Source organism: Apteryx mantelli, chromosome Z, assembly GCF_036417845.1.
Source record: "Apteryx mantelli isolate bAptMan1 chromosome Z, bAptMan1.hap1, whole genome shotgun sequence".
NCBI classification, from domain to species: Eukaryota; Metazoa; Chordata; class Aves; order Apterygiformes; family Apterygidae; genus Apteryx; species Apteryx mantelli.
In genome coordinates this window covers 87924283-87994579 of record NC_090020.1, presented here as the reverse complement: position 1 = coordinate 87994579, position 70297 = coordinate 87924283, and the positions used below count along the sequence as shown (strand labels likewise).

Here is a 70297-nt window from a genome sequence, read left to right as displayed (position 1 = left end):
CATCCCTCTGCTGGCAGAAGAAACTGATGCATACCCATTTTCTAAGGGTTCTTGGCATCTGCACTACCTTCAACAACAGGGTCCCTCCTCTGTGAAGAAATAGTGACAAATGAGCCAGCCAGGAAGACCAAAGGCAAAGATAACGCCAAGTCTGTTTAAATCCAGAGGTACAGGAGTTATTATCTGGGGGGGTGGACGCAGCAGCTTCAGGAGCATCTGTTCATTTCCCCGAGTTTAAAGGAAACTTTAGCGTCTGGGAAAATTTATTTTTCAGTTTCACGTGTTACTGCTTCCAGAAGTACTGAAAAGGAAAGCTGTGCACATCAAAACTTCTTGTGTGCACAGCAGAGACCGCCTATCTCTGCTTTCCAGGGCTTTTTGGATATTAGGAATCAGTCATTTTCTGTGACATTATATGTAAAAATAATTCCATGTCACAGATTTTTTTTTTTGGTACCTCCCCACAGAAGGGAATTCCTAAGCAAACTTGAGGGAATTTGCATTTCAAGGCATATTTCCTGGTTTAGCGAGTACTCGTGTAATACAGGCAAAATCCCTTGCTTTGTATTAGTTCAGTTTGAGGCTTGGTCTTGTTTCCTTGAATGAAAAAGGAGAAAAGCATTGACATTTAAAGGAGCCGTTCCAAGTAATTCAGCTGATGCTTTTAGGGATCGTTCCTGTCACTGTCCTGCCCACTGAGGCAGTTGTGTTGCATCAGAAAAGCAAGCAGGTACCTGAAAGCGTGTCCAGCTCCTGGGGGAAGGCTTGTTGTCAGGAGGCGGATAAATATAACGGAGAAAGAGAACAGGAACAAGGAGGGAGATGACACCTGACAAGCGAGAAGAACTTCTCAAGGAGATAGAAGGTATCTCCTTCTCAAGAAGAAGAAGGTAATAGTGAGAAAATCGGGCAGTTCAGGTTGGGCAGTGCTCAGGATCACACGAGCAGCTTCCCCAGAGGCTGCGCTCAAGGAGCCAAAGCTCGAAGCCTGGGATGCTTCCATGTTTTTCATGGTTCACTTCCAGGTCATTTGCTTTAAAAGATTCTAAATTCTGCAGTTTCTAATGTTCAAAGAGGTTCAGATGTTTTAAAATCATTTTAGCTCATCCCTGCTTGAGACAAACATGAAGGGGTCAGTTGTTCATTCTAATAAATTCAGCTCAAGCGCAGCCATCCAGAGCTGCAGAGGAGGGTGCTAAGGAGTGACAGAGGAAAGTAAGGCTGTTCGACACTTAAAATGCTCTGCAAGATCTGTGAAGAACTGACTGAATGTCGACACTCTGCAGCCCTAGACTCGAGTAAAGCACGAAACGGGGCGCTAAGGCTGAGGCAGAGCCTGAGCTGCCGTGCAACTCTGATTGCCCCGTGGGGATCACACAGAATTCTTGCATGGTGGTATTTTCTCACCAGTTTCCAGTGCGTGTTTCTGAAGGCTAAAATTACCAAAATACAAATCACTACCATTGGGCTTCAGCTGCTTTAGTCCAAATTTAGGTTGTAGTTTGATTTTTCAAACATGCTAAGCTCTCAGCAGCTCATTTGTTCAGGTGCCTGTGGATTTGGCCATCTAATTCATGCCTCTTTTTGAAATCTAGCATCCTATACTAAGTAGGTTATAGAAGGACTGACGCCTTTTATTAATTAATGAGTAGGCATTATGTCTTAGCTTTAGTCCTGCTCTGGAAATAATAATTAGCAAATTGTGTCTCCTTTAAAAAAAAAAAAATTAGCTGTGATGGCTTCCCTGAACTACTGGGCGAGAAGGATGCGCCTTGCCTTATCTCCTACTCAGGTCACTCAGTTAACTAATCAGCGATTTCTCGTGGGAATCAAAACAAATATGAACATAAAGCTTTCCGCACAGTGAAAAGCACTTGTTTCCATTTCTATGGAATACCAGCACTAACAGTGTTTCCTTAACAAAATTGCTGCAAAGAAAAAGGCTGGAATCGTTTGGGAAGTCAAGAGTTTGCTGAATACTGATGTCTGCATGGAAGCTCCAAAGTCTGACCACAATCCTGCTTGCGCGTTTTCTACTACTTAATTTGTGGAGTGCCTTGATTAATTCCGGGGTTAATTTGTTACCCTTGGTAAAGTTTTGGCAGGCATATCTGCCAAATCAAACGCTGAACTGAGACTTGTCAGGAATCAGGTTAAGTTAATGCCTTCTTTATATCTAACTCTTTAAGTGGTGTTGGGGTTTTGAGACTGCATAAATACGCTAATAAGATTTAGAGAAGATAGATACCAAAATTACTTTGCAGCCTGAACTCTGTTAAGTCAGGGGATTATTTCTATTTGTTCCATATCTAGATAAATTCGTACCGGAGGACCTCCAAGCGATTTCTGGGAGAGCTGGAAGCTTTGGTGGGGCTTGCTCAGCAGCCGTCTGTGACAGGGTCGCGCACCGCAGTGGCGTGCGAGCGATGGCACGCGGCCAAGGGGGACGCCGCCAAATAGTCTCTGCAACAACGTGGCTTCGTTGCGCTGCTCGAACCGGGACGCTTTATTTTAGAAGCCTTGATGCTGGTCCGGACTGGGGAGCCGCGGATATAGCACGATTCTTGGCTCTTCCAAGCACCAGATGAACCCTTCGTTGATGTACGTAAGTCTTTTACAGTCACTTTTGATTCTTTACAATCAGAATAACTGGAAAAGGATGTTCTCTGACCCCGTCTAAATCTGCACAGCATTTTCACACGCAGACAAGTTGTCGCTTCCAACACTGCTCAGTCCTGTGGCTGTACCGTTAAAACCACTTGAGGTTTCGTCTTGAGGATGGTGCTGAATTAGATACCGTTGTGACTTTTTAGCCTGGACAGAGGAATGTGCAGAAGAAAGCAGAGCAAGGGCTATCGCAGGTAGCAGGGGGGAAGGAGGAGCCCCCAGAGGGGGGTCAAGGCCGCTTGACTTCAGCACCGCCATCTTCCTTCTGCGAGTGCCACAGCACATGCTGCAGAGGGAGGGTGCCGAAACCGCCCCCAGCGCAGGCAGCGATGGCCTAAGGCAGGACCAGCTGGTCTTGTGCAAAGGGCAAGCGTAAAAAAATACGGAGATGATGGCACCAAAAATTGCCCTAATCTGTATCTCCACAACGGATACGTGTTTCTGAAAGGCACGTCACAAAGTGTGACAAACCCGTATTCCAGATTCAAGTATGGCCCAGCTGTTAAATTATACTTTAAGACACTAATGCCATCTGACTGCAGCAAAAGATAGGGAATGCTGGTTTTAAAGAAAGCTTTCCAAAACATCTGTGCAGTTCTTTCCCTCCCAGGGCATAGTCATGGCACTAGTGAACCGAGAAAGCATTTCACATCTAGCAGGTCACTTCTGTTCTCTGTAGCCTGTAATATTTCTGTTGTGCTGCTTTATAGCACGATAATCTGATTCCCAAACATTTCATACATTATGCAATGTCAGCATATTAACAGAAAATTTTAACTTATTTGCTTATTAAAAAGACTCTTGGAAAGTTTATATATTTTTATAGGAATAAAAGCCATGAGAAAAATGGAATTTCTAAAATGGGGGGGTTCATTTAAAATTAGCTCAAAATCCAAAAATTTTTCTGGAATGAAAAAGAAAATGTTTTGTTTTCAAGGTTAAAAATACTGAATTTCTATAATGTCCCTTTGGTTAATACATGATATTAAAACTCTATACATATAGATAATATTGATATTAAAGTGCAACATATAAATTTAAAATGTCCCATTCTGAAATATTACAGTGTTAATAAGATTTTTTGCCTTCTAATGAAATAAGTAAAAATATTCTTCCCATCATCCAAAGTATAACTGAAATAAATTACTTTCAAAAGATATTCATTTTTACAAAGCAACATTTTTCCACAGAAATCTTGGTTTGAAATGCTTTGATTACTTCTAATTGAAAACATTTTGCTTCTCCTAGGTCTATTGTCGTGTTTGTGCGTGGCATCGTATTTCCCTGTCTTAGCTATCTTCAGAGACACGTCGGTCTCGAGTATTGAAAACAAAATCTTACGTCCAGCTGTGCAAGCTGCGCAGGTTCGTGGGTCGCTCAGCTGTCCTAGGGAGAAACTCGGGACACTGAAAAATCGGGTATGGTTTCTGGGCAAGTCAGTGGGAGCTGCACCTGCTTTCATTAATTCCGGAGTTTGCTGGTGCAGTCGCCCCACCGGCGAGACCTGCCGGGCCGGCGTCGCCCCGGCGGCACTGCGCGGGCGGTAACCTCCGTCGCCGCGAGCCTCGGGAGAGACGGACGTCCAGCGCGGAGCATGTGCGGAAACGGCGGCGGCAGCTTACGCAGACACCGACAGCTTCACGCTGGGAACGCAGTGAAATCCATGAATGACGGCCGAAGCGATTTTAGCTTAGGGAGATGGGAAGTTTGTCGAGCGTCGTCGTTTTGGGCTTCTCTTGGCCTTGTTTGGCAGAACGCTCCCGCCACAACCTTTCTCTCCAGTATTTTCAGCGATAACTAGCTTCGTGCATGTGTTTTCTGCTATCAGATCATTAAATGGCAATACAATAGTTATTTTCCTTCCCCTAGCTCTAATGTCTTGCAGCCAGTAACCGTTCCCAGTTCATTAGCTGACCGACCCCCGCATTAACACCCCCTCTGCCAGCGTTGCCGTGGAAACAAAGCTTCCTGCCGTAATCCAAGCTTATCGAGCTCTTTATCCTGCATGTGACCCGTAATTACTTGCTAAATTAGAATGGTTTTCTGAAAATCACAAGAGGAGGTTAATATGTTCTTCCAGAGCTGGTCAAGCTAAGATGACACTGAATTCACGGGGAATTCAAATTACATGATCCCCGAAGGCGTCTCTTTCAGAAGGAAGATGAACTTTCCCGGCGGGAGGCAGTGTGCCGCGATAATGCTTCTGCCACTCACTTTCCTTGCCCTGCTTCGCTAGTTGCAGCTTAATCCGGCGTGCACAATGCACTGAGTAAATATCAGCTTGATTAATTGTGGCGCGAGACTCAGTAACCATTTGTCTTCTATAATTAACGCTGTAATTAAAATTAAGTAATATACTTCATACACTGATTTCTGTGCTAGGAGGAGGGACAAGGGAGAATCCTCAAGGCTGAGGTCAGGAAACTAAGAAATAAAAACAGGGGGTCAAAATATTAATTGCCTCTTTAAATTTTTGGTACATTTTAAGATACTCTTCGGTCAAAAAGTAAAACAACTTTACAACTTCCAGATGTCTTAGAGTGGAGGTGAAATTGAATTAGTTTGTAAAAAATACTGCTTAAAGTTTCTGAAAATCCACCTTTTTTCAGAAAAAAAAACAGAAAGCCCCCCAAAACCCCAGAACACCCCTCTCTCCTCCCGGCTGGAGAAGCCAGGCTGTGTGACAGAGCAGGAGGGGACCAGCGCGCCCCGTGTCTCCTCGTGGCCGGCCCGGCCCTCGCCATGCTGCCGCAGCCCGCGCTGGGCTTCCGCGTGCCCATCTTCCCAGAGCTGCTCCAAGGGCGGCTTTCCAGGAGGCACCCACGCAGCTGGCACGCCATACATCTGTCTCGACAGACAGACAGCAAGCAGTTCACAAGCTGCACTTACTTGTCCTTCCTCCAGCTGTTGTCGTCACGGTGCGGTAAAAATGACATTGGTTTTATATCTTTGTTTAAATCTATAATCACTCTTTATTACCTTCTATGTGGGGCACTGCAGTATTTGTGGAAATAAATAGTCTATGGACGTGTCAGTAACGCGTCTCTCGGAGTGCTCCGAGGATGCTCTGGACCTCGGGCTGCTCTGGAGACACGTTAGCACGTGTCTTTGCTGCTCTAGTCTGTGTTCTGCTTGCAGCCTGCCCAGAAATCCCGTCCTGCAGGCAGCATCCGGAATCGCCATCTGACGACACCGGGAGCGAGCCCCTGGGACCAACGCAGTCTGCCGTGTCTCTGCGGTCCCTCTTTGTGCTGTGGATTTGGGTGAATGCACCATGCTCCTTTTTTACCTCAAGTGCCTTGTAGAAATACCCTTTCTTTGCAGATCTCCAAGGAACAACACTTGGACACCATGTCAGAAGGAGTTAGTGGAACACCTCAGTTTCACCAAGGTCACAGGAACAATGTGATTTAATGGTGCTTTCCCATCTGACACTCATATTGCTGAGCAGTAGCATGCTTGGGGCCTTGCAGACCTGTTTTCCAATACAGAAGTCAATGAAGAGGGGCTGTGATGCAGCTTAAGGAAAAAACAAACATAAGTCCTGGAACAAGCAGTTGTCTTCTTCAGGCCCTCCAAAAATTCATGCTTCTCAGTATTATCATTAGTGACAAGAATTCCTGGATTGTGTCCTGGAGGTGTCAACATCTATATCATCACTGATTGAGCGGTTTCACCAGGAGTCTAATGTCTGCTTTAGCAATTATAGGTTTCTCCTAGCTAGTCACAGATTCTTTCCACACAGCATTTCATTCGCTATGCCTATATTTAAGCATAGACGATGCAAAAATACAGTCTGTCTCAGCATGCCCCTTTTTATTGTGAAAGGCTAGATAATTTGGGTCTATGTACATATGCTTGCATGGATACATAAAAAATGGAGGGACTAACCCTTAAGATGGGGAGAGAGCATAGACAGGTAGGAAGTGCCATCTACCGGATTTCTCTTTGTGTAAGACATGTTTGTATTCTACAGGATTGGGCTGGAGTCCAAGACGCTTCAGTTACAGCCACAGCCACCTGCATTTCTGCTCAGAATTCCCAAATTCAGCGCAAGATACCTCAGAAGTTAGGAGCGGTTATTAGCATACTAATAACACATCATGGCCTCTTTAGCGCCTCTAACAGCTCACAGCATGCAGGATGGAGGCGAGATTCACGGGTACACTGCATATCCACAGGGTCCTTGATTTCACTGCTGAGACTTCCAGAAAACACGATGGCATTTTTCTGAGAACATTGTCAAAGAAACCTATTCCTTCTATTGCTTGGCAGGATCTGAAACAGTTGAAGTATTTCAATTCATTATGATTATATAGAATTTATCATCCTGCCAGTGGATCCCTGCTCAAAGAAGTGTCGTAGGAAGGTGCATTTCTAGATGTGTGAGATAGATTAGTGGGCACTGTATACTCACATAGTCTTTGGCTTCTCTGCTGAAACTTCCAGCAAATATGATCATGTTTTCCTGAGTGAGCAGCTATCCTCTGGTAACTGGACTGATGACAACAAATCTTTTCTCAAACGGAAAAAGCTGTCAGTCACTGCTAATCCAAGCAGGTTTCAGGCCAGTGAGCCATTTCTGCTCTTCCTTTGCTGAACCATCACTTCCCTGTTAATGTATTTGATTTCAAATGTAATATTCTGGACAGAATTCAAGAAAGTTCTTACAAATGAGAACAATTTTTGTTTCCTATAGCAAGCTCATATAGGCAAAACAGCTTGAAGAGAGAGTTCCATTTCTCAGCTGCTAATTTGTATAATTTGAGAGTCTCTGGATACGTGTGTCATGACGGCTTGCAGGGCAGCGTTCTATGCTTGGAAAGACAGGTTTTTAAAGGAGTGAATTCCCATTTTCAAATGAGTCTTTAAAAATCCTCTACGCACTATTGTTAATACAGCTGGGAGCCATGATAAAGTCTTTGGATGCCATCCGGGTTCTTGAAAGCCACCTAGGTACCCAGGTGAGGGCACACATGGAAACATACATGGACCCTTTCTCCTCCCTTAGGGTACTACACTTAATTTTATCATCACTGAAAAAAATCATCATTGCCAGGGATTGGTGAGCCCTATGAGATTTGAGGCAGGGGGGCTTTTCAAGCATTTTTCTAAAAGTTTTGATTTTCACAGGAGCGTAGGAAGTTTTTTGAGACATCTACCCCAGAAATCCACCCTTCCCTTCTTTCAGTCTCTGCATTCAAAGTAAGGAGAATTACAGGGCTGGAAAGTTGGATTACTGATGTTCAGCCACCTGCCTGCTCCCCTCCAGCCTCCCACAGCACGAGGGACAAGGAAGGGACATGAAGGAAAGGGACAGTTACCTCTACCTCTTAGTCTGGTGGAAACATGCAGAGGCACCGGAGAAGGGATGTGTCCTCTGTTCTCCCTTTGTTCAGGAAAGGGGGGAGGAAGAGTAGAGAGAACATGCTACATCCAAAAATATCTTGGCAAGTGCTGAGCTACCAGGTCGTAGCAAGCTGCAGTCGTCTTCTCTGCCAGCATGACCCTAGCAGAACTGGGGGGTAATTAAGGTATCTGAATGAGAGATCACCTCTAAAAATACAAACTTGGTTATATAGTTAAATTGACATCATTACATGGAATTAAAACAATCAAGTTTAAAACAAACCCTAGAGATCCCAAAGACTTGATATTTGTGTCTGGCTGCTCTTGAGCTACTTCATCTCTGCCCCGGTTTATTTCACTGCTTAACTCCTTTCTTTTGATCTCTCTCTTGGACCAAGACAAAAACATAGTTGTACAATAATGCCTTATAATCTGCAGTATTTTCCATTTCAGGATCCTAACAAAAGGTAAATAATGTCTCTGTAGGAACAGTTTCACTCTAGGTTGCAGCAGAAAAGCTTTTTATTTCCCTGTCGCAAAACTGAACAAAGCAGTTCGGCACAAGAGCGACTCGCACAGCAAATGCCGGCTGCTTGAGGGGTTTTGGTAGGCAGTCAGCAAGATCCTCTCTTTACCTTGTCCTGGCGCGTAGCTCAGAGCTAACATCATCTCACCCACTGACAGCGTTTTGGGGGTTTTACAGTGACAAACAGGCTCCCTTCCAACGCGGCACCCCAGGCACGGGTCGCGGCAGACCAGCTCTGGGGAATCCTGCAGCAGCGTCTCCCCCGCGGGCCCTTCTTGGCGCTTCCCTGGTCGCCGTGGCCCCAGCAGGGAGCGGAAAGGGGCTGCATGCCGGCGCCTCAGCCGCTCCAGCTCTTAGCCCAATGCGTAATTTCAGACCTGACTTTGGCAGCAGTTTTCTCAAGAAATGTCTTTGCGGCTGGAGCGCGCCTTCCTTTTGGTCAGCTCTGCCAGAGGCATCGCATCTCCGAGCGCCAGAGGAAGCCTGCCCGCGGGGCTGGGGCGTTTGCTCAGCACCGACTTTGTTTCACGGCTAACATAGATCATGTAAGCTGTGATGCTGAAATATTTCTGTTTTGTAACACGTGCAACAACAGTTCACGGCTGGCTTCAGTTCAAGCCAATAGCAAAAATTCCACTGTTTTTAGTGGGAGCATGGTCTCATCAACTGTAATTTCTTATGCTGTTGCTAAGTATTGTTGTTGGAAAGTTGTAGGAGCTTTCCATCCAAAGTAAGTAGGTTAATCCTGTAATTAATGTTAAGAAGTAAGTCTTGCCAGCTGTTAATCGTAAGAACTATTTTCCCCTGAACTTTAAGGAGCCTGCTAGTGATCTAACTGAAGCATTAGGGAGGATATGCCAGCCACAGATTGAAAGAGCCACATCCCGTTTAACGCAGGAAGAGAAAATGTAAATTGTTACTATTTAAATGGATAAATTACTTGCAGTCCTGATCAGGCATTAATTTACTGAGGACAGGAGGGACTAATTGCTTTGTTACCCCTTTTCCCAGCAGCATTTCCCAGTGTGGAGTGCATGCTCCCCAGCTGTGTAATGTGGTAGCTGTCGTGAAGTTGCAGAATTTCTCCACATTTATACTGCTCTTTGCATTATAAAGAAGCACTGAGAAACATGCAAAAGAATTATAGGTATGTAGAGTTTTGATTATTTGATTATTGACATGAAAGCATATTGCATGTGCAGCTCCTCTGGTGTAAATTCATTATAATGTCTCCGGTGTAATTCACTGGTATAGCTGAGATCTGCCTCTTTTCTCAGTATGTGCTTCCTTCCACCATAGATGAATTGTATGTGGGATTGCACAGTGGGGGAGCAGAAGAAGCATGTTTACACAGGTTTAGGTTGATTTGACATAATACTCGCATGGGCTGGACCAATATTCAGGAATATTGCTTATGAACTAAAAAAAAATCAGGACCTTAACTCAGAGGTGTCCAAGCAAAAGCTGGACACTGGAGTGACACTGGAGATCTGTCATATCTCCGGATCATTCAGTAGCTGTGCTGCAGACTTTACTCAGGAAGGCAGTCCGCCTGCCAGGTCCTGAGATAACACCTAGGACGGGACGAAGCAAGAGGCAACCAGGAACCCTGCATATATTTGTAACGACTTGGGAGCACAGACCTTCTGACTTAAAAAGACTCTTTCTCGCAGAAGGCCTAATCTCAGTCAGAGGAATTTTTCTCTGCTGGCTTCCATGGGCTCTGTATCAGACTTCTAGCGGTGACAGCCGAGGCTCCTCACCACCTCGTGGTTCAAGAGCTCGCTCAGCCCCTTGTAAGGCCAGACGTGCTATGAAGAGTGCAGTATTTTATGGGAGGTTACCCCTCCACGGATGGCCGGGTGAGCACGTCTGTCAGCAGAGTACCTAGGCTGTAAATCCGTTACAAAAGATTCTCACCTAACCAATAAATCCCTGTAACTTTCTATAAAGCTGCAAGCTCTGAAATATTGCTGCTAGATCTCTTAACATAATAACTACGGAGGGCTTGACATACTAGCATCAATCTTTTGGTCTGTCAGCAGACAGCTTTTGATTAAATTCTACTTGATAAGGAATAATCAGTTCTTGAAAGAAGTTTAGGATTTATTTGTTGATTTGTCACTCTGCAGACACAGCTGTCTTCTGGGTAAAAAGCAAAGTTTCCAGTCCTTGGGCTGCACTCCATTTGCGGAAGGGGCTTAAAATGAGTATTGTATTTAGGACTATTGAGCTCTGACTCTTTATCTTCAGCTCACTTAGAGAAAAGCCTGGGAAACAGATCCACTTTCTCCTTCTAGGTGCAGTAGGGCTAAGAACGGAAGTGAGAGTGTGTACAGGGCAAGTACTGAAAATTGGATTGTTTGTGATACTCCGTATTTTGAACATTTAAAGCCTAAGCTGTGCTGTTCTGGGTGGTGCCTTATTGATTGTGTAAACCATAGGGTTGTTTTTCTGTTCTTGGATTGGACGGACAAAAATTTTAAATCAGGAGAAAAGCTAAGAAGCCATGAGAATAATGCTCATAGGAAAGGTGGTCTGTGATATGTGTCAGATAAGCAGGATTAGCAATTACTCTTCCCTTCTAGATAACAGGGGGTCTGTGTGGGGCATAATTGCTGGGGGAGGGGTATTTTTTTATAAGGAAGAAAAATTTTTAAATACCCCCAAATCTTATTCCTAAAGCACCTCAGTCACTTTGGCTTCTAACCAACAGAACCTCAGAAGTATTTATATGTCTTAACAGTAGGATTTAGACACCTACACTCTTTAAGCAATTAGAGCCTCGGAGCTGAAAGTCTCTGTGAGTTTTAAAGGATGTGGATTCCCAAGTAGCTTAAGTACTTTGGGAAATATTAACTTTTATAATAATAATAACTTTTATTAGATCCAAAGTTTAAAGTTACTCTTTTGCTGTGAAATTCCTATCAAGAAATGTTGTACATGTGTGTGCCTGGGAAGATTCAGTCAAGCCTTGAGAAAAGCCTTCCAGTCAAAGCCTTCCAAAAACCTGCAAATATTTTGAGGAATTCTGTGTTGCCTTTGCAGAGCCATGAATATAAAGCTTGTCAAGAACACTGGTCTATCATTTGCAGTCACTACCATAGGCACCAGCAGTGCCTGAAACGCATGCACGTTTTCTTTGCAGTCCTCAAATGTTTACACCTCCAGATTGAAAATTCCCTTTCCAAAAGCTGGCAAATGATTAAAGCCTGGCTACTGCAGTGTCCTTGTCTGCTTGGAGGTGAACTGAGGGCCAGTCTAACAGCTAAAACAAACTCTTGTTTTGTTTGAGAAAATACGGATAATGTTGACAAGTATTTTCCTGACCATGGGTCAGAACTGTAACAAGCAGAAGACTTTGCAAAGAGTGATATTGCTGAGGAATGGTGAGAAAAGGAGAGGTGGAATTACCTGTCAAGCCATTCAATGTGAGATTCTGCTTAAATGAAGGCATTTGTGATGGAGGTGTCCACTTCGGACCTAGGTCGCTCTGTGACTGATACAAAGACCAGGGGGTGCGGGCGGTTTGACGTCTTTTGGGCATCTGCTTAAGATGAGCTGAATCTTGACTTGGAAGTGGTCATTCCTCTATGCTGATTTTTTCAAGGAGCCCAGGATGGGCATATCAAATTTACAAGCCTGTCTTGTAGATGTAATGTCTGAAGCAAGGTGAAATTTATCTACTCTAGGTAACCATAGACAAGCCACTTATTACCTACCTGAGGCTAGGAGTACACTCTAAAATTGTGCCTATATTAATGACAAATGCGATGAGGTCATGTCCTCAACCAACGCTTATGCTGGCCCACCTTTCTGTATACGTGCAATTTCAACCTGCAAAAAAATTCTTTTGCTGAGTTTGTGCTGTTGAAGAAGATGGCTGACACGTGTTGGTAAAAGAATCCTTTCTGCCGGTATAAATTGTGTACAGATTTGTGTATTCTGTAGAAATAGGGGTGGGGGGACACCTTTGCAGGGTCAGTATGACAATAAGTTGTGTAATGTTCTGTGAACATGAACCAAAGTGCAGCGTATACTTGCAAAACCAGCCTGCTGAGAGACATCTCTGGCAGAGATTGTATTTTCTGTTTATGAATAAAAGTTATCTCAGTGAGACTACAGCGATCTCAACTAGTTATTTTAACCATCGTGGACTTTAATGAAGACTGTTTATGCACTCTGCATTGTTGGGGCTTCCCAGAACAGCTACACTGTTACTTACATTAAGGTTCAAAACTGCCTGGCACCAGCAGGGCTGAGAATTTAACTATAAATGCAAACATGGGGCAGCTATTCTGAAGGCCACAAAGGGAAGAGATGAAGAAAATTGTTCATTCGCTACCTTTTTAAAAGAAATATATCAAAGTCTGATTTCCACAGAGTTTCTGCAACTTGGCCCATGTATGTGTACATAAATGTTTATGCATGTGCGTGTTTGTATGTGTGTGCATATATATATATATATGTATATATAGTTTGATTACTTCATTTTCTTCTTCAGCTGAGGAAAATGAGTAGCTGAACTGAGATATTTATTCCAGGAGCCAGTTATACAGTGATTATACGAGCTAAGTGGAGTTTCCTTATTGACAATACGCCAATTAAGAAATAACCATATGCTGATCTGGGAAATCCTGCTCCCTGAGCAACGGCTGCTCTCGGGCAGCCTGGAGATTTGCATGCTCTGCAACAATTATGAAATAACCACGAGGCATTATATAAAATGAGGAGGCACTATTGTCACAGAATCACAGAATCACAGAATCACTGAGGTTGGAAGGGACCTCTGGAGATCATCTAGTCCAACCCCCCTGCTCAAGCAGGGTCACCTAGAGCACATTGCACAGGATTGCATCCAGGCGCGTTTTGAATATCTCCAGAGAAGGAGACTCCACCACCTCTCGGGGCAACCTGTTCCAGTGCTCTGTCACCCTCACAGTGAAAAAGTTTTTCCTCATGTTAAGATGGAAGTGTCTGTGTTTCAGTTTGTGCCCATTGCCTCGCGTCCTGTCGCTCGGCACCACTGAAAAGAGTCTGGCCCCATCCTCTCGACACCCTCCCTTCACATACTTGTACACATTGATAAGATCTCCTCTCAGCCTTCTCTTCTCCAAGCTAAACAGGCCAAGCTCTCTCAGCCTTTCCTCATAAGAGAGATGCTCCAGTCCCCTAATCATCTTTGTGGCCCTTCGCTGGACTTGCTCCAGTAGTGCCACATCCCTCTTGTACTGGGGAGCCCAGAACTGGACGCAGTACTCCAGATGTGGCCTCACCAGGGCTGAGTAGAGGGGGAGAATCACTTCCCTCGACCTGCTGGCAACACTCTTTCTGATGCAGCCCAGGATACCATTGGCCTTCTTGGCCACAAGGGCACATTGCTGCCTCATACTTAACTTGGTGTCCACCAGCACTCCCAGGTCCTTCTCCGCAGAGCTGCTTTCCAGCAGGTCAACCCCCAGCCTGTACTGGTGCATGGGGTTATTCCTCCCCAGGTGCAGGACCCTGCACTTCCCTTTGTTGAATTTCATGAGGTTCCTCTCTGCCCACCTCTCCAGCCTGTCCAAGTCTCTTTGAATGGCAGCACAGCCCTCTGGCGTATCGGCCACTCCTCCCAGTTTCGTATCATCAGCAAACTTGCTGAGTGTGCACTCTGTGCCTTCATCCAGGTCATTGATGAAGAAGTTGAACAATTGACAGGTGAATTGACAGCGAGAATGACACATGTAAGAGTAACTGCACAACAGTTCTGTTTTACTTATTTATAGGTTGAGGCAATTTTATATAACATCATAAAATTATGCAGTACAGTGTCTGTTCTCTTAATTTGGAAATTGCTTCTATGCTAGTGCCTCTATGTGGTAGGATTTCAGATCTGTTTATGCATATGGGTAGGTAAGAAAGAGACTTGTTTCAAGGCTAGTGCTTTTGTTTTATTATTCTCCAAAATTACTGCCAAATGTATGATGCAGGCGGGACAGGGCTTCATGCTGTTCTAGTCAGATCTCTGATGCACACTCCATTTTATCCTCTTGAAGTGACTGCAGCCTACTGTATAGCCCCAGTGCTCCAGAATTTTACCTGAAAAATTACATTTGGATCTTTAGAGAATGGAAAAAGGGCTGAGTTTTCTGTGTCTGGTTAGCTGCCAAGAAAAGATTAATAATTCCCTGAATATCTCCCACAGATGTACTCTAAAAAACAAAACTTACTGTTAACTTATTTACAGATATTTTAGAATATAGTTGTATGGAAAACACTATGCAAAACAAAATATTACTTAGAATACTTGGTTATATAAGTTCTTTTAAAATTTATCTTGGAAGTATTTTGCCTGCATATATCGCCTGATCAATATATTTGCTTAATCCTTTGTGTAATTGAGAAAGATGATGCGTCTTTCCCAGTCAATGTGTGAGGTTTATACTCTCATTCCTGCTGAAGTAGATGCGCGTTATTTTAAAAAAAGAGCTTAATTGCTCGGAGACCATCCTCTTCTTTATCAGGCTATGAACCTGCTTACTGACCCCTAAATTACTGACGCTCGCAGACGAGGTGAGTGGGACAGTAGGGATGTCGGAACGAAAGGGATGTTCCGCCAACCTGGCCGGGTCTCCTCCCCGGCCGCTCCCACCGCCGGCGGCGTCGAGGGCGGCGTCGCGGCCTAGCACGGGGCGGCCTTGGCGAGAGACAGCGAGCGTCGCCGGTGCCGGTCAGACTGCTCCGGAAGGCACAGGCAAAGCCCACGGTGCCGGCTCCCGCTCAGGAAGGAACAGCGCCGTGACAGGACAGGTTACCGACACCCCCAACGCGCTTTGCAGAACCCCCGAAGCCCGCCGGGCCGGGCTGGACCAAACCGGGCCGCGCCGGGCCGCGCCGAGCCGAGCCGCCCGGCAGCGCGGAACCCCGCCGGCGCGGAACGAACTCCTCTTCCACCAGCGGGGGCTGCCGGGCCCGCGCACAGCCCGGCTCCCCGGGCGGCGCGTACCGGCGGCGGGCAGGGGCGTGGCCAGAGGCAGGCCCCGCCCCTCCCCTCCCCGCGCTCCCGGCACTGCGGTCCCGCGGGAGGCCCGCGCGCCCCGCCCCTTGCCCGGCCCCGCGCGCGGCCAATCCGGCGGCGCCCTGTTGGCTGTGCCCGGCTCCCGCAGCACGACCCAAGATGGCGGCGCGCGCGCAGCGGGGCGGCCGCGCGGCGGCGGTGGCGGCGGCCCTCCTCGCCGGCGCGCTGCTCGCCCTCGGCCAGGCGGCGGTGGCGGCGGCGGAGGGCGCGGCGGCGGCCTCGCCGCACCGGCGCTTTGAGTACAAGTACAGCTTCAAGGGGCCGCACCTGGTGCAGGCGGATGGGACGGTGCCATTCTGGGCGCACACGGGCAGTAAGTGCCGGCGGGGCCGCGGTACCGGCCCCGGTCCTGATCCCGATCCCGGCCCCGGTCCCGGCCGCGCGGAGGGCGCCGGCGGGGCCGGGCCGCTGCGGGACGGGCCGGCGCCGGCTGCCGGGGGGAGGGAGCCCTTCGCCCGGCCCGTTCCGCCGGCGGCGCTCGGCGGGGCTGGGCAGCGGCAGAGCCCCTGTGCGGCGGCGGCGGGCGGGGGGCGCTCGGCGTGGCGCCCCGGGCCGCCCCCGCCCTCTCCGGTAAGCGGCGGCGCCGTCGCCGGAGCCGGTTGCTCGGCGCGGTGCGAAACCCGCTTTCTGGGGAGTGATGATGTGTCACTGCTGCTGCGGTGACGGGCGGCCCGCGGCGCCCGGAGCGGCGGCCGCTCTCTGCGCAGCCGGGAGTCCCGTTATGTTTCCTGGCGCGAGAGCTTTAACCTGAAATCCGGCCTCGGCGGGTACGGCTTTACTGAACGTGGTTTAGGCACCTTGGTGTTGTTTGCGGTGCGGCTTAAGGACCTGGTTGTGCTCCCAGAGGCGACGTCGCCTAAACGCCAGGGAGCTCTTCTCCACCTCTTCCTTGCAAAATATATTGATTCTGGACACAAAGCTTTGTTATAGCTTCTCTGCAGTAATTTCTGCTCTGCTTTAATTTTTTGACAGAATTTAATTTAGTTTGGTTAGCTCATGGGCATAGATAGGAAGTTTGGGCTCTGAAAATTTTTTGACATTAAGCTACAAGTGACAGGCAAGAACTGTCCATAGATTAGCTGTCCTTCCCCCCCCCCACCCCATCAGATGATCCCCCAAATAAATGTTATTTAATACAAGTGAATGAATGTATCAAAACTTATGCCCCGTTATTCTTTTGACCTGCTAAACTGGGAACTAGAGCATTGCATCTGTTTTAAAAAGCAAGAGGAAAAATCGGTGATTTCTGCAAAAATCATGTGGGACACTTATGGCAGGAAACTGAACTTTTTTTTTTGTTTGTTTGTTTTTTGTTTTTCACTAAGTATGGTACTTTAACAGCAAGACCAATGTTCTATTTAAGTTGTACGTTTTAGTCCCATATGGCAGGTGAATAAGTCCTCTGTAAAACAGTAGTAATTAAGTTGTTAAAAATAAGATATGCTTTTTTTTTAATTCTCAACTCTTTGAATTCTCTATTATAAAGTTATTTTGAAAACAGTTCTCTAGCTGAGGACACCAGGAGATTTTGTGAATTTAGAGGGTTAATTAGTTGACTAGTTGAGCAATCACCATACATGTTATCTTGAATATTCAGTGTTGGTTTCTCTCCTTTCTAGATGCCATACCAAGTGCAGATCAGATTCGTATAACAACATCTTTGAAAAGCCAAAGAGGATCAGTATGGACAAAGAACAAATCAATATTTGAATACTGGGAAATTGAAGTGACGTTTCGAGTTACGGGAAGAGGCCGCATTGGAGCTGATGGACTGGTATTAAGAATTTGATATAGCTTAAAAAATAAGCACACTATAAAAAAGTGAATCTTAACTTATGACTCTTACTTGTTTTCTATAAATAGGCAATCTGGTTTACAGAAGAACAAGGCTTGGAAGGTCCTGTTTTTGGGGCAGCTGATAAATGGAATGGTGTTGGAATTTTCTTTGATTCTTTTGACAATGATGGAAAGGTTAGTTGGAAGCAAACTCTTCTTGCAAAGATTGTAAATGAATTTCTTGCCTGTTTTTTGTACTTGCAGCTTTGTGGAAAAATACGATGTCTTTTTTTTTTTTTTTAAACCTTTTTTCCCCTCTTTCACTTAGAGATAAGTTAAAATATGTCATCTTGCAGAATGTGAACTAGACTTCTTTTTCATGCAGACTTTTTTTTTTTTTTTAATTGGTTCAAGTTTGAAAGTTAAAGCCTAGCACATAAATGAATCTCCACTGTATATTGGTTCATCTGTTAGGTTTGAAGGGGAAATAGCTTTGACATGTGTACAAGCTGAAATTTGGAATGTCCATGCACAGTCTGAAATGTTGTTAGATCTGAAGGCTTATGCTTTGGAAGAGGCATATTGCATCAATATATGTCACTGTGGAAATACACATTTCTGTGTCTTCAGGGATACTCTTTTTCTTGGAACAAATCTGTCTTCAGCAGTTCTGCAACAAAAATTTTGTAGCAGATGGGATGAAAGTTGCTGTTTTTTTTTTTTTTTTCCTCCTGAATCTTAAATTCAGTAACTTGGTGGTAGTTACCCACTTTGGATTTTTAATTTTCCAACCATCCAAAATGATCCTGGGTAACTTTAATGATATGTAGTTGGTCTGTTTTGCTTTTTCTGTACTTCTTTGACTTGCTTTTGGATGTTTCAGCTGTATTTTTGTAGGTGTACAAGTTTTCTTTTTACAGTTTGTTTTCAATATACAGCAAACTTCCTATGTAAAAGTTTAAAAACTGAAGGGGACTTTTGTTTCTGCCCTTAAAGGCAAGGCATAGAATTGGAACACTGCTCAACTTACAAAAACTTATCTCCCCCGCGTGCCCGCCCCCCCCCCCCCGACTTGTGGCATGAATATGGACCCTGGCTGAAGATGGTCTATTAAAAGTTGCATGTGGACAGTGCTGTTTGCCAAAGCTTTGATAGCACTGGGACTCCTCTCATGGCAAGTTTAGTCAGTGTGGTGTGAAACGCTTTTTTTTGAAAGTGATGATGTGTCACTTCTAGGCAAAACAAAAGTCTGTCTCATGCCTGTATTAGTTCTGACATGTATTAAAAAGTCTTACAAGCTCCAATATTTAAATGACCGCTTGTTACTTTCTTCAGTCCTAGTATGGAGAAATTCTTCTTGCTACTGTTTTCAGTATATTCAGTGGAAGATGTCTGAGGCTCTAACTGGTCCTCAGCCTAATACACAGCATCCAGAAGTGGACTTCATGCAGTACCACCAACTTAAAGCACCCTGTTATGATGTTGGTTTAAAAACTACAAAGCTTTTTTTTCCCCTCCTTCCAAAGCTGTATATTGTACTAGAGTTGAATTCATTATTTCTCTGTATTTATTTCTCTGGTGACAGTTTTTATTTAAAAAAAAAAAAGTCTTAATATTTTTCATAGTTCTGAACAGCTGAAGTTGCAAGAACCACACTAAATCTCTCAAGGATTTATAGCACATATCCTTTCTGTGATCTTCTGGAGGCAAAAAATTTGAGAACTCGTTCTCTGCTTTGAATTCTGTAGTTGCTTTCAAGATCTTGTATATGTTTTCACTGTTCAAATCTTCCTTCCAGACATGATCCACAACTGAAACTGGGCTTCCCATTGACAATCAGTATTGAATACTTCTTGTTAGTAGCTGTGTACTATGCTCTGAGAGAGATTAATGATTTGAAATTGAACTGTTTGTATACACCTGGTGCAAAATATGCAGATATGCTCTAATTTAATTCAATATTGCTATTGTTAAACTGAAAGAAACAGTAAGAAGGTGACATTTAAAGTATTACCGTGGCACTGAGCAGGTAGTACTGATATTGAAGCTAACTCTGAAGTCCGTGTCTGAGAAGTAGTAACGCTGGTGTATATCTGTATATCAGAGTACTGTTCTCTCATGTTGTCAAAATCTATATGATGAAGGTACATGGTTTGGTTGTCGTGTTTCTCAGAGCATTAAAGAAAAAAAGTTTACCCCGCACCCCAAACACTGTGAATTCAGAATGACGTTGTTTCTTGAATTCTTGAAGTGAGTCTTGTTTCTTTTCTTAAGAGTTTGCCATCTCTCCAGTGGAACAATATATTTCTCTGGGAGACGATGACTTTAAGTTTTGAAGGGGGAGGGAACATTACTTCTGAAACCTGTGTTCCTGTAGAATCTGGGGTTTGTTGCCTAAATGCTTGGAGGCAACCAGATGTGAATCTATTCTCTCATTATCATGTTAGCTTGTTCTCACCTTCTAGCAACTTAAACAACCTGGGATATATTCAGCAGAGCTTGTTTAGTTCCTCAGGGTTTTGTAATGACTGTGGCGAGGACAGCAGAGTGCCAACACACTGTCTGTTCATCTGTTTCTCCCAGTGACGTGTAATCAAAGTCAGATGTACTAACTCCTCCATTAATTTTAAGATCTAGGTCTTCACTGGATATGAATTTCTTCTAATTATGGTTTTAATATTTATGTATTTGTCAAGTGATGGTAATTAGTAGTATATCTGTGAACTTAATTTGTTTTTCGCCCTTAACTGTACAAAGAATGTAGCCATCTCTTGCAAAACACACAGCCTGACACAGAGCTATTTCAGTCCTTTTACTTTCTGTGCATCAAGACTATATAGGAATAAAACACCTGTAGTGTTTCTGTAGCCCAATGTCTTTATATGCTGTAATGACAGAAAGGCTATCAGTGATTTTGCATATCATTTCACTTCTTTTTTTTCTTTTTTAATAGAAAAACAATCCTGGCGTGATTGTTGTAGGCAACAATGGAAAACTTCTGTATGACCATCAGAAGTAAGTTTCTTTTCAATGTTAGCTTGATGGTGGATATTTGATTTGGATGGTGAAATGTTATGGGAAACTCTAGGTGTTCTTCACACAAATAATAATAAAATTAGGTGATATGCTCCATGCATAGGAATATCAGTATTTAGTATGTACTGATGAGAAACTGCATTCTGAAAGCATAGATTTTCTTCTTCAAGGAAAAATTGTAAAGGTTTCTTTTATATAAAATGTTGTTGTTGTTCATCTGCATTCTTTAAATTTGAGGTTTTATTTTAATTAAAGCGCTGTCTTGGTAGCAGCAGCACAGAAATGAGCAACTGATGGATATTTAAATGGTATGTGTTAACTTGGATAAATGGAGGTACAGATTTTTGGCCTTCTCGTTGCTTATTGGTATCCACACGCTGCTAATGACTACTGAGAATGACTGGCTGAAATCTGATTCCTTGTTAGTGAAATACATTTGTTTAATTTTGGCTCCTGATGATTTATTGAGAACAGCACAATTAACATCTCTTTGGACTCTCTGCGAAGAGTTGTTTCTAGCTTACTACTTTTGATCCCAGACCTGTAGAAAAGCTCAGTGCACTTGTGGGATAGCTTTTGCATTTTGAAGTTAGCATTGTGCTTCTTACTGATACCTTGATGCTTTTTGTCTTAGCTGATAAGTCATAAGATGTAGATTTATGCAAGTTGTCGTCTCTCATAGTGATGGTTCCACACAAGCACTGGCATCCTGTCAGAGGGACTTTCGTAACAAGCCCTATCCTGTCCGAGCAAAGATTACATATTACCAAAAAACATTGACTGTAAGTACTCTTGAAATAACATAATAACTCATGTCTCTCAACTTTTTAAGTGTGCGATTGTTGTAACTCTTTCAAAACCCCAAATAACCCCATATGTTAATTGCAGTATTTTTGAAAATGTTGAGCTTAGCAGCAGAAGTTGGAGCAAAATGCGGTATATTCAAATACTGGACAAATTCTTTTAGCTATACTAGTGCATCTGTAGTTTCCTGAGCTGTTTTGGCAGGTATTGCTGATCTTTTGATTTTTTTGATCTTTTGATGTTACTTACAGGTCAGTCCTGCTAGTGTACCCATATATCCTTAGACCCTTCTGTTGCTGTTGACTGCCTTAGAGAGGTGTCCTAAAGCCAGCATCTGTTCCTAAGCTTCCAAGTGGTTGAGCAGCCCCTGAACTAGAACAGTATTTTTCATGCTGGTCTGAGAGTTGCTGAGGCTTTGTCAGCTGATTGTAAGAGGCTTCTGAAATGTGACTAAGAAAGCAAAACTTATTGGCAGTAGATTTAAATTTGCTGTTTGAGGCTTCCCACCTCCAAGAAATACCAGGGCTTTGAACACTGGAAAACATGGAAAACCACTGGTGTAGGGGAGTGCCCAAGACTTCTTAAAAACTGTTCAGATTGTTGTGAATGCTGTCCAGAAAAGGACAGAAAAATACGTGGTGCTGGATTGAGACAGCTAGAAAATGAAATGTTTCTTTTCTGGCTTCTGATATCTGCTGAAAACATGCTATTCATAGGTATTAGCCAATTAAAACACACATCTGACATTTTGTAGTAAAAGTTTCTCTAAAAGTAAACATGAGGGCTTCTAAGAGAAGATGGACCTTGTACTATGTTGTAATGGTCTAGGCTGTTTGTTACTTGTGAATGAAAATAAAATTTGAGACTCAGGTTCTTTTTTTTTTTTTTTTTTTTTTTTTTTTTTTTTTTTTTGCATATATGCCTTGTCCTTGATGCTTTATCTAGGAACTTGTGACCCAAACGGTGCTGGTAACCTTAGCAGTTCTGTGATGCATCTGTGGAGGAAGAGAGAATCTGTCTAAGCTTAGAGTCAAAGTAAGAAGTGACTCTACTAGATTAGACCAAATATCTGTTGGCCAGTATCCTATACAAATGCATCCCTGACAGGCTGGCCTTCAGTGATCTGCGAGTCAGGGATTTCTTGAACCAGAGTTGATAGTATTAGATTAGTTTTCCACACATGAATTTGTTTTGCTGCTGCTTATAACTGAAAAGAATTCCTTTGTATACATCTCTGAATTTTATACAGTATGTGCTCTTAAGTGAAGAATAGAAAATGTTGAGTTTTGTTCATGTTAAACTTTGAAATAGGCCTTTTTTCTTTTCTTCTTTTTAAGGCAAGCTTATGTATTTTATTTTTAAAAAGTGCATTTCTGAAAATAAATAATTCTTGGTTTCTAGCATTGACTGCTAGGCTGCCCAATAAGTTGTATTTTTGGCCATTGCTGTAAGTGGACAAAGCAATTAACACAAATGGATTTATGCAGTAAAAATTATATGCATTTTTCTTTCCAGGTGTTAATTAACAATGGCTTTACTCCAGATAAAGATGACTATGAATTTTGTGCAAAAGTGGAAGATATGGTGTTACCATCACAAGGATATTTTGGAATATCTGCAGCCACAGGGGGACTTGCAGGTAACATAGCTCCTCACTGAATTTGTTTGGGTGCTGCATTAGGTTAGCTACAAAACAAATGAGGAGATGCATACATCTAAAGTTTTTAGTAAAATACTGTTTAGCAACTGATGTTTAAAATTTCAGTGAACCTTGTTGTCAGTGGTAAGACGTTTGATGTGGAATAATGTTACTGGCTTAAGAGCAAAAACCTGGGCCACCCTGACAGTAAATGTTTGGCATAGATAAAATGAATTACTGACTTCTTTCTACTACCTGACAAACTACTGTCCAAACTGCAGAGCCATCATTGTGATGCTGTTACATGTGTTATGTTTTGCATGTGAGCCTTAAACTAATTTAAATCACTTAAGAGCTTTGGGGCAGAACTAACTGTGGAGATCAATTTTCTAGGTGGGGGAAAATGTTCAGAATTGGGCCAAACTGTGTTGAGATTTGCGAAGCTTGCAAAAGAGCTTTTTTACTGCTAGTGTTGATCCATTATACTGATTTTGGTCCACAATGGAGTAACTAACCTTACCCATTCCCAGAATACTGATATGCTCAGGCCTTTTCCTGGCCAGGGCAAAAATACTTTGTTTGTCTGGACAGAGACGTTGTGCGGTCTCGTTCCCTACTGCCTAAACTTTTGAGAGGACTTTGGGAAGATGCTATTGGCTGAAGATCCTTTGCAAGTACAGGCTTGACTTGGGAATTTGAAGGGAATGAATAAAAGTAATATTTTTAACTTGCAGCAGTATGAATTAACAAGTTATTCAATGTGTTGTGTGTGTTAATACAGATGACCATGATGTCCTGTCTTTCCTGACCTTCCAGCTGACTGAACCTGGCAAGGAAGTAGTAAGTATCTTTACGTGTAATCAGTAAAATATGTTACTGTGTATTTTTTTATATGTAGCACCATATTATGGCATTTCTTCTGAAATCATACTTAGCCTCACTGTTTTTTGTTTTTTTTTTTTCTTTGCATGTAGTTGTGCTGTCATCTATTCTGGAAAAAATAGACTAATACTGTAGTGTTTCAGTAGTATTTTAGTTTTATATTTTCAAGATTAGAATTCTTGAAACAACACTGAACCAAGAAAACAAATCCTGTTTAAATTAAAACAAAATATGCAAAGAAAACAAACTAAAAGTATACTTTTATAAAGTATATTTTGGAAAATTAATCTGTTTTGCTTTCAGCTTCCTATTCCTCTAGAACAATTATGTACTGCTAAACAGCAACTATCCTTGTAAAACTTCATTTCTTTATGATCACAGAAAGTGATGCATCAGGAAAAAGCTATGGGTCTCCATGGAAACTTCTGATTCCTCAATTCAGCTTAATATCAGTGTGCTCCACTAATGTGATATTTCTCTTTGAATCTGAAATCTAGACAGTCTTGCTGGAGAATGAGTCATATAGGAGTCTTTGAGAGCTTTAATGACTGATAGTAATAAAAATCTCTTTTTCCTTTTGATAACTTCTTAAAGCCTACACCAGATGCAGAAATTCCTCAAAAAGATAAAGAGAAGTATCAAGAAGAGTTTGAACATTTTCAGCAAGAATTGGATAAAAAGAAAGAGGAATTTCAAAAGGAACATCCTGATGTGCAAGGACAGCCAGGCAAGTTGTTTGAGCAGTTTTTCAGTTGTCAAGGAAAACCTGTGTTTTCCAGGGTACTCCAAACTAGGGCCTGATACTGTGAAATGCTGATCTTGCTAAGATCCTGTTGATGTCATTTACCTTATTTAAAAATCTTTGGTCTTTTGCAAAGTGCTTTCTGAAATACAATGCTCCTTTGTCATGAAACAAATTGAAAACAAATGAAAAAAACTTAATGAGAATGATGAGGGATCTGTACGGGACAGTGGGAGGGAGAGGTTATGTAGCCCTTTGTAAAGTGGTGATTAAGGGAGCGTGGCTTTTTTGGTTATTTGAAGATGTATTTGAAAGCTAATCTTATTGGTCTGCTGTTTCTTATTTTTGTGGATTGAATTAGCCATATTTAAATGCACACTTATAAGGAGCATACTTTAGGCATCTAGACCTGAAATTTCAGGTTGTCAGAATTAGTTTTTGTAGTTAAAGTGGTAAGTTATGACTGTTCTTTCCTGCATTGTTTCTTGTCTCGCTTTAGAGGTTCTACACCATTCTAACTTCATCTGTGTTGGAAATACTGTCCTGCTGAGATATTGTCCAGCCTTGCTTTGTTAATAAGTAATTGTCTTTTTGCCACAAAGTCTTTTGGGCTTTTCTTTCTCATGTTGTTGAAGCTGGGAAAGAACTCACTCAAAATGTACAAAGTCAGCTCTTTGTCTCAGGCTACTTTTTAAAAAGTTTCTGTCACTTAATACCTACAGATCTATTCTGAGAGACACTTGATGTTAATAGGATATTAGCTTATGCAAAGATAGCTGTCTCCTAATAATAACAGCATCTCACCTCATTTTATGTTGCATGTTATCTGAATATTAGAATAGGAACTCTGTAACGTGGAGTCTGGGTTTGAATGTGTGTGGTTTTGTCCGTTAAGTTGCTCTAATCCCATTTTGGTATCCTTAGCCTTGACAGTGGTGATAAACAGCCACTGCAGAAGTAGTACATTAACTTCCTGGAAAAAGTATATCTGTGTGGAAACCTTAAGATACAAGAAAAATCACAAAATGCAACATATGAGGAATGCATTTATAATATGTGTGTGTGTATATATATATATAATATGTGTGTGTGTATATATATATATAATATGTGTGTGTGTATATATATATAATATGTGTGTGTGTATGTATGTGTGTGTGTATATATATATATATAAAAAAAATAAAATAAAGAATTACCTGTTCTTTTTTTTTTCTTATCAGCGGATGGTTTTTTTGAAACTGTGAGTGATCGTGAACTGAGGCAAATCTTTGAAGGACAGAATCGGATTCATCTTGAAATCAAACAGCTTAATAGACAATTGGATATGATTCTGGATGAGCAGAGGAGATATGTCTCTGCAGTGACAGATGAGATCGCCAAAAGAGGAGCTGGTGTTCCAGATCATCAAGGACAGGTGAATTCCAAAAATATACCATGGTTGAGAGCTCAACGTAATTTCAAAAGCATTATCAATTGCCTTTCCCAAGATATGTTGATCTTTACTACTTCCCCCCCACCCAGATTTCTCAGCAAGAGATTGATACAGTTGTGAAGACTCAAGAAGAGGTCCTTAGACAAGTGAATGAAATGAGGTAAACACTTTCTGAATATTAAGGCCTTATTTTGCATCTTGCATTATTTTCTACCTTTTTAATCCCATTTAGTATTTCACTAGGAGAGTTTTGACAAACTTGAAATGTCTGTGTGTCAGTTCCTTAGTGGCGACTGTCTGCATACATTCAAGTTTGGTATTTAAAAAAAAAAAAAAAGTGTGTGTGTGCGTGTATATGTGTGTGCATGTATACAATTTGCATCATTTATCATGCGATCCACCCTCAACAAGTAGGTACAGAGTCTCTAGGGACAGTCAGTTTCTGTAGAACTGCTGGTGTAATAACATGCTACCTCATGGAAAATTTCTCCTCTGATTTTGGAGCATTGTTAACAATGTGAACATAAATGCTGTCAACTTGTAGCCAGTAAACTTTAAATAAATAAATAAAAATACTGTATTGGAGTATCTTGTCCATATACCCTATCTATTCTTTTGATATAATGATAACACAAAAACACTCCTATGAAGTTATTTATTGTAAATAAGGCCACACAAACTTCTTAAGGCCTGTAGGTAATTCTGAGAAGTAGTTCTGCCCAAATAAAAATGTCTGCACAGGTAATAGAGTTGTTTGAGATTTACTGATGCACTTATATATATGTGTGTGTACTTAAGTATCCTTTTTTAAGGAGAAAGTTCTCTTCTTTCCTCCATCTAGACACATAAATAAACTGGTTTTTGGCTTTGTTTTTTTTCCTATTTTTGCTACAGCTGCCTAAAGCACACACATTTATTATGTTCCATGGTGGTCTGTCACTGTTATTGATTTGTATACCACAGAAACTATTTGTGGTTGTTCTGTGTTAATAGCCAAGTCTCTTAAAATTCCCAGATCTGCACAAGCGTTGCAGAGGTCTTATTTCCATTGTCCATCAAACTGTGTGTGTAATTAAAATAACAACAAAAAACCTGCCCCACAGTTCACCAGCAGGAGTAGGGATAGGCCTTAAGAGAACGTTGTCTGTTAAAGGCATTTGGAAACAAGGGCCAGATCTGGAAAAAAAAAAAAAAAAGAAAGGTTGAAATCATTAGAAAAACCTGACTGAACTGCCAGGCTCAAAGGGTTGTAATCATCAGCAGAAAATCCAGTTGGAGGCCAGTCACTAGTGATGTCCCCCAGGAGCCAATACGGTTTAGCATCTTCCTTAGTGACCTAGATGGTGGGATCAAGTGTACCCTCAGCAAGTTAACAGACTATACAAAACTGGGCAGAGAGGTTGGTGCACCAGACGACTGTGTTGCCATTCATAGGGGTGACCTTGACAGGCTGGAGAAATGGGCGCAGAGGAACCTCATGAAGTTCAGCAAGTGCAGAGTTCTGCACCTAGGGAGGAATAACCCCTTGAACCAGTACAGGTTGGGAGCCGACTAGCTGGAGAGCAGCTTTGCAGGAAAGGACGTGGGGGTCCTGGTGGGCAGCAGGTTGGACGTGGGTCAGCAATGTTCTCTTGCGGTAAAGAAGGCCAACAGCATTTTGTGCCCAGTACTGGGCTCCCAATACAAGAAAGCCATGGACATGCTGGAGTGAGTCCAGCGAAGGGCCACAAAGATGCTTAAGGGATGGGAGCATTTGTCATGGGCTGAGGGAGCTGGGTTTGTTCAGCCCGGAGAGGAGGAGGTGCAGGGGGGATCTCAGCAATGGGTATAACTATGTGAAGGCGGGGAGAGGGTGAAGGAGACTGAGCCGGACTCTTGTCAGTGATGTCCAGTGACAGAATGATAGGCAATGGGCACAAATCGAAATATAGAAACTTCCGCTTAGCCATAAGAAAACTTTTTTATTGTGGGAGCGGTTGAACCCTGGAGTAGGTTGCCCAGAGGCTGTGGAGTCTCCATCCTTGGATGTACTGAAAAACCTGACTATGACTAAAAATTCCTTGGTTTGTTAGATCATAAGAGAAATTGTCTTATGGCACTTGCACAATAAAAATATTATACAGAAAAGAGCACTCTAATATTAAATTACTTTCATTTACATTGTCTAGTGAAGGCAAGCTGCCTTTTTTTTTTCTTTCTTTCTTTCCATGTGCCATTGTATTGTGTAGGCTCTTTTACTAATATTGTCCTGATTTCTTGTAGGGTAGATTAAAAACAGTAAAATGTTTTAAAATTGTACTGTGATGGGAGTACCTGTCCTTTACATAAGTGCTGCATGCTCTCATTTTACTATTTAGGAATAATTTTTGTTGTTCTAAGAGTGAATATTTTATGGTCTAAATTTATTTGCGAAGACTGTGTCTATCAACTGATACATCAATATTTTTTGCTGCAGGTAATCACATTAAAGGAGATTGACAGTTACAGACCTGGTTCCTTGCCTAGATGGATTCAGTTGTGTGACAGTCTTATGTAACTTGTTGGAATCTAATTGTACTAGATTAAGACCGTCATATTCCTTTGTCAGAGGACTTTTTTTTGCCAGTTAACTCACAGGAAACTTCTCTATCCGTAGGGACACTTGTAAGTGTCTAAGCGCTTAATAGTTTTGATTTTTAAGATGCAGTTATTTCAAAATGATTGTTTCAGAGATATGTTGCACGTTTTCAAACTAAGTTACCACTTGATGCACAGATCTTAACCTTGTAGGCTGTGTACTGGTAAAATGTATGAACCTCAGAAAATTCCTGTGTTTGAAAGGAAGGTTTGTATACTGCATCGGGAATGTTTTACAGTTGTTCTTTTTAGCTGAAATTTCTTTAAATTGCTTTAACCCTTTATTTACAGTAGTTCAAACATTCATTATCTTTGGTTTAAGAAAAAGGAGAAAAAAATTCCTGTAACTTCATGTTGTAGTGTATAAGCAATTATGTTTTGTTTTTTTCCCCAGTATTAGTTCAAAGGCAGCTTCTTGTGATTCCTTTAAGTAGGTCAGGTTTTTGTAGAATGAAGATTAGAGTGCTTCCGTTTTTTGCACTTGTTCTTCCAGGAAAGCTCTTATGTTAATATTCTTGACAAATCTTTATACCTAGCAAGCAAATTAGATTTTCTTGTTAACATTGGCAGTCTGCCCTTTTAGCGAGTACTTATTAGGTATGAGTTTGCGTAACATCATCTTAATATTTTTCTTAGATTAAAGAAACATTTTATTTATAGATAGAAACGAACAGCCCGCTGTTGCCCTGTTGGGCATCCCGGAGGAAAAGGACTTACTAAGTAATTTTCCTGTCAAGATTTGTGGATTTCTTAATCATCTGATTACAGAGGAATCTCGCACGTTTATACAGTAGAAACTAACTGCATGATATTGTTTATGTAAAAGTAACATAAATTAAAATTGATATAGACCATGTCTATTTAGGGAAGTTATTTTGCTCTTAACAACAAAAGTGGATCAGTCTGGGGGAAGGTGGGTGTGCAGATTTTGCTTTGTTGCATAGGAGGTGGTATTAGAAGGAGGGGGAAGTACAAAATCAGAGTCCTATGATTGTGCTCTAGTGCTGAAGATTGTGGGGAAAATAAACAACGTCATGGATGTGGATGGACATAATTGCTATCAGTGTTTTATTAGACAGTGGTCCTGATGGTGGCTGGATACAGATTGCATGGGTTATTTAACCCCCCCCCCCCAAAAAAACAAACAAACAAACAACCCCCAAACCTCTTAGAGTGAAAACTTTCTTCTAAAACAGGTTATTACAACCCTAACTCAAAGTACAGGTAAATATTAAGTAATTGACTTCAAATAATCTATACAATGAAAATAAAAATAAAATTCCTGGATGAAGTATATGCTAATTTAATTCAGCATAGTTATTTGGGTTTTTTTGCATTCATTTTGCATGTATAAATGCTACTGATCCAAAACCAGAACTGTCGAATGAGAGAAGGTAGGAGAGCTGCTTTGACAAGTTTGGTTTGCAGTGGCCTGCAGAAGCAGACAAGTGTTTTTTTGGTAATTCTGCAACATTAAAAACAAACTTAATGAGCTAAATACTGAAAGTTTTGCAGAAATTCATGGCTAACTGTCTGGCCTACAGTGCAGTACATTATCTGTAATTACTGGAAACGTAACTGTGGAAAGTAGTATGTGCTGGGAATGGGATTGAGCTTTCATAAATATGAGAGGAAAAGGTGAGTTCCTGGATCTTTTTGTTCTGAAAGTGAGGAGAGCTTTCTTTGTTATGTAGGAAATACGCAGAATAGTGGAAGTGTAGTATGTTAAATTGATTTGTTTGTCTGTGTGCGATTTCCATGAGAAAAATTAGTAATCTTCAGGTTGAAGAAAAGTTTATCGTTAATCCAACATTTAGCAGGGACTGTAATTAATAAGTTTACTGAAGTGGTATATCTGCAACCTGGTAGAATTGTAAAGTGTAGGTCAATTCAGTGTGTAGCTCTGATTTAGTATGAAGCTGCTTCAGGTAATTTGAACAGGCTGCATAGTTGTCACAATGGAGAGACAGCTGCAGTGAAACTAATCTAACAGCATATCTATGCCTTGCAGTCCCTACTTCTAGAGAGCTGACACAGTGTCTTTTAATATATATAGGACCATCATAGTTTGTTGTTTTTCTTTTTTCCTGTTTTTTTTTTCTAAATGAAATTGAGTTGAAATTTAATGGCATGAAGAGCAGCTGATGCAAAGCTTAAAGATGGATGCACCTTTATGAAGATTATTTGTTAGCATTTAAGTTTTGATGTTTAACTTGCAGTTTTCACAATGAATATGAGCCAGTTAAAAATTCAATAATATAATTTTATGTAACACTCTTATAAATATGATTATGTATTGCTGTTCCGGTGACCCAAAAAGTTGTGTTCAAGCCAGGTTACCTTTGTTTAAGTGAAAGTTAAATTGCTGATCAGCAAGGCCTTTACCTTGAAGGTATCAAAGTAAGCTCTCATCTGAACAAAACGTAAAATTTTAAGTAAATTAAAAAGAAATCCAAAGACATACATTTTGATTGTTTATTCCGTTAATAACAAAGAGATTAACATTCACATGATAAGTATTTTAGCTGTAGTGTAATCCTCTTTGCAGCTAAAAAGAGTCATCATAGGAGCAAAAAATTATGTAAACATATTGATTAGAGATTAAATGTTTTCCCCCATTGATTATTTTAGCTCAAGCAAAATTAGTTATGGAGCCTCAACTTTTTATGGATTTAATTTGATTTGTTGTAGCAGCAAAATGAATACATGTGAAGACAGTATTAAGTATTATGACAATGCAAAAGGGAAATGAGTTTCTCAGATAAATGGCAATCATGACACGAGGATGTATCTAAATCTTTTCTTATCCCTAAAGCCTCCTCTTCATTTCTTACATGACTGATTTCTTTTTTTTTTGAACAGCTTTTAGTTTTCTTAAAAGATTTCATTATGCTGTGTTTATCCTAAAGCCTTGGCCATAGCCTCAGATTCAGAGCACTTGTTTTAGACTTCCTCAAACAGTCAGGCAAAGCAGTGGTCTAGTAACAGAATATTTGCCAGATATTGCTTTCAGCATGACTTTGGGATATAGTGCCCTGTACAAATTGAACTCTGTGTGGAATTAAATTTAAAAAAATACCTTAGTTGGTTAAGGAAGCGTTTCTTCATAGGTGTTCTTGGAAGATAAGAAATGTGTCCTACCTTTTGGGAGAACTACGTGCTTCAGATGAATTCTAATGGGCTAAAATGTGTCCAGAATAAATGCTGTTTATGAAAAACCGTTCTGTGCTGAAAGATGTCTTGTTGTCCTGTTTCAGAAGTTCTGTGGCTGACATGCTGAGGTTGGTCAGTGGAGCTCAACATCCTGGCTCTGCTGCAGGAGTCTATGAAACAACTCAGCACTTCAATGACATCAAAGAACACCTTCATGTAGTAAAGAGGGACATTGAACATTTAGTACAACGAAATATGGTAATTTATGTGCTGTTAGGGTGAAGTGTGACTGTAGTACTTCTTTATTTGGCCGTTAGTAAAGGCTGAGATGAGGCAGCTTGCAATTTACTGAGCTATTAATCCTTCATTAAGCTGCTTCACTAAAACTGTTCTGCCTTGACCTAACATCACAATCTATCTTGATGAGAAGTTTTGCACAAAGAGCATGATTTTTTAGTCTAATATCCTGTGGAAACGAGGTCAAGCAGTTAGGCTTTCTAGGTGCTCTTTTGTGCTTGTCCTGCTACCTAGCAGTTCTTGAACCTGTTGGCCAGTTGTTATCAAAAGTTGCAGAAATGTAGGGTTTTCTATTATAATTTAAATTCCTATGCATTTTGTAAAAATAAATGAGTAGTTGGGGAATACAAACCTGCTTAATGAATGAAAAGCTGCAGCATAAGTTAACTTACATTAGACACTGAAAAACCTTTACAGAGGAGACTCTCTAAGCATCTGCACAGAAGGGAGAGCTTTAATCGGGGGGAACCCAGCCTCTGCTGAGGGTGTCTTGAGTATGAAAGATAGATGTTCACACGTTCAGTAGCCCTTTAGCCTAGTGTAATTAGCAGTTAGACTGAAATTGTTTATGGTGATCACATACAAGCTTTTTAATTTCTGGGATAATTTACCATTAATAATAATTTAGTAATTTATAATTTTAAGATTTATTCTTTCTCCTATAACCCCTGGATTAACATCAGTCAGTTTATCTGAGAAATATAAAGGTGAAGGGGGAAGCGAGGCGGGGAGTTATATCATGACTTTCTCACAAAGTAGTTGTCACTTTTCCCTCTGCATTTTTTGCTTGTGTTCTAATTCTAGATCACGTTGCAAAGATCTTTTTTGTTTCTTAAATAGAAATCTTTTGATGACATCTATCTTGTTTGCTCTTTTCTCAAATAATGTTTCTCTTGTTTTTCTAGCCATCTAATGAGAAATCAAAGTGTCCAGACTTGCCACCGTTTCCATCGTGTTTATCTACAATGCACTTCTTCATATTTGTAGCAGTACAAACAGTGTTATTCATTGGCTATATCATGTATAGGTAAGTATGTTTTTCTTTGAAGACAATGGGAGAAATTATTTTGGAAGTTCTGCGTTGAAATGCTATGATTATGTTAATGTTCTTTAAAACAGTCATTCAAATTGGAAGAGACCTTGGGTGGTCTATATTCCAACCTTCTGCTCAAAGCAGGGTCAACACTGAATTCGGACCAAGTTGCTTAAGGCTTACATTAGTCAGGTTTGAAAACCTCCAAAGATGGAGAATCCACCACCTCTCCAGACCCCTCTTGCAATGTTTAATTATCATAATGGATTTTTTTTTTTTTAATTTTCCTGTATATCCAGTGGGAATCTGTTTCACTGGATATACACTGTTTTGCTTTGACTGTTGTCTCTCATTCTCATAACATGCATCTCTAAAAAGCCTGTCTCTGTCTCCTCAATAACCTCCTTGTGGGTTTTGGAAAGCTGCTGTTAGTTTGGAGGGGGGCAGGAGGGTGCAAAAGCCTTTTCTTGTCCAAGCTGAACAACCCCAGATCCCTCATCCTCTCCTCTTGAGGCATGTGCTTTAGTCCCTTACCATCCTTGTGGTCCTCTGCTGGATTGCTGAAGTTTATTAACAGGTTAACAAAATCTGATGTAATCTGGGATTTGAGTTCTTTTTGCTGTATGTAGTTACAAACTATTTATCCCATCTGACAACACAAATGCAAATTCGTCAGTGAACTTTTCATGTGATACATATCCTATGGTTCTCAGCTGCAGTGTAGGTTCAAACCCCATGGAGGTATGTTAATGGAATATTGAGGAAAATGTATGAAGTTTCTTAATGTCAGGTGTGCGAGGAGTGTAGGAGAGGGGTGAAGGTTTGTTGCTAGTGTCTGGGGGTTTTAAACAAAACCTAATTGGGTTGAATGTTGGCTTTATTCTCTTCCTCCTCACTGTAATATCATTATGTTCAAATTAAAACCGTGGTGGTGGGGAACTCTTGAGGATAAGCATCCATTTGTTTGGTGGTCTTCCTTCCCCCTGACCTCCAACAGAATAAGGAGTAGGGACCAAAGCAGCTGCAGAAGGCAGTAAGGCTTACAGTCCTCTGCAAAGAAAACACTGTTGCCTTTGTGGAAAGATGAGTAGTGTTAACTTAAGAGGACAGTTGCTGATAGCATTGACTGTTACTGTGTCTCTGCTTCTCTGCAAGGCGAGAGAGTGCATTTTCTATGTATTGGTCAACTGGAAAGATGGCTTCCAAGATAAATGAGGATCTGGTCCCCTTCAGTTCTTTCTGGTGCCCGTGTGATTATATCGTTTTTGTATGGTTGAGCCATGGTATTTGTATCAGTTAAGAAAATGAATACATTCTTTGTCAAAGAGAAAAGGAAATCCCATTTCCAGGCAATTTCTCTGGCTGCTTAGTTGCATATGTTTCCTTTCTGTCATGATCTTTAGGCAAATCAGATGCTGAGGAGCTTTAGAAAACAAGAAAAAAATTGTATGCTCTTTCAGTTTCTGGCATCTATCCAGCATGTTTTGTTTCCATGCGTCTGATGCAAAGTTGAAACTGTAGTCATGCTTCCAATGCTTTTGTGAATGAAGAATACAATACAGTATTTTTGTGACGTGATTTATATTTGGTTTCCCTAAATCTCTGGGGAAGAGGAGCAGAATCTTTTATCTCAAAATAAAAAAAATATTTCTTTACTTAAACCAGTCACCTAGTTTTCTACTTTAAGTACTTCATGAATTCTCTTCTGCTTTTTCTTTCAGGAGTCAACAAGAAGCAGCAGCCAAAAAGTTCTTTTGATGACTTGTTCCTTTTGTGTGTACATATCAGCAGTATGTATGCACAGAAAATCATACAGTTCTGTAAATGAGGGAAATTTTAGTGTTTGATATACTTCAATATTGTAAATTATTGCATTTTGTTAAACAAAATGAGTTATTGTTTAAACCATTAATACTAAAGTTAAAAACAGACTGGGGAGCAGTGGAGCAAATACTAGGTAGGGGAAGGCTGTGAACCTTATCTAGGTCTATGTTTTCAGCTAAGTTTCTGATAAATACTGGAAGATAAACATGGTATTCCTCTGGGTTTGTTAAAATTCAAGAAGAGGGAATTGAAACACAAAGATTTGGTGGTTGTCGATAATAAAGATTGCAAACTGATGATGCGTGCAGAAAGCCTACCCCTAAGTATCCTGACATATCTTTCTTTTCTTTTCTTTTTTTTTTTTTTTTTTTTAATGAACCACACTTCTCTATTTTGGGGGAAAAATGTTATTACAAATGTTTCATTTCTTTGTCATTTGGATTTAATGGTTTTAGAATGATTTAGTAAATTCTAACTTCATGAAATGTAGATTTACAAACACTTTTTAATACATGGACACAAAGACAGGCTTTTAACAGTCTGACTATTGGTATCTGGTATAGAAAGCAAACAATGCAGAATAAGCAAACAAAGGTTTATCTCCCTGTTTTGGGTTTTCTTTTTAGGCAGTGAGAGAAAACACTGAAGTAGTCTCTTTGCGTATATTGTGGGATTGATTTCTTTTTTGTAGTTTCAAGTCTGTCTTTAATTTTGTTTAGAGATTTGTAGAAACTTTTCAGCAAAGATAACATTAGTTTACACCTCTTCAGATCTGATTTTGTTAAGGGCATATTTAGTCTGGGAATGAGCTTTATTTTTATAAAGCTGTCTTGTGTCTTTCTTGAATCAAATACGGATGCTTTGATTTAAAATCTTGAAGCAGCAAGTATTCTAAACTACAAATGTTGAGTGATACCCATTTCTTCACAAGCTGTTGCTTCAGACATGCTTGTTAATCCAGGAGCTGTTGCAGAGCCAGTATTGTGCATCAATTCCTGGTTTAATATCAAGGGCATAAGACTGAACACTTGTTTTTGATACTACTTATCATGTGAAATTTGCTTCAGGAAAGAAACAAAGCAGCCTAAATTGGGAATGTGAAAGGGATTCATTTTGCCTTGTTTACATATCTGTGGTAACTTTGTTCTTGAGATGCTTGTTTGTAGAGTTGGGATAGAATTTTTAAATTCTATAAAATGCACAAACGCATTGGAATATTTCACTTTAATTACAAGTCTCTTTATCTGAAAACCTGCAAAAACTGTCTAGAATCTAACATACGACTTCTCCTTTGGAGTGCAATACATGTTGCCAAATTCACTGTAATGAAGAACACTTTAGTATTGTGCCTGATAATTCGGAGAAATGATAAATCTATGCAATACATTTTGTTACTTAAATTACAGAATGTTCAGAAAGTGGGTGTCTGTGCTATACCGATAAAATGATACTACCTACACACCTATCTATATAGCTACAGTATGTAGTACACTGTAAGTGGTATAGCTTAATAAATTCATTTCTGAATTTTAGAAGATTTTGTTTGCTGTACTAATTGGAGAAACTACTGCCTCAAGCTAATCTTGCTGAATAATTAGGGTAAGCCAATAAAAGAACTCTTCAGAGAACCACAATAACATATGGGAATTTATTCATTCAGTTCTTCTCACACCAGCAAATATTTACAGGTGCCTTGAATCTAAGCTATTGCAACCCTGACTCTGTTCACTAAACTTAGTATCTTGTCTTAAATTGCCCTGAAAATGTACAGTGTTGTTCCTTTCAATCCCTAGCTTTCCTACATCGGTGCGACACCTAAACAGAACTCCCTCTCCCAGAGCAGGCTTTGCAGGACCTCCTATATGGAAAGGCTGGCGACTGTATTCTGAAAAGCAGGTCTGTGTAGCTGGCATAATGAGGAACAGCTCTTAAGTACAAGTTGGAGAAAGGATGTGTTTCTCTTTACTGTGAATTTTTCCAACTATAACTTGGTTTTAAAAAGCTGAAGCAGACCAAGCTGTTGTGTCTTGTGTTAGGAAGAAGAGAAGGCTGGGGGTGGTGTCTAGGGACAAACTTGCACCTACAGTTTCATTTTCAGTATGGCACTGAGCTACTGTGTTTATGCTACTAATAGGTCAGATCTGTCTCCCGTGTGTAACTGGGAAACTTTTGCATTAGGGAGCAGAAGGTCTAAAGCGTAACAACTGAAAAGTGATACTTTGCTTCATGCCTGGTTTAGGTCACATTCATCTCTCCTTGGAACTTCCATAATTGCCTTTCACCATTCGCTGGAGCAAATGAAAACTCCTAATTATCTAGCCCAAACTTTGTCCTATCTGTTCTTGAAGTGGTTGCAACAAATTCAGACTTTAAGACTATTTGTCAGTCAGAATAGCCTCCAGTTATGGCTACTAGAAACTTCTTTCAACACTTTCATTTTGTCAGCGTGTTTCATTTTGTCAAGTAAAATTTCAGGACTAGAAGACAACTTGGAATCCACTTTGACAATATGGAGAACAAGTCTAGCAGTATTGAACTGTGGATGATAAGTAGCAAATATTATTTGGCAGTGACAAGAGAATCCCTTTGTACGGGTCAGAGTCTATTAAGTAAATTGTCACACCTGAATCTTTTAAGCAAAATCCACAATCATGTTTGTAAATTCCTGGTTTCCTGTTTGAGGAAAATTTGACTTGTATCAATGCATCAATTACTGTAACAACCAGGACTGTCTACTGTGTTTAGAACTTCAAACAGCTGACATTTCCATATGTTTGTTTCTGACTAATGTAACTTGACAGTTGGAGTTCAAAGATAACATTATTTGAATAAAGATACATATTTTCGGTAAACTTCTTTTCTTTTGATTTGATACATGTCAATGAAGTCCTTGTGCTCTTACGTTGTATTTCAAGCATTCTTTACCCTTTGTTGTTGTTCAGAGAGTTTGAAAGCTTTTGAGATGTGGGTTCAGTCCTGCCTGATACTGGAGAGTTAAAGGCGTTCAGAGACCGAGACTCCACCTGTGTTATGAGACAGATGACTACCCTTGGCTAAAAAGCTACACTGAATCCAGCGTCGGTTCATTCTGTGTGAAGGGCTTGCATTCCCTTTATGCAGGAGAACTGGAGTTTAGAAGAGTAGCTCTAGCCAAAGAGTAACGGATTCACTCAAAAGCTTTGTGTTAAAAGAGTATCAGACTTGCCTTGAGTATGGGACATTCAAGGCCATGTTTAAAGTAAAATGTGAACTTCTAAGTCTCAATTGCAAATTGAATTGCTTCTTGACTGCTTTGACTATACAAAGTACCTTTTTTTTTTTTTTTTTTTTTTAGCTGAGTATTGCCTACATGTCTGTAGCTCTTTCTCCAGATTCCCCAAACAGCCCTCATCTGGGTGCTCAGGTCGTGTTCACCCAAAACAATGCAGCCTGTGTCTCCTTGTTTGCTGTTGTTTTGTCCAGTAAACTGTATGTGTTTACAGGAAGAGCAGAGAACTCCCTGCTGGCCGTCATTTGCCCCAGCCAGGAGCAAATCCCCTGAGAGGTGGAGGACCTATTCAACTGCATCCCTTCAGCTGAGAAAGCCCTAAAATGTCTGTTTCTCTCTGCATGAGTGGTGTAGTGATCAGATTATTATATAAAAGGTAACATCCTCTTCTAGAAGAGGGGAAAGGGGAGAGTCTTGGACCTTTTAAAGAATAGTTAAAGATACTTCTGAGGTGTGTGGTTGGAGTTGCTTCTGCTGTGACCCTGTTTTGGGAACATAGCTTACAGAGAAGGCTGGGTGTTTGAATGCTTTACTGTCTATAGCATTTTTATGCTGCTTTCTCTGTGAGCCTTTTTAGATTGCTCCTTGTGATTTGTCTATTTGGGGGCTCTGAATTGCATTCTGAGCTTAGAGATGCCTCTGTTCTTTGGCTGTAGAACTCAGGGGGTTTTTTTGTTTTGTTTTGTTTTGTTTTTACCTTTCACGTTGCCCAGTTCCATTAGATAAAAACATGAATTGAGCCTTTAATTTCTGTTTCATTTAAGTTAGAGGGAGAGGATATTGATTTAAAGCAGAGGAAGTGGTATCACCACCACTTAATAAGCAGCTTCTTGTGTATTCTCATTAGCCTGTGATCCCTATAATCAATAAAAAGTAGTAGGTGGTTTGTAACTTTAATATAGGCGGTAGTTAAAGTACTCGCAGAAACTGGAATTATTCTGGAGGTACCCATCCTTGTTGGCATCCACGGTAGGTGCTTAAAACTAGATACTTTAGATACTCTTAGCAATTGGTTTATCAGTCTAAGCCTTTGTATGTGATTTGTATGCACAGATTTGTGATAAGTATCTAAACCTACAGTGAAGTGAGCAATTCACTTGCTGGCTACATCGTGTCTTCCAAAGTTTCATAAGTAGTCTCTGAATTTGTGTTTCTTGGCAGTTTCCAGTGCAGATAAGGCAAATAACTTTAAAAGCACTTTTGGTTGTCTTTTGTTTCCAAGTCTAACACTGGAAAGCCTTTTGCTGTTAGGTAGGTTCGTGAGACCTGTCCCATGGCTGGAGGGCAGGGTCTTTCAGGTTCTCAGCAATCACTTTCCAAGCCTTGTGCCAGTTTTCAGCTTTCTTGCCTTCTTGGTCTCTTGTTCTGTGAAAATATCTATTGTGGCTTTCCCCCCCTTTCTCATTTAGGCAGAAGGTGGTGTCAGCAACATTTCTATAGTGATAAAAGTCTACAGTTAAGACTTGCATCCAAAGTTAGGGAAGATTCTCCTCAGTAAAGAGCAGTAGTTCAAAGACTAACATTAGAAGACAGCATTAGAAGACTTAATCAGGTGGCCCTCAAAGCAGAGACAAAGTACTTAGAATCGAAAATTAATATTTATCTAATTTTCAATTTCTCTTATAGCACATCTTTCTGTGGTGTCCATCATTGCTGCTGAGCTGATGTGCATCTTAGGATCAGTGCATAAGCAGTGCCAAAATATTACTTAGCCTGTCCATTCAATGGCTTTTGCAAGCTGCTGAAAACCTTTTTATGATCTATACATGGCTCATGCACTATTTCTTGGCCCCTTCTGTGCTAGGTACTTGGGTAAGATACAGCTTTGCTGGAGCTGAAGCGGATTGAGAAGATGAGCCTCCAGCCTCTCCTGATGCCCACATTGCCAGTTTCTTTTGCTAGCTTTGTGTAAACAGTGGTGAGAAGGTAGGCAAGACTGAAGTTTATACCCAGAGTTGTGAAGCTCCCTTTCTCTAGCCACCATCTATCTCTAGAGATGCCCAAACTGACCAAATGCCTTCTCTCCTCACTTAGGATTTTATATCTCCTGCTCTTGAGATCCACTGTGCTCTGAGCAGCTTGGGGCCTGTCACCTTTGTAAATCAGGCTGTAGTTTGGGCAACAGACACTTTTTTATGGGCTGGCTCTTGGTGGAATTTTCAACTCTAATGATCTGCTAGAAATAACTCTTTGTTGTTGCTTTTTCCATTTAAAATGCAGCCGCATAAGGGAGAGGGGTCATGTGGTCTTGTTCTTGATCATGGGGTTGTCACTATTGCTCAGTAGTCAGAGCGCTCTTCAAAAGTCTGGCCTCCTTCTGAAAGAGGCGCTAGGTTAAGCCAGTTTGCAGGAGTTTTCAAGCACTAGCAAAGTGAGCAAGGTCTCAGTTTTAGCAGAAGGCAAAGGGGGTGTACGGTAGAGCTGTCACTGCTTGTCCACATTGTCTCCAGTCCGGTAGGTTGCTAAATGGTACGCTTGCACCATTTTCCCAGCGTCGGACAGCATTGAGCAGGTGGTAACAGCTACAGAACGACACCGTGATAGCATAGGTCGTATCACCTTCTGCTGGAGCAAGCATGCCTGCGCAGCTCCAGGTGATCTGCCATAGCCCCGCAGCGCTGGCTAGTTGTTAGCTCTTGAACAAACACGGCCTCCTCTAAAACTCGGAAGGATGGGAAATAAGGGACACTGTGAGTCATTCTGTCCCTTCAGTGCCTCGGAGAGGCAGCAAACTGAACCAGGGAAGTCTTCGGGCATAGCACAGAATTGGATTGACTATTGCCAGGTCCACTTTGAAGCAAATCTTCTCCTGAGTTAGGAGCTGTGATACCTTATCAGTACATGTGTATAAACTAAATGCTTTATTTTTAGTTTACAAACTGCCAGGAGATCACAAGTTTTACTTGTTTCGTGCATGCAGCTTCAGGGTAAGGCATACTCATGTTTACCATTCTCTGCTCAAACTGGGATTAACTGTCTGACCTGTATGATCCCGGTTCTGTTAGCATGTTAGACGACTAGATTTTTGGTAATCAAGGTCAAAGTTGGTCAGATGTAAAAAGCTGATTCTTCCCCCAAGTTCTTGCTACTTATACATAGTTATGATAGTGCATAGTGATTATGAAATCAATTTTGATTTAAAAAAAAATGCTTTCTAGTAGTAGTTCTATCAAGTAGTAGTCTATCAAAGTAATTTTGTTGTGATTTGAAGTTCTTGCTTCTGAGTGATATTTGTTCTACTTCAAAAGGAAATTTGAAATTTCTTGTTTAATTTTGTAATCCAGGATTACAGAACATCCTGCACTTTTTTTAAGTAAGAGGTCTGCTTTAATTAGAAAGGTTCTAATACCGATTAAGGCATTAGCCAAACTGGAATCCTCCCATCTCTCAATGAAATTATGAGAGTGCTGGGAGAACTATTTAGATAATCAAGGTTACAGAACATTTCATTAAGCAATGCACAGTCAGCCTTAATAGGATAAATACTCAATACCCCAAATCATGAACTTTTGAGACCTAGCAGGTGATTTCCTTTCCCCAAACAGTCTATGATCTATGTAGCAGATCCTGCAAATCTTCACCTGAACAGACCTGAATTGAGATTAATAATGTGAATAAAGTGTGAAAGATGAGGACCTATACAAACAAGCCACAGACAAAAGACAGTAAGGCTGGATTATAGCTCAGTCAGATGCATTCTACTTTACTGACAGTTAAGATTAAAAATACCAGTTATTCCATGTAGTGCCAGTCAAGGTGGTGATCTAGGTGGAGAGAGCCTGAGGAAAAGTAAAGTAAAACACAAAAATGAGAAGTGGGAAGATGTGATTTGCTCCCCTTTAAAAGAAAAAAAAATTGCCCCAGTTATCTGTAAGAGAAATCAACCATATAAAGAGCAGATAAAGACATTTAATATACTGTCTGTCCAATGTCGTAAAATATTAATGGATAAAAAGGATTGGTATTTTTTTTCCCCACTTAATGGAGAATCCCAGTTTTCAAATCTTGGACTGTGTACATTGAAAGGGATTTTCTGCTCAGTAGCTCAAGTTTTACAATTTTACTGTGGCCATTTAATCAACCAGGTCTTTAATTCAGCTGCATTGTGTTCCAGGAAACGTTTTGGACTCTAAAATTGGGAATTTCCACATTAAAGACTTCAAAATGCTATTGCACACTATAATTGAATTTTTGTGTACAATTAGCTTAAGGTATTAATGTAAAAAGTAGGTAGCTGCATCTAATAATTTTTTTTTTTTTTTTTTAGTAATCTGAACCATCTGCCTCTAGATATTAAGGAGTTCACTGCTTTAATCCAGATTATGGCTGACAAACTGGTTTTGGCATTCACGTTTCACTAGCATTGTGCCCTTGAAGAGCTGCTGTGGCTGTAGTAACTCTCTTGCTTATAACTGTTGGTTTTGAAAACATTTTTGGTTCAGTTTGGCATTGCTGTAGTTGTTTGCTCGTAGCTCTTTTTTTTTTTTTTTTTTTTTTTTTCTTGTGAAGAAGATGGCCTTCCTAATGAAAAGTATGTTGAGCAACCAGGTAAAGAATTTGGGACTTGGAGGTGGAGGGGAAGAAAGCAAAGAAGAAAGCACACCTTCTGACCCTGCAGCAGCCGCAGGAATGACCAGAGAGGAGTACGAGGAATATCAAAAGCAAGTGGTTGAGGAAAAGTGAGTACCTGTTCCTTATTATCAGTATTGGGCTGACTCCTGGTGACTTTGTTCAGATAAGAATAAACCAGAAAAAGAGCCAAACATCCCGTTCTCTTCCCCCTTTTCAAAGCACAAGAGTGTAAGACCATAAGAGTGGTCTTTTCTAAAGAAACTTTCCAAAATAAACGTTCACAACTGGATATAACAAAATGTTGTGTTTTTCCCTTTTTCCCCTCATCTTCCAACACTCTCCTACACACCTTGATATACTGGATTCATTCTTAATTGGGTTTGCCATACCTATCAATTTTTCTTCCATTGATACAAAGCTGGCTGTAAAGCAGTAGTTAATGCTAAAATGTGTATGATTTTTTCTCCTACAACTCTTTGCTTAGTATACTTTAAATATCTAATTTTTTCTTTTGTCCACATTTATCATGGCAGACACAAAGAAGTAATGAAAGAATGTTATGTTAAAACAGGTGATATTTATCTAAGAAAACTTTTCTTAAGATAGTTAATATTTTTGTAATTGCAGTCTGTTTTTTTCCTGAAATCTACTAAATAAAGCAGAACTTTTCAACCGTCTGATTAAACCTCAAGGATTTTATTTTGTCTGTAATTATGATCTTTAACCATTCCCTCTGTTTAAATATCAGAACAGAGATAAAATAAAGGGTTTTTAACATGTAGGAGTTTAAATCATGCATAATTATAAAGAAAGCAATTGATTTTTAAATCTCAGATGCATCTGTTCCTCTAATGATCAATTACATAATGGTTGTGTAAATCCTTCATTGAAGATGATTATAGGTGAAAGGTTAATGACTGATGGTATTTATGAGGTATCCAGGTCTGTATTTAGCAGTAGTCATTTCTATCATAACAACCTTGAATAGCTATCGTTTGTTCTGGAAAAAAATACAGAATGTTTGTTATGAATTTTTTCAAGGGTTATTTAAAAGAGAAATAATCACCTGCCTGCAGAAGGGTGCTCTCCTGAGAGTGAGAAGCAAAACAGGGTTTCTGGGATAGGGAAAATGCTTGGAAAAAAGGAAAAGAATTCTTTCTGTAATGCTTTAAAGTATGGCATATGTCTGGTACATGTCAAAATGTATTCGGGAATCGATGCAGCAGTACTCTGAAAGCACAGCTGGGAACTATAATAACTGAAGCGTTTTCGAAGAGGAAAAAAATGGCTGAGGACCGTGCACGCTGGTGTGGTTATGTAAGCGTCTGGCAGAAATCCTGGTCGCAGGCAGAACATCTGTTTCAGGGCTGCCTGGGTTTTACCCAGTTTTCAGCCGCACGGAGCGGAGAGCAGAGAGGTAAGTCCCTTGCTGGAGGTCGTACAGCGAGCCGGTGCCCGGGCAGAGCTTAGCCTTTGACACGTGACCGTCCCAGCTCTGTGATCCTTTCTTGTTTGGTTTTGGTGGCTAAACCCATAAAAACGCCCTGGCTGCCGTTTCTCAGGAAGACGTGTAGCGCACAGGAAAAGCAGATGAGATGCTGTGGCAGCGTCCAGGGGAGCTGAGGTTTGCTGCCGGCATCGCAAGCGTTTAGGCCAGAGGGGACTGCCAGTCTGTGCTGTGCATCGCAGGCTCTTGACTCTCATAAAACTCCCCTAAATCTCTTTCCTGTTCCCATAAAGCTTCATGTTCCCACTGCCAGCTAGGACTGCTACCTGTTCCTCTGGAGGCGACGGAGAGGAAAGTGGAGAGCAAGGGGCAAAATGCCCCAGAAGTGGCAAAAAATCTCTTTCCAGTCTTCCCATCAATGACTGTTAGAAAGAAGCTGGCTTCCACAGTGTTTAAGATGGCTTCCAGTTGATATGAACCTGTTTATAATTAAAAATAAAATACAATAAAATAGAATAAAAAAGAGAGGGGTAAAATGTCCAAAGATTAATTTGTGGAAGCAGAGGAAAAATAATATTTCATTTTGCAGGTAGTTTTGATATGACAAAATACATATATAGGAACAAAACCAATTTTGCCTGAGACTTTCCATGAAACTTCTTCTGAACAAAAGGGGGTAAAAGGTGAATGTTCATCTAATGTTACCAAAAAGGTCTGCAGATACACAACTTGCAAATAAATAAGTAATCTAGCCAAGAATTGTGTTGAAGCGTTCTTAAATCATGAATAAGTACTTTTCCACAAATTGAAGCTGTGGAACTCATTTCCACGGGTTAATTTAGAAGAATGAGTGGATTCAAAAAGAGACTAGACAAATCCATAGATGACAGAGGCCACCTAGGCCTATTAAAGACAATGAAGTAGAGCCAACTTCCAGCTCAAGCAGTCCCTAAATCACAGACTTTTGAAAGCTGGGCAGCTATTGTATGAGATAGTTATCCTACTCTTAAATTCCTTCTTTAAGTGTCTATTACTGCCTACTGTTGGAGATGACTGTAGGATAAGTGAACTTTTTGGTCAGAAAGACCAAGAAGACCCAGACCAGAAAGACCATTCTGACATGTTGTGTTTTTATGTGTTATGAATCACAGAATCACAGAATCGCTGAGGTTGGAAGGGACCTCTGGAGATCATCTAGTCCAACCCCCCTGCTCAAGCAGGGTCACCTAGAGCACATTGCACAGGATTGCATCCAGGCGCGTTTTGAATATCTCCAGAGAAGGAGACTCCACCACCTCTCGGGGCAACCTGTTCCAGTGCTCTGTCACCCTCACAGTGAAAAAGTTTTTCCTCGTGTTCAGATGGAAGTGTCTGTGTTTCAGTTTGTGCCCATTGCCTCGCGTCCTGTCGCTGGGCACCACTGAAAAGAGTCTGGTCCCATCCTCTCGACACCCTCCCTTCAGATACTTGTGCACATGAAGCATGTTACGCTTGTAGAATGGGAACGCTGACATGCAGCCCCACTTCTGTAAGTGCCCCTGGTGGAATAAGCAAGGAACAGGCTTAACTTTTCTGTGCTGTTTGTTGGAATTGTTCACTGTTACAGTGAGGAGTCGGAGCTAGTGTGGGTGCAGCATCTAGACAAGCAGCGCTAGCTTATTCTTTATTCTTCGCATGACTTAGGGGAACTGCTCTGAGATTAAGCTTGTGATTCAGAAAGTCTGGCACCGGTAATCACTTTAATAGTAACTCCTTTTGTGCCTTTAGCCAAGTTATATAACTCTGGGAATAACTGCTGCATGTAGCTTTCTGCAGCTGAGTGATTGGTTCAACGTAAAAGACAGTATTTTGTTAGTATTCTGAAGAAACTTTTTTTCTGATTTCCAGGATGGAAAGAGATGCAACATTTGCACAAAAAAAGGCAGAGAGAGCCTGTCTCAGGGTTCATCTGAGAGAAAAGTACAGACTCCCTAAGGTAAGCCAGTAGTTCACGGTCTGATCTAGGTCAATGACTGATTCTGAAACAACTTCATTCAGAACTGCTGGTGCACAGTTTTGAAAACAGCAAATTGCCTTCATCCGTGGGATTCCCGCTGCAGCTCAGAAGAGATGGAGGAGACCAGAGCCATGGTTTTCACTGGTGGCTGGTTGTTTTCAACCCCTTTCTTTCTTCTTGGTAGGTAAATCTACTGGAAAGATTCTTGTAATCCTTCTCTCTACTATCGGGTCTGAGGTGGAAGACTAGGCAAGATCAATCCCTGGTCTCATCCGGTCTGGCAATTAGTATACATGTTCTTAACTCAGCAACCTACAACAGTTAAATCAATTAAAAGCAAATAAAAAACCTGAAAACTCTTCCATGAGCTGTGGAGCACAAATTTCCCTAAACTTTTGAATGCTTATTTTTACTATCTTCTTCTAAGACGTGCAAGCAAACTGTCCCTTCTTTCTTCTTTAGAGCTGCCGGTTTGTCAAATAATCCCAGGGAAACCAAAATACAGACAATGAAAGCTTTCAGTAGCAGGGAAATCTGGAGATTTGTTAAAAGTAGGCAATAGCTGCAATAGCTTCTGGATCATGGTAAAAAGCATAGTTAGCATTTAAGTTGATGATATTTTCCTGACATCCAGACACACATATAGGCAATTCTCTGCTGTATTCAAAGTGTTTTCCTGTATCAGAATGAGGGCTGGCTCCTCTGTTTGTTCTGTTTCTGTTATTTTCTCTATTCCATGTTTTGAAGGATTTAACTACCAAACTCTTGTTTATCAAATGCTTAGCACTAAGCCAGTGCTAAACGTAAACAGATCTTACCTACTGAAAAAGAGAAATTATGAAACTTGTATGTTCTGGAGGTGATTTCCTGACACAAGGTGGTGATTTTTTTTTTTATAATGAAGAAAGCTGGTATCTGTTCTGAGGACTATGGGTGAGAACTGGGGTGAGCTAAAGGAGTGAGAGCCAGAATAGCATTTGACACCTGGGGAGGTTGGAAGATCCTGCAAAAGGACAAGGGAGGTAAGGCTGTAGCAGAAAAGCTGTGTGCGTTCTTCGCATTTGGGTTCGCTATGAAGGACTCCAGGTAAGTTTCCTATGACACGCTTTTTTTATGGGGGTGAGTCAGAGCTCAGTTTTGTCAGAGGTTTTAAAATAGTCAAAACTTACAATGTAGTCTGTTGTTAAACACTATACAGTACACCAGAGCCAGAGCATTTACACAAGAGTTCTTAAGGATTTCAAATTATGAAACGGTCAAACTTGCTGAGGTGTGTAGTCTGTCACTTAACCTCAGAAGATGACAAATGTGAAGACATTTTCAAAAAAAGGTTCCAAGGGATATACAGAGAGCAACAAAAAAATAACTGACTTCTGTAAGGGAAATGTAGGGAAAACTATACTAAAGAAGAAAGTTAGTAGATCTATGGGCACAAATGATCTGATGGGGGAGGGGAAGAGAAATACGACTTCTGAGTCAGAGCCCAGCCTTTCAAATCTATTAGCACTGTCGGAAGAAATGACTAATCACAAGGGTGAAAATGCTTAGTTCCAGTTTTTCAAAAAAACTTTTGGCAAAGTCCTTCCCTGAAGACTTTTTAAAGAAAAGAAATTGTGGTGGGATGGGAAGGAAGAGGAGTGAATGGCAGCGTGACAAGTTCAGTGACTGTACAGAATTGTTAAGGATAGTGAAATGCTTAAAGCTCACTGCAAGAAGTTAAGGAAAGATCTAATGATAATGAGTGACTGGGCAGTGAAATACTGAGTGAGGTGCACTGCAAGAACAGTGGGGGAGACAAGGACAAGGAACAGAGTTTTCCACTTCCTGCAAAATCTCCAGGCCATCTGTAGATGTTGACTATTGCTGTACTCAACATCTGTAAATCTCCTGATAAAATTATTTTCCATTCTTTGTAAAGAAGTGGATAAAGAGCCATCTGTGCAAATGAGTAGCAAGGCTTTTATTACTGTCCATATAGGGCCACCCTAAAACTTGAAATTCTGCTCTGGGCCAGAGGATTAGAAGACTGTGTTTCATCATGATTTTGTTACGCTTGGTTGTAGCACATGGCTTTGTCCACTTGGTGTGCTTTTCCATTTTGTCCAGAGTACGTTGCAGTGTTAGCTCTGACACACAGAAAATAACTCAAGGTTCTGTGCTTGAAAAAGTTGTTTTTGTGTTGTTTTGTGAGCTTCCTCCGTGGGCAGGAGGGAGGTAGTAGGGGACAGTGTAATCTGCACAGAGATTTGAATCATACATTTGCTCAGAACTTCTACTGCCATGAAGATCTCAGCATTTATTGAAGATTTCATTTATATCTCATAAGGAAGCATTTGACTCTTCTTAGCAATTGAAAGTTTATGTGGCTAGTGCTACCTGCCAGCTCTGAGTCCTTACCATTTATTTTCTGTTCAGTACTTTCCAGTGCTTTCCTGATTCATTATGATAGGGCAAGGTGAAAAATCCATCTCATCTAAATTTAGTTGCTAAAAATTTGATACTTAAGCCAGGCAGGTACAGTTATGTCATAACTATTCAGGTACAGTTATGTCATATGACTTCAGTGACTTGCTGAAATTTTGTCATCTGAGCAAATGACTCCTGGAAATAATGGGTGTTATCTAGGGTGTCTTTCCCTTTGGAGATAGTGTTATGACCATGTCATTGGTGCTCTCTCCGTATTTTCCATTCCTTGCCTCCTGCAGTCAGCTGGGTTCAGAGCTTGCTGGTTCCACATGAAGATGTGAACTGCTGTTTGTTTTGGTGGCCTCTTACACATCACCCAGATTACAAATAGGATGAACTGAAATATGTTTAACTAAATGCCCAAGTCCCTGCTCTGTGGTACAGAACTACAAAGGTATATAGGTGCTGACCTCCAAGGGATTTCAAGGAGATTAAGGGTCTACACACCTCTGTGGTTGTGAGCCCAGCTAGATTGGAGTCAGATTATTATATCAGTATAATTACAATATTCTAGCAGTATATGGCTCACATTTTCCTGCCATTTGTATTCTGGGTTGAGGAATTTAATTGGGATGAATTGGGATGATAGCCGTAGTCAAGATAGAGAAGTCTCCATGCAACTTTTTATTCTCTGTATTAATTAAGCAGCAGTAATGAAATTAACAATCAACAGGGAGTTCAACACATTCAAAATATCCTCAACTAACAAATTATTAATGCCCAGGCTATTTCATTCATAATTGCTCAGGGTTACCATCACAGAGATTATGTAACAGCAGGGAATAAAGAGTCAGCCCTAGACCTGTGGGCAGCTGCCTTATTAAGACCCAACTTAAAGAAAAGTTGGGGGAGAAATCTTCCCAGGAGCTGTCAAATCTGCTGATTTTTAACTATGCCAAAGTGCAAGGATTGGGAAGGGATTGTCTGAGTCTGAAATATCTATAGCATCTTCTCGCACCTACAAGAGAAACGTGTTATACTGAAGTGAGGAAGAAAAAGTGAAGGGTTGCATGGTTACGCAGGTAGCCTAAACTGGGATAACACCAGCCTTTAGATGACAGGCCCTATGCCCTTCACGGGGCATCAATTGCCTGAAAAAGATCTGTTTTTTTTCTGCTCTTCCTTTCCCCTGAATACTGGTTCTACTTGTATGAATTAGGTTCTGCTATAAAGGCCAGTCCATGGCCCGAAATTACCAATTGGAGTCATTGAATACAAGGAAAAGAGCTTTGCGAACATTTCCTTTTAATGTATGTTGTACAGCTGAGTTTAAAAGGAACGTCTTTTTCTTGGATTTTTTGTGAAGTTGTTCATAGTATTTTTAATGAAAATTTTATAACAATTTGCTGTTTAACAAAACTTTGACGTTTCTTCAGAGGTGTTCTTTTCTGGAAACAAAGTTTCCTATAGTGACTGTAAAAAAAACAACAACATAATTATTATTTTAAATTGGTGATGGGTTTTGAAGTTGTGGAAATTCTGATGTGGCAAAATACCACAGTGATGTTTTTCTACAGAAACATTTTTTTCGTGTGGAAAAATTTCTGTCAAACCTAACTAGCAGTATTAAACCTCTTTGCACAAATGATTTCTTTCTTGCTTTTTTGAGCACAGTGTGAAGAATTTAACCTGGCCAAAGTTATTATAGATACTGAAGATATTTAGAATCCTTCCTTATCTTTGACCTGGAAAGAATTTGAAAAAATGAGCGGAAGGGTTAGTCAAGATTTCTTAGCAAGTTGGTTTCTGTGGCTTTTTGTTTGCTCTCCAAAGTTACCCCATTGAAAATCGGTTTTGGGAGTCTGTCTTTTAGTGGAAGTCAAGTCAATAGGATTCGGCTCAAAAGGATTTCCTTTATGTTAAGATGATCTACCCTGTTTTCTTGTACCTAATTTGCATTTTATATGAACCAAAAAATATTTTTCTGGTTGAGATGGGGTTTTGAGACTGGGACCAAGAGCCCAAAGCAAATCTTGAATCAAAGCAGAAATCCTAGTATAAGTTACCATCAGTGAAAGTTTCATAGCATTCCCGTTACCTTCAAGGACTGACCGTAGACCTCATAGCCACCTCTACACACATCATCTCTGCTACCTTCTCCCACAGCAATGAATCTTTTCAGATTCCTTCTCCAGTTATCACTTGTCATACTCCTCAAAATAAATTCATGAATTAATAAGGGGTTCCTTCAGTCACTTCTGTCTACATCCAAATCTGCCAGGGCACTTGTTTTGATTGTCCATGAGCAGGGGGCTTAATGGCTCCACTTACTCCCTTTCCTATCGGGGCTTTTGGTGGTGCTTCTGGCCTTATGTTAGTACAACCCTTCCAGCTTGGCAGGAGAAACCAGATGGGAAGGGCTCCTTTAGTAGGACGCTTCTTTAAAAAGTTTACCATTTACCAGTGAGGTGTGTGGTTGGTGTGGTTTTTTTGTTTGTTTGTTTGTTTTTTAAGAGAGTTTCTCAGTGTTCTGTGAATCTAGTGCTACATCTAAACTGACAGATGAATCAATGCCAGGGCGCACTCTCTAATGCTGGAGTGCCATCACCTCTATTGTTAATCTACTTGACAGTCCCTAACGCAATTTTGGTCTGAGCCCACTATCCTATCACAATTTGGGAGCAAAGGCATATATGACTGAGAAATTTTAAAACATACCCTTGAAACTGAGCAATGGAATTGTATGTTTATACATTTTCTTTGTGGCAAGCACAGCTAAATATAAAAACATTTGCCACCATCTCTGCTCAACTGTTTGAAGAAGCAGCTATTTCTGCATACCATTTCCAAGGATATGAAGGATAAGAAGGTGATCAGGTGTAGTCAGCATGGATTCACAAAGGGGAAATCATGCTTAACCAATCTGATAGCCTTCTATGATGGAATGACTGGCTGGGTGGATGAGGGGAGAGCAGTGGATGTTGTCTACCTTGACTTCAGCAAGGCTCTTGACACTGTCTCCCATAACATCCCCATAGGGAAGCTCAGGAAGTGTGGGCTAGATGAGTGGACAGTGAATTGGTGGATTGAGAACTGGCTGAAAGGCGGAGCTCAGAAGGTTGTGATCAGTGGCACAGAGTCTAGTTGGAGGCCTGTAGCTAGCAGTGTCCCCCAGGGGTCAGTACTGGTTCCAGTCTTGTTCAACTTCTTCATCAGTGACCTGGATGAAGGGACAGAGTGCACCCTCAGCAAGTTTGCTGATGATCAAAAACTGGGAGGAGTGGCCGATACGCCAGAGGGCTGTGCTGCCATTCAGAGAGACCTGGACAGGCTGGAGAGGTGGGCGGAGAGGAACCTCCTGAAGTTCAACAGAGGCAAGTGCAGGGTCCTGCACCTGGGGAGGAATAACCCCATGCACCAGTCCAGGTTGGGGGTTGACCTGCTGGAAAGCAGCTCTGCGGAGAAGGACCTGGGAGTGCTGGTGGACACCAAGTTGACCATGAGCCAGCAATGTGCCCTTGTGGCCAAGAAGGCCAATGGTATCCTGGGGTGCATCAGGAAGAGTGTTGCCAGCAGGTTGAGGGCGGTGATCCTTCCTTTCTGCTCAGCCCTGGTGAGGCCACACCTGGAGTACTGTGTCCAGTTCTGGGCTCCCTAGCATAAGAAAGAGATGGAGCTACTGGAGTGAGTCCAGCAAAGAGCCACTAAGATGATTAAGGAATTGGAGCATCTCTCTTATGAGGAAAGGCTGAGAGAGCTGGGCCTGTCTGAACAGGAGGAAAAACTTCTTGACTGTGAGGGTGACTGAGCACTGGAGCAGGTTGCCCAGAGAGATTGTGAAGTCTCCGTCCCTGGATATATTCAAAAGCTGTCTGGACAGGGTCCTGGGCAACATGTTCTAGGTGACCCTGCTTGAGCAGGGGGGTTGGACTAGATGATCTCCAGAGGTCCCTTCCAACCTCAACCATTCTGTGATTCTGTGATCCTCTTCTGGCTGTTGAATTGCCAGTGAAACATCAGAAATGGCAGAAGTAAAGGACCTAGCAGACACACAATTAAAAATTAGAAAACAAAGCCACCTGAGCTCAGAAAGTGATTATATTATGTAAATACAGGTTATAAATGATATGTCTTTTCTATGGAGCAGCAGTTGGATGCTGATTCTGAACCTGAGCCATCAAAGGCCCTCTAGTGCCAATTTCATAAAATTACAGCACTGTTATGTGAAAAACACCTTTATTTGCTTGAATCTAAAAGCAAATCATGATTTGGTTGAAAAGTGAATCAGCCTTGTGACTTAAGATAAAATTATGCCATCTGCATTTAAAAAGTTTGGCAGACTTCATTTATAATCAGGGATTAAAAATGCATTTTTCTCTAACTTTGAAAAACATGGGGTTTTTTTGGTAATGAAAACCTTGCAAACTCTCTTTCCAACAAAGGGAAGTGTGTATATATATAAAATATTGTAGAATGTTTTGAGACAGGAACTATGGAAAAAAGCAGGGAAAATTATGGAGAAAGTCTCATTTAAGTTACCTCAGCTAGTCCTTCCCCGCAGTGTATATGTTGAATGAAGCTTTTGTAAGCAAATCTGAAGTGAATACAGTTTTATATAACATCTCATTTCAGATCAACAACCCTCCTTAAGGTCATTTGTCTTTTAAAATAATCTGAAGATGCAGTTTTTAATCTTCAGAAAAGGAGGACTATTGCTACACCTATAGCTTCTCGTTGAAATGGAGCTTCTCCTTTAAATGGAAGGATTATCACCCCTGTGAGTCTTTGAGTCTTTCGCAGAGGGTTATCAAGGCCACACACTTGTATTTAAACCTTGATGTCTTTGTCACTGCCTAGAGGTGCTGGTATTATGGCTGCCCACCCCTTTACAGAAGTAACTTTGCCTGCACTAGGTAGTCTCACGCTTGCAGGAGGTGTCAGACCTGCGTACCTCCTACAGACTAAACAGACCGTCTGCAATGAATCCTTTTTGTCTGGAATGAACCAAAGTTGCTGAGCTTGTTCAGATTAACAGTGCAGTCCCCAATGAAGCAGATAAACTGTGTGTTTCGTCTGTGCACAGCACACAGCCTGCATGATCACAGGACTCGATGGAAGTGCAAGATCAACTCTGTGCATGTGTAAAGGTGGCTTTCATTCCTGCAGTTGATACGTTAAGTAGTTGTAGACACTCGTGCAGAGCTACAGCCTGGCATCATAAAGTCTAGACAAATACAGTCCATCCTCAGATTTGCTCTGGACAGAGTGTCCAGCTGGAAGAGAAAGGCACATGCCTGGAGAAGCATGGATGTATGTTAGTTCTATGCATGACCGGTGTCCTATATAGGGATATAAGGAAAGAGGGCAGATTGTCCACCATGCTCTTTAGTCGCCAACTGCAATATACCATTTGTTCTAGGTGGTGAGTGCTCAGCATAGTGACAAGTGAAGAAAGAGGTAAACATATCCTGAGGGCACGTTTAATTACAGCAAGATTCGTTATGCAAAAAAAATGAAGTACAAGATTTTAAGTGGTTGATTGGATTATAGGCCTAAATCTCTAAACACTAGCATTTTACTTGGCAGATGAGTAGAAAGATACTGTTAGATTTTTCACTAGGCTTTGTTTTCCTTTTGGAGGCAAATGTAGAGCCAGCTACTGTGCAGCATTTCCCTGCAGCGTGACCACACTCTGTGAGGCCCTGGCTTTAAGTCTGAAAGGGGCAAGTTTTAAAGGCTTAAGGACAGTTAGATGCCCAGCTCCCACCTAAAAGTCAGGGGGAGCATGGTGTGTCTCTGCTTTCCAAAGTCTCCCATCAGTAGTGCTTATTCGGATCCTGAGATGGCATTAAGATCTCCGCAATCATCCTTGGGCGACCTCCCACAAATGCACTGCTACCTCGTAGGACCCCAGAAGATGCAATGGTGATTGGCTCCGTCTCCAGCAGGATTTTGACTCTGGTATACACAAACTGTGTTTGGGGCCAAACTTCCAGCGCCAACAGTGGGCGATCCAAGGTATGACAGGGACTCTAAGCTAGCAGAGCTGTTAAGCATACACTTAGCTGTGCTGATTTGCAACAGAAGCAAGTACATTTTGTAGGATATGCTTTTTTGCTTTTGTGTGTCTACCTTTAGAGAATTTCTTGTCTGAAAGTTTGCTTTCTCTGCTTTCTTTATGAAAATATATGTTATTTCAGGAAAAAATGAAGTTATTACCTGCACACTGTATAGCCCTGAAAAAAAATGCAACTCTCTATGATACAACATTATGGCAGCAAAATGGTCTCAAATCTGTGATAATGTAGTCCAGCTGCATTAATTATTTTGAAAAATGAAGCTAATTTCGGGTGGGACAGAAACTCTGAATATGACCAGTATCAATCCCTATCACACATGGTAAATGGAAGCATGAAATTCAAGACTAAGCAGGGCCCCCTTTTCAGTGCAAAATTTAAAGCTCTGTGTTATCTGGGCCAGATTTATAAGAGAAAGCAGTCCCTTAATGAACCTTAATCCTATTAACAGTATTTCAACTTGGGTTTGTCATGAGAAAGATGTTTTTATCCATGAGACGTTTGGTTTGTGGACAGCTTTTGCATCCCCAGAGTATTTAGTGCATCGGCTCCGTACAAAGCACAGTGCGTTATTACTGTCTGTTTTGAACATTAATTCTCACTTGACGCTGCAAGCTGCTTTCGTCGATCTGGCCAACTTGTGTTCTTGTGAGTTGTTCTCCCGCAAACACACCACGGGGCAGTGTCACTTTAGTGGGGGGGTCTGATACCTAAGATAAGGTGAAAATAGATGTTCTGTCATAAGCTATATTTCAAAAGCTAGCCAGTTGGAGACTGTTCTGGGTCTCATTAAGTTGAGGCTTGTTTACTGAAAGGCTTTCATCTGAAATATCAGTAGTATGGGACCAGACTGAACAGCTCCAATAACTATGCCACTGCTTTGAGAAACTCCATGTCTAAAATCAGGAATGAGCTATCAGTAATAACAAGTAAATGCATTAGGGAAGGTCAAGCAAGGAAATAAGATGGTCCAGACTTCAGTAGAGCAGGGGCCTTTGGTGCAACACCATCCCAAACATATTCATTCATGTTCCAGAAGTCTTTTGTGTGCATCATATGGCCGTTGCTCCAATATACAGTAGTGTGCAGTGATGATGTCTTAAATTATTGCTAGTTCTAAAGGGTGGTAAATGTGTGATCAGCTGCTTGATGGGACCGTTTGAGTAATTAACACAGTATCCTTTATTATCATCTTCTACTGCTACTTGGGAGAATCTCAAAACCGGTAACTCCTCTGATAGCCAGGGCTTGGTGATTAAAAGCTTAACACATTGCTCCTGCTACACAATTAATAAAGAATACTTCTGCTGATTGGGGTGCTGTTTCTAGCTCCCACAAATCTGATGGTGACAACCCACAGCTGAAGGGGTTAAGAGATGGCCTCACTCCTTTTAGCCACACAGTAGTAACGGTCATGATACGCTTCTCCGTATTTTTCATAAGAGATATGGGGGGAAATCAGGTTAAAGAGAAGTACGGTTTTCACAGACATGGTACTGTACAAATATATATAAGAGTAAACAGTGGCTGTGCAGTTGAGCAGACCTTGCTAAGGCCTAAAACTACACAGCCATTGCTCATATACATGCTTTCATTCATTCTTTCATTCATTCATTCATTCATTCGTGCAAACCCAGGACTCCTCTCACTCTCAAAAACACCTCCTGCTGACAGCATTGCTGCTTATTCATATCAGGCCTTTGCTGCTGTCATGCTTCATTTTGAGATGTAATGAGGCATTAATGCTTATCTTTGATGTGTGAACTGTGTCAAAATATGCCGTTCTTATGAGCACTGGATCCATCAGAATCCACTGCAAAATGTGAACAAAATCACCATTGTTTGAAAAACTGACATAGCCCCGCTGATAGAGGCAGGCAGGAAGCGAGCGTGTATAGCACTTACTGCCTCCCAGCCTTTTTAATTGCTTGACCAGGTCCTTCTCTTGTCTCCTTTTGCTTTCTCAGACTCATGCTCAAGCGCCATCCTCTTTTGTTGTCTAAGTCCTCCTGTTACCCCCCTTACCAGCGCTGCAACAGTGCTCTGATTATGTACCGGGCAGCCCCTGCTTTTCATCGTGCCCCAGAGACGCCAGCCGAAGACCTACATATGGTTTAGACATGTGGGTTGGGGAAGACAGAGACCTTTTTTCCATTAATTCTTTTCTAGGTTTCTTTGTACTGTGTGAGTTTTGTTCTGTGAGAAGTTCTAGGTAGAAGATACTTCACTTTAAAGGCCCAGGCTGGTTAGTAGGTTCCTTTCAGTGTTCACTCGAACCCTGGAAAGCTTTTCAGATGAGCTATGTCAGAAGCCCTCGTGTATGTCTAGCTTCTAAAATGGTAGGTCTCCAAGCTGAAATGCTTTTTGTTTTAATATGAAATTTTGTATAGTTTGAGCATTCTCTTTTTGTCCTGCTTTTGAATAAAAAGTATATGAAAGGTAAAAACAATAATAAGACCTTCCATGATGAAATTCAAAAAGAGGGGTAGAAGAAAGGGTTCAAAATTAGTGTGACTAGAATGAAATTGGCCTATCGAACAAAGTGCTGGTGATGTACATAAGGGTTTGTGTTGTTCGTGATAGACCTTGCTACACTAAGCTTTTTCAGATCTCTCTGCGTGCATGTGTGCAGAGCACCTGGGTTTTTTTGATCGGCAGGAGGGTCTGTTCAGGATTACGGCCCTGCTGTCTCTCATATACTTCAATACAGATATTTGCACACAGATCAGCAGAATTCCCCTGCTCATCCAGCCTTTCATACAAAAGGTGGCAAGCAACAAAACTGCTCAAATAAAATCCAGTGGCTATTAGGCTTGCATTAGAAATAGGGCCATATTTCACATTAAGCAAAATATATGTAATTTAGTAGCTCAGATTCACACTTTTTTTTAACTGCTAATTATTTTATCTCCCCAACTGTGACAAAAATGAAAAAGTCATCTGGCAGGCAAACTCCATACGTGTTTTGATGTAATAAAATCCTGAATGTCATCAGTAGGTTAAATTAACAGAAATCCAGCAACAGCCTCAAAGGAAATGGCAGGAAATGTGAGCTGACTTTCTAAACTAGGAGAAGGGAACCGGTAGCATGATGTTCCAGCGGCCAGTTTCTAGGAAGTTAACTGCATTGCTCAACAGCAGCCACTTCCATTCAACTCCTGGGCATTTTCCAGCAGACCACTGAAATACCAATAGTTTTGTTTGTTTTTTTTTGAATCTAAAAACATCTGAAAACTTTGACTGAACAATCTGTGCATTTGATTCAATTCCCACTAAAGCCCCCTCCATCTCCCTCCCCCACCCCACCCCACCCCCAAAAACCCCTCAGCGGTAGTTGCTTTGGATCCTGGACTAGCAGAAACAGAAAATACTGTCATGTATTGTTTCTGTTTTCTGTGTCTGGTTTTGTGTCAGAGTGAACTGGATGAGAACCAAATACAGATGGCTGGAGATGATGTGAGCTTGCCAGAAGACCTTCAGAAAATGGTGGCAGATGATCAGGTGGAGGAAGAGGACAAGGACTCCATCCTGCGACAGCTGCAGAACATTCAGAATATGGATATGGACACGATCAAAGAAAAGGCTCAAGCTACCTTCATGGAGATGAGGCAGGCTGCTGAGCAGAAGTGCTCTGTGATGTAGAAGAGATGCCACCTCCGAGCGAGCTCAGCCTTGTCTCCCGGGTGCGGCGGGGTGAGGGCCACCAGAGAATGGCACTTGGCTCTGCCGCAGTAAATGTAAATACGAGAGAGAGAGAGAGAGAGAGAGACTTTGAAACCTCCAGGGGGTCAAAATTTAGGTCCCATGGCTGCTTAGTGCTAAGTTAGAACTGATCATCGCTTTTTTAACAAAACGTTTTTCCCCATGGAAAAAAATGGCTTAATAAGCAACTATTTGGGAAAAAGTGTGCCTTTTTCCATTTTTTACCAAAAAGTCTTCAGAAATGCTACTAAATGTATTTTTTTAACCAAAATTGTGCTTCTGATGCATAACATATCTGTTATCAGTCATTTAATACTGTTTTCAGAAAATACATACATATATATATGTAATAAAAAAAAATGTTCCAAGCGTTTTGAAACAAAATTAGTATTCAAATGTTGACATTTTCTGCAAGATTTTTTTTTTAAATTTAATTTTATTTTTGACCATCTCTGCATTAAATACAGCACAAGGCAAATGCTGAAGCATATAATCTTACAGCTTGGGCCAAAGCGTTATCATACGTGGAACTGAGCAGGGCCTTGCAGGAAGCCAAGGCTTGGCCCACGAGTGGTGGGTGATGTGCACTTCCCAAGGCGGCTTCAGCTTCCCAGCCCCTCGGTCCCCAAGCGCGGTTCAAATCTACAGTGATAGCAGTGACCCTCTGCTTTGCTGCTGTTAGTGCCAAATTCTGGGGCTTCGGTACCAGCAAACAGCTGGTGCAGGCTGAAATGAGCCCTCCACGTTCGTTCTGTGAGTTCAAAGCGTTGGGAAGCAGCCACGCAACGCCCAAGCATCCCAGCCTGGCCCACCTGGGGCAGGCTGTGCTCTGGCAGGGCGCCTAAACCCTGAGAGGCACCGCGGCCTCGCTGGCGTTGAACCTGATAGAGTGCACGGCACCAGCGGCGTCCAGGGGCTTCGGGGCCCCCGCGGCAGAGCTCTGCGCCCGCGGAGCCGCCCCGTGCCCTGCACGTACTCGCGTGCACCACCCCGGCCGGCTCTGCTCGCCTGTGGCTCGGGCTTCCTGCGAGAGGAAGGACCTGCGAGGTCGCAGGCGTCTAGGCAGCGAACGATGTGGGCAAACGAGCACATGTCGCACCTTCCTGCTGGGTTTAAATCTCTCTCTCTCTCGCTTTCTCTCTTGCTTTTGCTCTCTCGCTGTCTCCCCCCAACCAAGTAAAAATATTCATTTAAAATGAATAAATGCACTAAGTACGGTTTGTCTTTCTTGTCCTTTTTTCTTTCTTTCTTTCTTTTCTTCCTTTCTTCCTTCTTTCTCTCCTTTCTCTTTCATCCTTTCTTTCTTTTTTCTCCTTTTTCTTTTTCTTCTTCTTTTTCTTTCTCTTTCTATTTCTCTGTTTCTTCCTCTCTTTCTTTCACTCATCTTTCCCCTTCCTTCCTTCCTTCCTTCCTTTTCTCTCTCCGTCTCTCAGATGCGGGCTTGCACGGAGTGAAGGTACCTTTCCCAGCGCAGTCCGCAGGAGCGCTCTGCCCTGCGCTGTCCCCTCCGCCCGGACTGGGCCGTGTCCCCGGCCCCAGGGCTGGTGGTGGCTCTGCCGAGTGGAGCGAGCCGCAGCGCCGTTCCGAGAGGCTCCTGGGCTGTCCTGCCAGGAGGGAGATCCGCTGGGGCTGTGGAGGTCCCGTCAGAGAAGCAACCGGGCGTCCCCTGTGCCAGGCACGCTCCCTGCTCCGGGGCTGCTGCGGAGGCTCCCCCCGTGCCTCCCCCACAGCACAGGCATGGCAAATGCGACAGACACTTTGACAGGGGGAAAAAAAAAAAAAAAAAAAAAAAAAAGGCTGGAGAAAAACAGCTAGACGTTATAAAGCCTGTTTCCCCCCCAAGAGGTGTTACAGTGCCCTTCCCCACGGCTGCAGCAGGACGGGGAGGGCAGTAAATGGCTTTATGTATAACATCACACACGGGTCATTTTTATTACTTTGAGCAAATACACCTGTTTTTTTAAACGATGCCTTTTATCTATTTTCAATCAGAAGCTTTTCTAGTGGCTCAAGCTGATCACCGTTTTTCCCCGAGGTAGGGGGGGGAGCACAGACATCCCCCCCCCAAACACCCCCCTGCACGCACGGAAACGTTCCCCTTCGTTACGGCGTTTCTGGGCAGTAGGAGCAGGGTCCGGGGGACACCACTTCCACATTGAGCAGAAGGAAGATGGTAAGAGCAGGGTTACACGCAGCAGGATTTCTCGGAGCCCCCAGACAACCCATGGTGCAACCTGCTGGGTCGGAAGCCTCTGGGAGAGAATCGCCTCCGGCACTTTGGGAAGCAGCAGCCTGGAAAATACTGGCCTGGACCTGCGGAAGTCACGCGCGGATCACTTGGATCACGCTGGGGCATAAGGTGACGAGGGCTGGACAAACCCTCCTCTGGGCTGGCTTCAAGCGCCTTGGCGATCCAGACTCCTAGCTGGACCCGAAGGCTGCCGCTGGGGCTCCGCTCACCCGGCTCGGGTGCAGGGGGCCGGCCCTTTCCCGCGGCCAGGGACAGCGCCACCCCCACTCCTGTCCCCTGTGGAGCAGCCAGCCGTGTGGAGAGGCTGGGAGACGTGGCAGGTGCCACTACCGTCCTCCATGGGACTGTCCTCCACGGGACCATCCTCCGTGGGACTGTCCTCCATGGGACCATCCTCCACGGGACCGTCCTCCATGGGACTGTCCTGCACGGGACTGTCCTCCGCAGGACCATCCTCTGCAGGACTGTGCGGCAGAGGGGGCGTCCGGGAGCAAGGGATCACCATGGAAAAGCTCTTTTGGCAATGGCTATTCAAATGCAAGCTGCAAAGAATTGTTAAAAAGCCATTATCAAATATTTTCCTCATTGTAGCCCCCAAGAAAGTATGCTTTTTCCTCTTGCTTGCGTCTTTCTTGGGAATATAAACCTTGCCGAGTTTACCTTCCTTGCTTTTTCCAGAGGTGTCTGGCCCGAGCATGGGGCAGTGGGGGGGGGGGCCGTGGGGCGGCGGGGGCCATGCACCTGGGCCAGGCGCCCCCCCAGTGCGCGGCCGCTCTGCTTACGGCCCCGCAGCGGGCGCCCCGGCAGCAGCAGTGGCAGCGGTGGCGGGTGGGAGCGGAGGGGTCCCGGGATGGCAGTGCCCAGCTCCCGCGGCCCCGAGGGCAGGCGCAGCCTTGGAGCCTGGCGCGGCTGCTGGCCCCGGACGAGGCGCTCCCGGGGTCGGAAGGAGGCTCAGCGCTGGCTGCTGCCCCTGACGGCTCGGCCCCGACAGGCCGGGCTGGAGCCCGCGGCAGAACCATGACTCGCCCCCCCCCCCCCAACTCCCAGCAATAACGAAGGAAGGTTTTTTTTCTCCAGAGCTTTCACTGGATGCCCTTTCTCCCAAAGCTCTCGGAGCCTTAGCAGGCAGCCGCTGTGCACAGGCGTGTGTGTGTGTGTGTGTGTGTGTGTGTGTGTGCGTGTGTGTGCGTGCGTGCCTCTGCATGTGTGTGTGCATGTGTGCATGCATGTATGTGTGCGTGTGTGCCTCTGTGTGTGTGTGCATGTGTGAGTGTGTGTGCATCTGTGCATGCGTGTGCCTCTGCTTGCATGTGTGTGTGTCTGTATACCTCTGTGTGTGTGCATGCGTGTGTGTGTGTGCCTCTTCGTGCGTGTGTGCGTGCAGGTGTGTGTGCATGTGCGTGCTTCTGTGTGTGTGTGCATGTGTGTGTGTGCGTGCATGTGTGTGTGCATGTGTGTGTGCATGTGTGTGTGCATGTGCGTGTGTGTGTGTGCATGCATGTGCGTGTGCGTGTGTGTGTGTGCACGTGCTGCACAGAAGAAGAGCGGATTAAAGGCGCTGGATCACGTGGGAGCTACCACTGGCGGGACCCTACCTGGGAGCGGGGTTCTTACGGCTAATAGGATCGCTAGAGCTCAAGGCCATCATCCCATCAAGATAAACGTCTCCGGTGCCCAATTTTAAGCAATCCGAATTCAATTAGGCTAATTGGAAAACAAGTAAAGAAGGATTGTGCTAATACAGCCTTACAGCACGCACCTCCCAGGAAGGCTGAGCGCGGCGAGCCCCGACGCGCTGCCCCTCTGCGGGCACAGCCACGACAGGCACCGGGCACTGGCCGGTGGGCGCCACCGAGCCCCACGCACTGCGCCGTGCCGTGCCGGGACCCCCGCAAGCCACGCAGCACCTCACAATCCATGCGGGAAGCACCCGGGGCCTCCCAGGGCCAGAGAAAGCAAAATCGCACCAGGAGAGAAGCAGGAGGTGACCGTCCAGGCACGGGAGACAAAGTGACGGAAGGAAGAGGTGGCAGCTTCCTCACCCGTTCTGCTTTCAGAAACACACAAACGGGAGCTTTGGGGGAGAAGAAAAGCCAACACCGGCTCACACAGTGTTTATCGGATGATAAAGAGCGAGGGTGCAGGCTCCTGCCGGGCCCCTTCCCCTCCTCGTCCTCCCTCTCCCCCGTTCCAACCTGCAGCCTGGCCTCAGCAGCCCGTCAATCCTCGGCGAGCAGCTCCCAGCTCCCAGCTCCCAGCTCCCAGCTCCCCGCTGGACGCTGCCGCGCTGCCGAGCACCATCCTGCCAGCAGAGCGACTTCGGCTTCCAGTGCCTGCTCTGCCAGGCAGTGTCTATTTGAGCTTGATGCAAAGAAAGGCCAGGAGGAGAGGAAGGAATAACCTGCGGCATTTTGTGGTGGGGATTTCATTGTGCCGGATAATTTCCCATACATATGACTCAACAGCATCAAAACTATTCCCATTTAGCCGGCATTATCCATGCACAGGAAGCAGGTACAGGAGGCAGCTGTGCTTCAGCAATTTTCCATCTTGACAATTTTTGCTAGCTTCCAAAAAAGATTACAGCAATAATTATTAGGATAATACAAGGCAAAAAAACTAACAAACAGATGTAACAAACGTGGGGGCCATCTCCTGGAAAGGCGAGAAATTTTTCCCGATTATTTGATTCCCCTAATGGATAGTCTCAAATCTGATCCCGACTGCCCCTATACATTTCCAAAGAGAAACAGTCTTTGTGAAGCTGCACTGTACGTAATACCAATTTCAGAGTTTTCACACTGGCATGAGACACCCCCGGGGATTCCGCGGCAGCAGAGGATTTAGCTGACAGCCAGGGCGCCAGACCCGGGGGGGGAAGTTCAACCACTTACCTGTGTCTTTCGGCACCTTAAACCCTCTGTGCGTTCGTCTCCGATTGCCAGAGGAACCGCAGACTTTCTTTCCGTGCTGCAGTCGGGTTCTCCGTCCTCGGGGCCGTCCGATGCCTCGCGTGCACATCGGGCACCGCAGCCTGCGCCGTCAGCGGGGCGGGAGACGAAAGGCAGATTTTTCACAGTCCCTTCTGCTTCCACAGCAACTCCAGCCCCTGCAAGAAAGACCCTACAACGGCCAGTGCAGTTGCATATGGCAAATGCAAATGTAATAATCTGTACCTGGGGAGGGGAGAATCCTTCTCTATTAAGGAGGAATAACGCTCGTATACCGTGTGGGATGTGCACGCTGCTTTGGGGGGGGGGGGAGTTTTTTGCTGTGCATTCACATTGCGATTAATAGCAAAGATTCTGAGTCTTCTCCCTATATATGCTGGTTTGACAGGTGCCCTAAAAGCAGCATCTGTGCCAGGACCCAAAACTCTTCATGGCACTTTGCCATGCCAGGGTCTGGCCAAAGTGGTTCTGCTGCTTCATCTCATCTTGTCTTTTTCGCTACATCAAGCAAAAAGGACTCCTAAGTGTGTCCGGGGTTTCTGGAGGGACAGGCGTGTTTTGTGCTGGTTGCGAGAGCCATAAAAACCCAGCTCCAAATTAGAAGAAATTAGGGACATTGCACAGTTCATTCATCCTCACTAATAGAGGTCTTGGGAAATACACATGTAGATGAAAGGAGCACAAAGGCCCCTGGCTGATTGCTTTGAGCACCCTCCAATGCCCCTACAATGGTGCGGACCGGCTTTTTATATTGGGCACAAAAGCCACACTAACCTTTTCTTGTCTCTTCTGTTGGCCTCTTCCCCCCCGGACCCCAGCGGATGGCTGGGTCCTTTCTGCCGCCCCCCACTCCCCCAGAAGCAGTCAGCGAAGGCAAATCTCACCTGGAGCTACTAGGAGGAGCTGAGCGCTCAGAAAAGGAATTAACTTTGGGACATCAGACCATAAACCTTGGCAGCGTGTGGGCAAGGGCAGAGGTAAACGCTGCCAATCGTTGTTTTGGAGTGATTCCTCCGGGCAATCTACACAAAAGGATCCTGATGCTGGGGAAAGGAAAGATGGAGATTTGTTGAGACGGGTCATACCTTTAAACAGGTTGTTATGGCTGGAGGAAGTAGTGATGTTTGTCCTTCACATACGCCGTTCTCAGGCTTGAAATGGAAGCATCTTCAAAGCTAAATGCAGGCTGAAAACCACTCTGGAAGATACTGTGTTTGTCAGTTTAACCAGCCGGGACAAAAGACGGTTGGTACCTCAGAGTCAGATGTTAGCAGAAGTGATGAAGTGATAAAGAGAAGGAAAGAGAGAGGCGGGAAAAATATTGGCACAGGTAGGAGTAAGCTGGAGGTAGCAGACACGACACCATTCCCGGGTTAGTACCGTGCTGCGTCCACGTCCTGCACCAAGCCCAGCGCAAGGCAGGCACGGGTTTCAGCTCTCCGCCTCAGCTCTGAAGAGGTTTTGTAGCTCTCCCACGAAGCCGAGCCCTGCTCTCTAGACCCCCAGCCCCACTCCCTCGCCCGATGCGAAGGGGATGCAGAACCAGCTCGTGTCAGGGGGCTTCTTCGGTGACACCAGCAACTTGGCCACTTTCCTCAGAAACGTTCCCCAGAGCTTTCCCCAGGCTTGTGAAGGCTGAAGGGCCAAGACCTGCTCCTTCAAATGCCTCCAGAGTCCATCCCCCCCCCCCCAAATGCTACACACTACACACAGTTTCACTTCAAGCCTGGCTTTAAAGGGAGCCAGGTCCCAGAGCAGACATCCCGTCGGAGGGCCAGAGCGTCAGCTTCACCTCCGGTGCTTTTTGAATACGCGCTCGACTATGGGTCGCTACTGCGCCCTCCTCCCTCGCGTCCCCTTGGCAAGGTGATGCACCAAGCCGACACGCCGGGGAGCCGGGTGCCCGCCGCCCTCCGGCCCGAGCCCTCGCGGCTCCCGCGCCCCGGCGGCGCCACTGCCCCGCGCCACCTCCGACGGCGCTCGCCGGACGGGGCCCCCGGCGGCGGCGGGAGCGGGGGGGGGGGCGGCGGGAGCGCGGGGGGGCGGGGGAGGGGCGGGGGCCGCCCCGCCTCGCGGGCCGCGCGGGGGGGCGGCGGGGCCGCGGTGCTGCCTCCCCGCCGCGGCGCAGCGGAGCGGAGCGGCACGGAGCGGGACCTCGCCTTCCCCGGCCCGCCCCCCCCGCGGAGGCCGGTGCGGCGGCGGCGGCGCCGTGCCAGAGCTGCCCGCGGGGCCGGGCGGGAGCGCAGCGCAGCGCAGCGCCGGGCGCCCCATGCCCCCGCCCGGCTCCCTGCTCGCCATGGCCGAGGGCGCCTTCTCGCTGTCCGCCCCGGCGGCGCGGAGCCCCGGCGGCAACCCGTCGCGGCTGCACAGCATCGAGGCCATACTGGGCTTCCCCAAGGAGGACGGCCCGCTGGGCGCCTTCCCGCCCGACGGCGGCGGCGGCGGCGGCGGCGGCGAGGCGGACAAGCGCGGCCGGCGGCACTGCCTCCCCCGGACGCCCGCGGGCCGCGCCGAGCGCTTCCGAGGTGAGCGCGGCGGCGGCGGCGGGCCGGGCCCGGGAGGCGCCTCTCCGCGCCCCGCGGGCCGATCGCCTCCCGGTGACCGCCTGTCTCCCCCCCAGAGCCCTCCTGCCCCGGCAGCGCCAGCCCCGAGCTGCCCGCCGGCAGCGGCGGCGGCGAGGGGAAGCCGTCGGACGAGGAGCAGCCCCAGAAGAAGCACCGGCGGAACCGCACCACCTTCACCACGTACCAGCTCCACGAGCTGGAGCGCGCCTTCGAGAAGTCCCACTACCCCGACGTGTACAGCCGCGAGGAGCTCGCCGTCAAGGTCAACCTGCCCGAAGTCCGCGTGCAGGTAACACCGGCCCCGCCGCCCGCACCGGCCCGGCCCGGAGCGGAACGGAACCGGCCCGGCGCCGCGCTCCCGGCGCTGGGAGCCCCCGTCCCGTCCCAGTCCGTCCCGTCCCAGTCCGCGCCGTCCCGGCGCCGCGCTCCCGGCACAGGCAGCCCCGGCGGCGGGCGGCGCTCAGCCCGGCGCGCTGCCGTCCCGCTGCCCCGGCCCGGCTGCCCCGGGAGCCCCCCCCCCCCCCCCGGGCCGGCACCCTCACCGCTAGCCCGGACCGGAGCGACGCCGTGGGGCAGCGCCGTGGGGCCGCCGGGAGCCGCTCCAGCCCGCGCCGCCCCGACGGGGTGACCCCGGCCCGGGACGCGGCGGTGCGCGGGTCCTTCTCCGTTCGGGCGCCGCGGGTCAGCGCCCCGACCGCACTGCTGCCGGCCACACGGGAGGCTCCGCATCCACGGGCCTGCGGGGACGCGCCTCCGAAATGGGCTCCCTGCCCACTCCGCGCCGCGCACCGTGCCCCTCTCTGCTCCCGTGTTTCCTTCACTGCGTCCCGTGGGCGCCGCGCTCCGAGGGGAGCCTCTGCCTTCCGCCGGGACGGGCTGCGCCGGGCGGCCCCGCTGACACGGCTGTGCTTGCAGGTGTGGTTTCAGAACAGACGGGCCAAGTGGCGGCGGCAGGAGAAGCTGGAGGTGACCTCCGTGAAGCTGCAGGACTCGCCCATCCTCTCCTTCAGCCGCTCGCCGCAGCCGGCGCCCGTGGGCCCCCTCGGCAGCAGCCTGCCGCTGGAGACGTGGCTCGGCCCGTCCGTGCCCGGCGGCGCGGCCCTGCCGACGCTGCCCGCCTTCGCGGCCTCGCCGCAGAGCCTGCCCGGCAGCTACACGCCGCCGCCGCCCTTCCTGAACTCTCCGGCGGTGACCCACAGCCTGCAGCCCCTGGGGGCCGTGGGGCCGCCGCCGCCGCCGCCTTACCAGTGCGGAGCCACCTTTGCGGACAAGTTCCCCTTGGACGAGGCGGACCCACGCAACACCAGCATTGCCGCCTTACGGATGAAGGCCAAGGAGCACATCCAGTCCATCGGCAAACCCTGGCAGACCATCTGAGCTCCGTCCTCCTGCACTGGCGAAAACCCACCGGGAAAGGCTGCTCCCGAGAAGACCGAGGGACCCGCTTGCCCACCCCGGCCCCTCGGGGAGGGCTGTTCCTCCGGCAGCTGCTCTCTCCCTGGCTCGCTTTGTATTCTGCGCTCTTTTTAAATCCCTTTCCCGCCTGCCCTGCAGAGTTAAGGCCTGATTCTAGCTTAGGAACCATCTCTTCTGCTCTCCCTCCTTGACCGGACACGTTAGCTGCAATAAGAGCCGCGGTAGGGCGAAGAGCTGTGTAGTAAGGTGGCTGGGAACTGCGGCCTGTGTTACCTTGTTTTTTTCTTTTTTTTTTCTGGTTTTGTACCATTAAATGGCACAAGCTACACGAAGGCCGTGCATCGTGTTCCTTACAGCTGAGCCGGATGCTGAGCTGGGCCCTTCTGCTGGGTCTCGCTCCAGGGGGTGGGACGGGCCCGGCACAGGCCCTCCGTCAGCGGGAGCTGCCCAGCCTGGGCGGCAAGGCGGGCGGCTGCACCGCGGAGGCCGCGCTCGCTTCCTGCCCGCGCAGCGCCCTTCGCCAGAATTAAAACTGTGGCCTCTGTATTTTCCGTTGTCTCCGTTACCGGCCGTGGCGGGGCTGAGAAGCTGCGGCGAAACAGGCCTTCCCTGCCGCCGGCAAGCGCGGGTGCTCCGCGCGCTCGGGGGTTGTGGCAATTAGTGTCTCTCATTCGGGAGGAGAGGAGGAGGCACAAGCCCCCCCTCGCCGTGTCCCGGGGACGACTCGGTGCAGACGGGGAGACCTCTCCTTTCACCGCTTCCCACTCGTCGTGCCCGCACAAAAGCCAGCTCCTAATTACACTTTCACAATCCGCGCGTATCCTTAAGGGGTCTGTCGGAAGCGAGTGTGTCCGCTCCGTTCGGCCTCGCTTCAGGGAGCTCTTTAACCCGAGACAGCAGTTTCGAAACGTCCCTCCCCGGCCTCCTCCGCAGCCCCCGTTCGTGGCCTGGAGAGCCGCTTTTACGGGTGGCAATGGGAATCCCTCCGTTCGGAAGCAGCTGCCCGCAGCTCCCCAGAGCAGGGCGCGCTGCCGGCCCCAGCGCCCCCGGCTGCGCCTCCCGCCGGCTCCGCGGGGGCCACGGGATAACAACCACAGCAGGACAGCACACACAGCCGTTGAAGGTACCTATTCACATTTATTAATCTCTTGATCCAAAACCTGCAAGCAAAAAAAAAAAGGTTGTGTCAACTTGCAGCGATTGTGCTTTTACCGACATATTAAGCAGGTCTTTTGTAATATGTTGTACATACGAACCCTGAAACGGATTCTCCACACACAAAGATAAACTGCGTATAGTCATGTCCTCCAGGGAAAGCACTAACTTTTTTTTAACTAGCTAAACACGGATAAGTGGACACAGAGAGGGAAATATTTTTCAAATGAATGGAGTGACAGAACCTGGCGTATGCAAACTTGCATCTTTTTTGTGCCTTCCCTGGTTGTCTGTGTTCCTACACTTTCTTTCAAATTGTCCCATTGCATTTTAAAAGCCCATTTGTTCGGTTTGTTGTAAATATCTCCTCCTCCTTAATTGGGTGCTGAGTCTAATAATCCTGCCTCAGCTTGTTAACTGTACAATAGCAGTCAGAGTTAATGACCCATTAGTGATTAATTCCTTAACCAGCATCTAATTGCTCACTGTAAAACCTTTTCTTAAAACTGGATTAAATCATCTAGATCCTTAACCACTTCTTTACTCTAACTTTGCTAAGGCTATTAGCCTGGCCGTTTCTGCATGATCTAGTTCTTCTTTTGCTTAAACTGTGTTAGCAAGGTATAGTATTTTTAGTGTCTATATTTGAGTTCCTTGCAACATGTGAAGTTGTAAAGGAAGAATTATACCAATAAAAGGCTGCGAGTGAAAAGATTAAGAAACCAACTCTTTTACAATGATGTCACCACTTTCCTTTCCCCTAACAAATATCTGGATGCAAGGCCTTGCAAGCCGGTTGCTCCGCTGAGCGATATGATTGCAGACAGTGAGTGTCGTTACGCCAGTCATGGGACACCGCCGCTTGGGAGAGGTGGGCTTGGAGGACGGGATTCGTTGGCAATGCTGTGCCGCTCGGGGAATTTTGTAGGCTTTGGCTGGTGAAGCTGTGAACGCTTGCTAGAGCTTCCAAAGAGCACCGAGGTCTTCGCTCAGTGTCCTGACTCTGGGAGAGCAGGCTGGGCTGTCCTGTGCCGAGGGGCTCCTGGGGGGCTGCCATGTGGAGACGAAGCCTCGCCGCCCGCCGAGGGCCACAGGTCCCCGCTCCCGGGGCGCCCACCTCCTTCCTCTGCACGGGGTGGGCCACTACTGCTAGGCGACTCGTGCAGAGCGGTAAACGCTCCAGGAGCGGAGGCGAGACGATCTACGTCTCCTGCCGGTCAGACTGGGCTCTCCCATGGTCAGACTGGCCTTGGGGAGGGAAGCCAGCATCCGAATCCGAGGAGCTCCTTCCCCTTTCCTTCCCCATTGTATTTTGTTGGATGGATGGGCTGAACTAGGACCCTAGCTCGGTTGGAGAGCCTTCTGACACATGTCCAGGTAAACCCAACGCGACCGGTCTGAGCATCATTTTTTTTAACCAGAGAGAGGATGAGTGGTTATATATTTACTTATGTTATGCAGACCATTAAGTTGTCCTCTTTGGCTCTTTGGGAAAGTAAAATCAAACCACCATCTCTGCATCCGCTTCACGCGTAGCAATGTCCACATTGGCAAATGATGTTAATCCTGGGTGATTTGTCATTAAGATGTGAAATGTGGCGAGCTCTTTGGTGGTCTCTCTTTCACGAGGAGTCTTTCCATCAGGCCTGGCCG

The 70297-nt window shown here is 44.2% G+C and overlaps 3 protein-coding genes across 3 annotated transcripts; all 3 read left to right on the top strand.

Moving 5' to 3' along the window:
* Positions 1-15701: 15701 nt before the first annotated feature.
* LMAN1 (lectin, mannose binding 1) lies at positions 15702-37691 on the top strand. Its single transcript, XM_067315556.1, has 13 exons — positions 15702-15915; positions 17222-17376; positions 17466-17573; positions 20332-20393; positions 21097-21196; positions 22734-22857; positions 23639-23697; positions 24334-24466; positions 25705-25898; positions 26006-26076; positions 31790-31943; positions 32888-33009; positions 34737-37691. The coding sequence occupies exons 1-13, from the start codon at positions 15702-15704 to the stop codon at positions 34771-34773; spliced, it is 1533 nt and encodes a 510-aa protein (XP_067171657.1). The 3' UTR covers positions 34774-37691.
* Positions 37692-42270: 4579 nt separating this feature from the next.
* CPLX4 (complexin 4) lies at positions 42271-58247 on the top strand. Its single transcript, XM_013945680.2, has 3 exons — positions 42271-42786; positions 46014-46101; positions 58020-58247. The coding sequence occupies exons 1-3, from the start codon at positions 42620-42622 to the stop codon at positions 58245-58247; spliced, it is 483 nt and encodes a 160-aa protein (XP_013801134.1). The 5' UTR covers positions 42271-42619.
* Positions 58248-65778: 7531 nt separating this feature from the next.
* On the top strand, positions 65779-67450 carry RAX (retina and anterior neural fold homeobox). The gene is made up of 3 exons (XM_067315980.1): positions 65779-66034; positions 66130-66362; positions 66989-67450. The coding sequence occupies exons 1-3, from the start codon at positions 65779-65781 to the stop codon at positions 67448-67450; spliced, it is 951 nt and encodes a 316-aa protein (XP_067172081.1).
* Positions 67451-70297: the final 2847 nt, after the last annotated feature.

What these genes read in the sequence shown, in the direction of transcription:
- LMAN1 (XM_067315556.1), top strand. Translation starts at nt 15,702, where the DNA reads ATGGCGGCGCGCGCGCAGCGGGGCGGCCGCGCGGCGGCGGTGGCGGCG. An exon ending in ATTCTGGGCGCACACGGGCA is followed by an intron (nt 15,916 to 17,221) that starts GTAAGTGCCGGC and finishes TCTCCTTTCTAG; the next exon opens with ATGCCATACCAAGTGCAGAT. An exon ending in ATTTAGTACAACGAAATATG is followed by an intron (nt 31,944 to 32,887) that starts GTAATTTATGTG and finishes TTGTTTTTCTAG; the next exon opens with CCATCTAATGAGAAATCAAA.
- CPLX4 (XM_013945680.2), top strand. Translation starts at nt 42,620, where the DNA reads ATGGCCTTCCTAATGAAAAGTATGTTGAGCAACCAGGTAAAGAATTTG. An exon ending in AAGCAAGTGGTTGAGGAAAA is followed by an intron (nt 42,787 to 46,013) that starts GTGAGTACCTGT and finishes TCTGATTTCCAG; the next exon opens with GATGGAAAGAGATGCAACAT. An exon ending in AAAAGTACAGACTCCCTAAG is followed by an intron (nt 46,102 to 58,019) that starts GTAAGCCAGTAG and finishes GTTTTGTGTCAG; the next exon opens with AGTGAACTGGATGAGAACCA.
- RAX (XM_067315980.1), top strand. Translation starts at nt 65,779, where the DNA reads ATGCCCCCGCCCGGCTCCCTGCTCGCCATGGCCGAGGGCGCCTTCTCG. An exon ending in CCGCGCCGAGCGCTTCCGAG is followed by an intron (nt 66,035 to 66,129) that starts GTGAGCGCGGCG and finishes TCTCCCCCCCAG; the next exon opens with AGCCCTCCTGCCCCGGCAGC. An exon ending in TGCCCGAAGTCCGCGTGCAG is followed by an intron (nt 66,363 to 66,988) that starts GTAACACCGGCC and finishes CTGTGCTTGCAG; the next exon opens with GTGTGGTTTCAGAACAGACG.